This window comes from Galeopterus variegatus, unplaced genomic scaffold (genome assembly GCF_000696425.1).
Source record: "Galeopterus variegatus unplaced genomic scaffold, G_variegatus-3.0.2 Scaffold748, whole genome shotgun sequence".
NCBI lineage: Eukaryota > Metazoa > Chordata > Mammalia > Dermoptera > Cynocephalidae > Galeopterus > Galeopterus variegatus.
Genome location: NW_007726859.1, coordinates 51,166 through 122,351, shown reverse-complemented (window position 1 = coordinate 122,351; position 71,186 = coordinate 51,166). Strand labels below are relative to the sequence as shown.

Genomic DNA, 71,186 nt, shown 5'->3' with positions numbered 1-71,186 from the left:
AAGGTGGTGCTCTCTCTGCTCATTGCTCTGGGTGCCACTAAGTGGTTTGTCCCTCCAAATCAACTGAGCTCTACAGAGACCCTGATCATGCATCTTCCCTCGAATGGAAGGTTTTTACAAGATGCAAGCTGTTTCACCTGAACGGCCTTAGCAAATGCCTGCGTTCTTCTTTAGCTAAATCTCCAAACCTCTGCCTGGCTAGAGCTGCTCTCTCCAAATGCTGTATTTCTGATCTGGCAGTTTGTAGTTGAAACAACATTTAAGGATTTGTGATCACAGATGTTTTTACATGAGGAAAGAGACAGAATGAAATTAGGGAATGAGATGATGTGCAGTGCAGCTTAAATGCTGAAGAAATGCTTCACAGGTCCTGAAAGTGGCCCCAGGCAAGGCTGTGATGCCCGCCTCTTGGTTCCAGGACTATTTGGTACTATTTACCATTAGTTAGCAAGCCACCCTGGCTGAAAGACCTTCCCAGGAATGGTGTTTTGGAACACAGACACGGTCATCCCAGGGCCTTGGTGGGAAGTAGGTGGCCTGTGCTCTCTGACTCTCAAGAGTAGGGGGTATGGACATCCCCGACTGGGCATCAGACTCTTGGTCAGGCTCTTACCCCTTGGCATTAGCGTGACTCAGGCAGGTTGACCTCTCTGAACTTCAGTCTCCTCCTTTGCACGTTGGGTGTGTAGTTACTTGTTCAGAGGTTGCTGAGAAGTTCGGATGAGACGCTGCATGTGAACTCGCTCCATGGACACTTCGAATGTGTGGGGATGACCTCGTTTACCACTGTCAAAGCACCAGGCCTCCCCTGAGACGAAGCTCAGTAACATTCTGCGTCCAAAGCCCGTTCTTAGTGCACAGTCATCCACTCTAAGTGGAGGGGTAGAGGATGGTGGGGCATGCGGGGCCCCTTCGGCTTGGTTTCCTTCCGTTTGGCTAGTAACCCCTGTCCATCCAGCGCGGCCCATCCTTGCCTCATGCCCAGCTCATGCTCTGTCTCACGCCAGTGCGCTCGAACTGCTTCACATCAACAGCAAAGCGTTGGTGAAGCAGAGTGTGTGTGTCTGTTTGTTTACTTTCGTGATACATGTTTTGAGTGTGTTTATTACATGGTGAGCAATTGGCTTCATCTTTTCTTTTAAAGCAAGAGAAAAATATAGCTGAATTGATTTAGGACATGCTTATCTTCAATTTAAGGAGGATCTCCCTGGGTTCTCACGCTCGTAAGCGTTAGGGTGGGTCAGGAAGGGAGCAGCTACCTGTTTTCTTGTTTGTCAAATAAGTGGGTGTATTGATAACAGAACTTTAGGATGGGAAGGGACCTTAGTGAGTGTCATCTTCATCTTGCAGCAGAGGAAACTATGTTTGTGCTTGTGTAGTGGGCTGGGCGTGAATCCAGTACTCTAGGGCTGCACTGGGGGAGGAGGGCTGACGGCAGCTCTCCGTGGTCCTGGAACGCGAGAGCACGGCTTCCTGAACTCCGCCCCTCTACTTGAAGAGATCATCCTCCATCTGCTCTCACCCACGTGCTCAGAGAAAATTGCTGGATAAACTCCTGGTGGACTTTTAGTGGTTCAGTTTGCCAAAGTGTGCTAGGAGATTAAGGGAAAAGCAATAACTATTTCTCGAAGGTTAAAAAAAAAACAACAAAACCACTATTTCTCACCACTTTTAAACAGTGAGGACTTATAAAAAAAAGCACTTGCTATTGACATAATCCATAGCTTTAAAATGGAATCATTTGGAGATAATATACAATATTTTGGAAACGGGCACCTGGTCAGTGATGAACGTAATGCACGTGGTAAGTCTTGATTTCAGAAACTCTCCTGCTGAAGTACCCCAAGACTAGCCCAGGCTTTTCCACAGAACAGAACAGTCACGAGAGACCAACAGTTCTTAAGAGGATTGATGACAACTCACTGTTGGCCTGAAGGGGCATGTGGGATTGGCCTAGGGTTCCTTCCTCACAGGGAGCCTCTGAAGGTGAGTGGACTAATACAAGGTCAGTGCTGACTCTGGGTCATGCTACTGTGTCCCATTTCTCTCTTGGTGGCTGTTCCCAAGAGAATATCCTTTTCCCTCACTCTCTGTAACCCATGCACCTATTCCTAGCAAATTGCTTAACCCAAACCCTGTGAGTCCACAAGGCTCAGGATGAAGGCATGTGGTCCGTGGACATGAAGAAATGGTCACTAAGAATGATAGCTAGAACGTTGTCGGAATGTTGAGATCCATGCCTCTCATTTCTCCTGGAGCTGAGGAGTGAGGGGCCCCATTCTTCAGTCTCCAGACAAAGGCTAACATGATAAGGAGCGGGGCCACCCACCTTTCTTCTACAGCAAACCACCTCAAGGAAAGAGGAATCTTCTCATGACTCTTCCTTCTATTTGTCTCTTCTTTATGCTTAAGCTTTTCTTCCTAAGACAGCATTGCTTTTGACAAGTGCTCCTTGAGATATTGCAAGAGGCTCCTTTAGATGGCTACCAAGGAGCCAGTATATTCGGTGCACTGTAGGGGTGAATTTTAGGAAAAGGAGAGGAGGATCAGGGGACACTATGTACATTGTTTCCTCGTGCACTGTCCCTCATGTCCTAAACCTGGGATATGCCACCCATGAGGAACGCTCAGCCATCCTTCAGGAAGGCAGATGGGGCAGGAGAGCTCAGGAGGTCCCACACTACCTCCTCTGCCTTTGGGCTCAGTGGTGCTAAGCTGTCTTCCTTTCCTTTTACTCCAGAAAGTTCTATCAGTCCTCATTACTTTCAGGCTTACCTCTCAGCCCTTGAAGCACAGGGCTTAACTCCCCCACCAGACTGAGAATTACCTGGGATGGGGTCTCGTCAAATGCTGGGACCTTCACTGGCTCAGTGATGAGAAGTAAGAGGTCTAGACAATGAACAGAGTGAGTCGGCTGTGCCTGAGCTCAGGAATCTGGCTGAGCCCTTGGTTCTCAAGAGAAGAAATCGCTCCCTTCAGTCCCAGAAGAGATGGCTTCCAGTTTTGACAGCTGGCAGGAGGCAAAGCGAAGATTTTCGCAAGCTTGCCTGAGGGAGAGTTGGAGCCCAGGTCTCAGGTTAGCCAATTTAGAGGCAGTGACTCATCTTAGATGTAGAGTTTTGCTGCTTGGTTTCTTTTTAGCAGTTTGGGCTTGAAAAAATAATGGTGCTACTCAATGCCCTGATCCCTTCTCTCCAGCATGGAGGGATCCTGCCAAAAGAGCCTCCTGGGAGAGATCAGAAGGACACCAACTGACTGAAAAAGTGGGTTCTCATGGGATCTACACTAGGCACTTTTTTCAGGGAAAATTTTTGGAAATAAGGGAAAGGGTTTTTTTCCATGTGTCAGACTCCAACCTGTGCCTCAGGGGCCCTACTCTTAGGCCATTTCGAGATGGGTTGTTCGTACACGGGTTAAGCCATCCTCTGCTGCAGGCCGAGGTCAAATGTACCACCATCAGGGCAAACTCTCAAAGTTCAATTAGGCAGCAGGAAGAAAAGAAAGTCAAAATGCCCCCATAGGGAAGAGTGTGGTCAGAGGGGTGGTGAGAAAGGGACTTCCAACCAAGACCCTTGAGCACACACCGTGCTTTTATCTCTTGTTATTCAAGGGAAATTGGGTGAGTCATTCAACCGCCTATCTCATTTCCCTCTTCTGTAAAACAAAGCCATATGTCATGTCCTTCTAGGTAATAAGGCCCCTATGAGGAGTAAGTTATGTAAACTACATAAGAAAATGCCCAGAAAAGATCATAGCAAGTGGGCACGAGGTAAGCGCAGGTCCAAGCTGAGCAACAAGTTGGGCACACATTCTGGAGCAATGGCATGGCGTGTGAGGCACATGGGACCAGTGAGGGCCTGGGTGTCACTCTCAACCCGAGGCGTGTGGGCACTGGGGCTCACAGGACCCCAGCTGGTGGGTGGGAAAGAATTATCACCATGTAATGTATCAAAGATTGGAGTTCAAAGTGATTTGGGCGAGATAGAAGCCCGCCTTTTCTGAATGGATGCTAGGCTGACATGGTTAGTCCTTGAGCCCCAGGGACGCAGGGTGGTCACCAGCCCACCCACCCTGAAAAGATTCCGGGCCACGGATTGGCAATAGAGTTATTCTATGGAGGTTAAAGGAAGAACAACTATATGGAACCTGACTAAGGGAACTTGGGGGATTCCAATCGGGATTCCAGGCCTATTTGTTCTGTTAATCCATTCTAAGGTGCAGAGCGGCTGTCTCCCGCCCTCCCACTTGACATGCTGAAACTCCGAGATCCACATTCTGAGACCAGGCCCCGCTCTGCACATGTCAGAGGCTCGTGCACCTGCTCCGCTTCCTCAAGTCTCCACGTCTCTACTATTCTAAGTGCTTCTGTTGTTGTGTTTTGTAAATCTCAGAACATTAAATTAAGTTGGGCAAACTGTGGGAGAATCTGTGCTTAGGGCTGAGGGGATTGGAACCATTGAGAAAAGGGTCGGTGAAAAACAGTGTTTCTTGGCCTCCTTTTCTATGCTCTTTTTGTGGCATCTGGCAAGGCCTAGAATCACTGCACAAAAGATAAGAGAAACTGGGCCTTACCCCAAATCCCAAAGACTCGGTCCCCCATTAGGACATGCTGTGGCCACAGTGACCAGCTCTGAGGCTGGCACAGTGAGGGCCTGAGGCTGACCGAAGTCTGGGCAGCTTGAGTCATCTGGGAGGCTGTGGTGGGCCTCAAACATTCCAGAAGCTTAGCCTGACCAGAGTGGAACTGAACCCTTATTAAGAAACAAAGAGTGGGTTTTTCTGTGTTCTGATGCAGCTATGGGCTTTAAGAACTTCCATTCCTCTTTCAATTTCCTCCTCTTTGGTCTTAAAAATTCAGTAGTCCCAGAAATCATATGTAGTGTGGTCAGTTGACAACTTCCAGTCTTCTGATGTACCCTCACTGAGGAGGACTTGTGAGTCACCACTGCAAGCCTCATTCCTGGTATTTCCACCGTACGTGGAGGGCCAGAGGGATGGGTCTTAGATACAACAAAGCCACAGGGACCTGAACATTGAGCCAAGGCAGGAATATGAATACACAAGAGCACCACAAGCCCACCTCATGGGGGTGTCCCAGCAGCCTTTGAAGAAAGGGCATGGTTACCCTAAATGGGGAGCCATTCCCTGGACCACACGTCCAAACCATGAGCTAACCTAGCTGCAGCTAAGGGACTATTCTTTCTACAAAGTTGGGTGACGTTAACAGACAGAGAAAGATGCAGGATGGTTTGAATGTGTTGTTGGAGACTGTCTTGCTTTCTCATCAGAAAGCAATCAACGTCTTAAGTGCATGAATGAGGCAACATGACTGTGAAAATGGCCAGTCCTATTTACCCATCTTCATGTACCCTGTTGATCCTTCAAACCCCGACTCAGATGCCAGTCTTTCCAAAGCCTTCCCTTGCACCTCCAGCTGGAAGTATCTCCTCCTGTCCTGGAAGCCTATCATATCTTGCCCCTCTCTTTGGGCTCTATTTTTCACTGTATCATTTTTATTTATGTACATTTCTTACTCTTACATTAAATTCCTTTAGGTTTGTTTCATATTTATATCTCCTACAGTTCTAGCCCTGTGCTTGATGTAGTAAGTGTTCAATAAATATTTGACAGTCAAGTGACTGAATTTGAGGTGGGAATGCTGTTCTGGCAGGAAAGCTCCAGTGGAGTAACAAAGAGTCATTATCTGCCACCTTGCCCTTGCCATGAAGGTCAGTGCATGGGAGACCCGGTGGCCTGAGAAGTCCGAGGTCAAAAAGTCTCTACCACATCTGCAGAACACTTTGAATTGAGGGAAAAAGAAATTCCTGCATCCACATCCCATTGAATATACCTGCTGCCTCTGGTCCAATGATTTCACAGTTCCTCAGGTACAGAAGTTGTTTTGGTCCAGAAGTAGGGCACCCAGAAATCAGCTAGGGAATTCCGAATTCCTAACTGGAGATTTCCCTGGGAGTTCAAGAGCAGCTGACAACCACTAACGGGACTGAGAGCATCTCTGAACAGAATGATCACTTCCTGGGACAGCGCCTTCTCCTTTCCCAGAGAGCTAAGTGGTGTCCTGTAGAAATAATGAGAAAAAACTCTCAAGGTCCTCATGGCGGTGCAGAAAACTTCCCATAGCAACCCAACGACAATGGTCAAGACCAAGGACCAACCCACTCTGCAGAGATGTGGTCTCTAGACAGAAAAGAAAAAGGGAGGGCAGGGGAATACTTCTAACGATGAGTTGGAGTTCAGCTTCCTTTCGCCCACTGCCACGCTGGCTCTCCACACCAGGGACTCCCTCTCAGCAAGGGAGCTTTGCTAGCAACCGAGCAGAAGGTCACTACGTCTACAAAACTGGCCGGGCTGAGGCAGTTCTGTCTGCCCTCTCTTGGGTTACCTTTAGAGTCTGGTCCATTTGGACCCTTCTTCTATACAAAACAGGTTGAACCTCATGCTTCGGGCTACCAACATGTACACCTGAATTGTCTCCACCACAGATGCAGCAAGGAGATCCCTCTGCTAGCCCGGAACTTCTCGTTATCTGTGCAATGGGTGTGGGCCTCGGGGAGGGGCGGCACTGTGTGCGCAGACAGAGACAGAAGCCAGCCTGTACTCCAACTGCAGAGGGTCTCGGGAAATAAGGCTCCCCTGTGGAAAAGCTGGGGAGCTAGGATGACCAGAAAGACTGGGTCAAGATGGGCGGGAGCAGGTGGCTCAGTTGCCAACTTCCTCTCAGCGTTGGGTGGGGTGGAAGGTGGCAAAACAAGAGAGGACCCCACAAAATCCACTAAAAATAGGCTCCTCTGAATCTGATGGAGATGTCACAAGAAGAATAGGGAATAATGAAAATCGTGCTTCCTAGTACCTAAAAAGACAGAATAAAACAAAACAAAACAAAACATTTCTTAAACAATTAATTATCTCAAATAAAATCTTGGAGTCTCAGGAAGCTCAGTGAGGTGGCAAACTCCTCAGAATCCAAAGCCGACTCTGGAAGCACATTGTCCTCGCGCCCATGTGAGTGTGGTGTGCACGTGTGCAAATGTCATACATCCCCCCTCACCTGCCTACACATGTACACAAATATATAATATGTGTTTATCACTATATTTTTTCCCTTCACATCAACACCTGTGTGTTCCAACTTCAGTACACATTTATCTGCATTTCAGTTCACAGACAGACCGTTACACCATGAGAAGAGAGACAGAGCCAAGGACAGGCAGGGTACCCCTGGCAGGAGCTGTTTTGAACACTGGCCCAGCATCTGTGAAAGGATGAAGCAAACCTCCCCAAACATGAGTCTAGATGCCTGTAGTTAATGTACACCAGCAGTTCTCCTCGGCCATCAGGAGAAAAAAAAGAGAAAACGAGATGTGTTGTAAAATTGAATCTTGGGTGTTTTCCTTTTTTTGTAGCATTGTATGAAGTTTATGAAAAAAGTCACCGATTATGGAATTGACTTCCCCTCCTTCAGTTACACATATCATTTGCTCCTTGGAGCTGCGAAATAACAGAACACTTAAAGGGTTTTGCCAAAGTATCATTTTTAAGGATCTTTTACTCTAACTTATAGACTTTTATCCCATTTAAAACATATTGAATGAGTTTGAGAAAAGACTTACATATTTTGGCCAAAGACACAGAAAAACAAGAGTGTTGAACTGTACAAATTATCTAGGTCTCATGACCTAGACGTGCTGAGCTAAAGCAAAGTAATTCTGTCCAAACAGAGATGAAGGGGACGGTTGCAGACGGTCCACCTCCCCTCACGGCCCCTTGAACCTGTATTGTAATCGGTTAGAGTTCTTCTGAAAAACTCAAGTCTTTATGGCAATGCTGGCTTGTAGACTACAAATGTTCCCAAATCACCGTCCCTCTTAACACATGGTATGGAAGAGAGTTCCAGAAGGTTTAGAGAAGAGGTGGAGACTGCACACAGGATAGTTTACCAGCAAATAGCACAACACATAAAATCAATGTGGAGAAAATGGCAAAGTCAAAAAGTAGAAGCAGCCAGATCAGACAGGAGTGCTTAGGGAGTCAGTGAGCTCCATATTCCATGCCAAGAAATTGAACTTCACAAAAGAAATAAAGTCGGACCTAAATAAGTATCAACAGCTTCAGAAAGTCAAAGCCAAACCAGTGTTTCCTTGTTCCCCCTACACACACATCTTTTGTTCTAAACCCAAAGCTCAATGGTGTTGAGATCAATAGTTTTATCTGGAAGATTCAAGTCTACAAAGACACTTCCCTTCCGTTTGATCACTTGAGTCAACAGAAATAAAGCACCTTTGAAACCCATAGTTGTTCAAGAATCCTAGTGTCTTATTCAATGTGTCAAAAAAGCACAGTTAAAATAATTAAAATAACTCATCAAATGACAAACACAGCGATATTGACTCTCGTGAATAGGCAGAAAGTTCCCGAGGACAGTTCACAACCAAGATAGAGCAGAATAAAAGGCTATGACATTTCATGAATATTCTGTGTTATAGCTTTGAACTTTATTGCAAAGCAAAAAATATATATTTTTATATATATATATTTTTATCTACATTTCACCTCTGACATTGTACACAACACAAAAGCACAGGAAACCAAAAAAATCATAATGAGGTAGATACATAACACTTACAGATGAAGGAGACTAAAGATTTTAAATTTGGCTTAATACTGTGGTCACCAATGTATGCATTTTCAACACAGCAGCAAGCATCAATTAACAGGGCAAGAAGCTCAGTGATCTCAAATCCAAAAATAAGCCCCATTAAAAAAAATACCTGCTTCAAAGTGAAAAATAAATTTTTAAAAACTATTAAATAGTTAGGGATTCAGATGTGTTCAATTGCAAACCCTGGCGAAATTTTAAAAGTTTTTATTTTTGCTTTTGTGCCCGAAAAAAAAAAAAAAAAAAGCAATTTTAACTTATCTAATGAGGAGTAACCCATCCCGTAGGGCTGTTCTACGTACTCTCGCCAGGGGGAGTGAGCGCCTACTGAACTCAGCAGCCAGATATCGACAGTCAGGGACCCAGGGTTTCCAGTTTCCCTAGAGTAGCCTGCAGCTCGACAGCTGCTGCAGCAGGACCGCTAGCCTTGGGGAGCCCTTGCCCATGCAGGCTGCACATGAACTTGGCGGTGAGGTCTCCGCCTCTGCTCTTCCTTTCTAAGATCCTTCATTCTTGTAGTGGTTGAGCAGGGAGTGTCTACCAGTTGGACACACTGGGTTGGTCTCTTTCTCCTCATATTTCTGTTAACAACACTTGCAATGGAATGCTCAACGGGCCACCGCGAAGGCCACCTCCAGCCTTCATTTTAACTCTAAATGCATTCACGGCGGAATGTACTGTCAGGCAGTGGTAGCTGCTGCAGAGGTCAGCTCCCTCCTAGCCCTCATGTCTGCATCCTGAATGGAAGGAGGACGGGTGAGGAGAAGGGAGTGGTAGAGGACATGGCTGGTCGAGACGGTGACCAGGAGAACAGATCTGTGAAACCACCAACCAAGGATGGGTCAGCTCAGGCAAGTGCAGATGGCCAAAGGAGGACTGAGGGGCTCCAGCTAAAATCCGGGGAGTAACCTTTGAGTTTGTTGTGACTAGAAGGCTCTAGAGGCCCTAGAGGAAAGCAGAGGAAATGAGGCTCAGATACATCTACGGGGCTAAACGCCAAATTGGATCAAGCTCCCTTGGGTTGTTCATAGCTGTTTTTACTCTGGACATGAACTTGCTTTGGGTGAGAAATAGCTGGGACAGCTGCAGGCCAGGCCAGAGGGTGGGGTCCTGGTGGAATGCCTGGCATGTTTGGGGGCTGATGGGAGAATGGGAGCGGGAACTGATCAGAGGCCACCTCAGTGAGGAGACGGGTGCAGGAGCAGCATGCACCTCAGGGAGGCACGAAGTCAGCTGAGCTGGGCAGAACAGTGTGGATGACCCTGTTCACAGGTGCCCTTCATCTTCCCTCTGGTTCGAGAGTGCCCTAAGAGATAGGCTCTCCTCCTTGTCTTCCCGGTGCCAGGCACAGCACCTGGCACATGGAGGGCATCCTCCAGGTAGAATTGCCTTTTGGAAAATGGAACAAGATAATTGGTTTGGGGAAGAAGGGAAGGCATTGGCAGTATTCCAAGGGCTTTGAAGGCCTTCTGAGTACATCTTCTCCTTCTGAGCAACACCCAGTGACCTCCTCCTGCCTTCCTGGGTCCAGCTCAAATGAAGACTCACATTGAAACCATGTGCATAAAACATTGGGCCCACGGGGACAGGAACTCAAAACCATTCATCTGAGTCTGTGCAAAAACTGAGGCCACAGCGAAGCAGGCAGCTGCCTCCAGCGGGCCAGGTGAGAGGTTGGGGGCGGGTTGCCGTCTGCCCCAAACACTTAATCTCAGGAGGCAAAGCCTAGAAAAGCCTGTGATTCCCTCTTGTGCCTTCAAGTTCTGGGACAAGGCAATGCTGAGGGCACTTCCAAATGTCCTGAAGCTCAGTAGTCCCCTTGGAGACCCACAGCAAAAGCACTCAGTCTGAAAGGCAGGAGGCAGCCATGCACCAGCTCTAAGGGAGGACCAGCTGACCACAGGGTACTTGGCAGTGGCTCAAGTTGAGGGGCTCTTGTCCTCGGAGGCCTTTAGAAGTAAGTTTGATCCTTCCATCTGTGGCTGTGGATGAGTGAAAGTAGGCGGCGTGAGTCTCCTTCAGGCCCTGAGATCCCATTGTTCCTCATCCTCTGAAGAAGGCCCGCTGTGCTCAGGGACTTAGGGATATTCCCCATGGACAAGGGCTGTGCCTGTGGCAGGATTAGGACACTGTGGGTGTGTACGTGGGTGTGCGTGCTCAGCCAAGGGTGCCCAGTGGGCGCGAGCTGATATAATTGTTATGAAGCTTGTAAAGCACGAAGCTGACGTGGAGTCTTGTCACTCCCCTCCTGCAGAGTTCTCTAATCTCCCCTTTCCCATCCATTTCCTCTCCTCCCCTCTCATGCATGTTCTTTCCTCCTTTCTTCAGTGCACGTGACTGCAAGAATCACTTTCCTATGCCTGCTGTTCAGATGTTACTCACTTCATTCCCTGGCTTAGGAACTTACAGTGGTTTATCCTCCCAGGTCCAAATGTGTCAGTTCATTGTTCAAGGCGTTTTGTCGAATGCACCTGCCAGCCTGCTGTGTTATGAGCTGTTCTGGACCAATCACGGAGGCCACCAGGCTCAATTCTGCATTTTAGAGATGGGGCACCTGAGGCCCGTGGAAGGTGAGAGACCAGCCCAGCAATGGTGGGGGCAGGAGCAGATGCAGGTCCAGCCCTGGTGTGCTCAGCCCCACCTCAGGCTGTGTCCTTCTCAGCCCAGCACAGCTTTTTGCCAGGTTCTGCCTGGAACCGCTCCCTCTCGCTGCCGAGCCACAGCCACCATCTTCAAACACCTATTCACAACTGACTCTGTGAAGCTCAGATTTCTTAATTTGTTCTACGTGCAACTGCTCAACTTCTGTAACAGATCCTTAGAGAAATCACCCATTTATCTGCAAGTCACCTCTCAGGCTCATGGAAAACAAAAATAATATGTAACAGAAAGGAGACACGGAAGTCCTCAAGACAACCCAGACATGAGGAGGTGCTCCAGGTCTGCAGAGCTCCCCGAGAACTTAACTGAAAATTTCATACTCAGGGTGACCTGCAGAAAACAGGCGTCCTTTTCCATGGGGACAACTTATTTCAATAATCAGCACTACATTTTCCCCACTCTTCTCTTAGCTTCTGCAATCATCTTAATAGAAACAAAGATGCCCAGGCTTCCTGGCTTTAGTCCCAAGCAATCCACTTTGGGCACGATGAGCTACCTGGTCTTCATGACCTGCTGGGAGACGGGATGAGGTGGAGTAGCCTTGAAGAGGAACAGGACTTCTGGAGATGGACCAGCACCAAAATGGCCAGGTCTGACCCCCAGCAGAACCCCTGACTGACCAATGGACACCATGCAAGCCATGTAGACTCCCTGAGCCTCAGTTTCCTGATCTGGAAAAAGGGTTGGGATTTCTCATCTTGCGAGATTATTGCAAGGACTCAGATAATTTGTGTGAAGGCACCCAGAGCAGGGCCCGACACATCACCGATGCTCAGTTACTGTGAGCTGAGTCTGAGTTCTCCCATCCTGCTGAGGGGCTCTTCTCTGTATTGCTGATGTCACCTGCCCAGGTCACGCTGCACTTATTCTGACACCCGACCTTCCGGAGACTCCAGTTATCCTAAGTGCTTCTTTCTCTGAGGAACTGTGCCTCCTGCCATGACAGGAAGCATGACATCTCTTGCCAGATTCCTTCTTCAGAAGCAGCCAGCCTGGGAGGACCCTGGGCCCTAATGACCTCTCCGGCCTGGCATTCAGACTGTATATCTATGGGCCCTTCATGGCCTCAGGTGCCAGTTGATGTCAGGAACCAACGTGACGAAGGCCCAAGCACCACAACAGGACTCATCCATTCTGCTGGGGATTTCCTCGGCAAAGGCTCCATGTGTGCTGGTAATACATTGTCAGGCCTCTGCACAGGCAGGTTCCTTGGGTCTAGATGTGTGGCACAAACTCCATAATGCCACAGACCCCAGAGGTGGCATGTCGCTTCCCAGAAAGGCAGGTTGTCACAACCCCCAAATGGGGGTCAGGCACTCTGATTCAGCTCTGGGTGAGGAGCAAGGATCTAGACCACTTCCAACTTTTGGCCTCTCTTTATTTCACCCCAAACCCTGAACCTCATGGAATACCTGGAGCCTCTGCATCTCCAAGGCCTGGTACTGATGGCCAGAGAAGAGTGGGATCAGGGCTGGACCTGGACAACTTCTGAGAGGCCCCTGCAGCTCCCCAGCCACTTTTTAGGGAAGGACAGGGATTGGGAAATTTCAATGTCCTGGAACTGGTCCCCCTTAAATTTTCTGAGCCTTAAAGACAAATCGGTTTCTAGGAAAAAAATCCTGGGTGCTGGTTATGCAGGGATGGACCCCAGAATAAGCCTAAAGGTCTCTAGAATACTATCTCAAAGGGTAAGAGGACCCTCTTTTCAAGAGGAAAAAGAAAGACTGGGTGAGAAATTCCTGGGATGGGTATTAGCAGGTGTGATCTGTGGAACAGCACTTCGTTTAGATCCCCTGAGTAGCTAAGAGAACGTGTAGGGTTGGGGGAGGCAAGGGGTAGAGCCTGTGGGGAAGATGCACTCTTATCCGAGGTCCAACTTCCTTTTTCATTCCAAAGGAATTCCATCCGAGCTCCCACAGCCAGTGGAGGTGGAAGCATGTTGTGCTGGAGCAGTTAGGCAGTGTCCGAATTTATCTTTTAAAAACTGTCTTGGATGGCTCAGCCACCTTGTGCAAGATTTGTAAACCGTGTGCAAAAGTCAGACTTGTGCAGCCAGCCAGAAAAGTTGAGAAGCTGCCTTCTGTGCGCAGGGCTTTCCTGCCCAGTTTGTGCTTTGTGTCACCCAGGACCTCTCTTCTTCCCTGAAACTACTTTTTAAAACCTCTCGAGGGCATGCTCAGCCGAATTGGCTTTAGTGTGGAAATGTGGTAGGCCTCGCTGCTCTCCTCTGTAGCTAAGAGCACATTTCAAATGCCCCTGAATGGCGTGCGGTCTGCGGCCAGACCTCCTGAGCACTTTTGACACCAGGCTCTCAAAGACCCCCTTTACATCTAATTTTCAAAGTGGGAGCAGATGCATGAACACCATGCAGGCAAGTTGCCATCAGTGGCCAGCAGGGGAGGAGAGGTATTAGGAGACAGCAGTGCGACATGAAGGAAGTGGGATTTGGCACTGGGTGCAGTAGACAGACCAGGCGGAGTACCTGGGAAGGGTGCGGTTAGCCTAAAACTAAGGCAGAAAATACAAGCTCACCCTCTGGGGATAGGTTACTCCAGATAGATGACCATGAATAAGGAAAGAAAAATGTCCAGGCCACATCTTCCCCAGAATACACCAGCTCTCTACCATGGTCCTTATTCAGGACCAGGATGTAGGTAGCAACACAGCCGCAGGTGCAGTGACGTCCCACCCCAGCCCTGAGGTCATATGCTCATTGTTCCACATAAGCCAAATTTTTTTTCTTGCCTTAAGTCAGTACATCCCAAAACATACACTATAAAAAGTAGCATCTATAAAGAAAACAAATACTTTGAACCAAGAAGAGGATGAAAACAAGTTGTAAAGGCGAAACTGAAACATAAAGTACACATCAGTTCACTTGCAGAACCAAACAGGGTTAGTTACATCGAATCATTTCAAATTAAAGAAAAGGAAACCTTTTTTTCGTTAGCTCTTAAATTTAGGAAAAGAATCACTGCAGCATGCTCACCTTGAACCAGGGATTGGATATTGTGGTTCTTGCACAAAGGAAAAATCTGTGAGGGGTATGGAAACCAGTTTGAAAATCCGAGGTGAAGGGAGAGGGACGAGAAACGGGAAGATTGCATAGTTGTGAAACTGGCTTCTCATCAAGGTGAACTAGTGCGTCATCTGACAAAATAGCTTTTGATATATTTTTCTTCTGTTCATTTCTGTTTGTGGTATCTTGTTCTCTGTCCACCAAACATGTCGCACATTGAAACATATATACAGTTTACACACGCACACGCATGCGAGCACTGAACACCTGAATTACACAGCCATCCTTCGAGGGGACCTCTCACGACTCATCCCGGCGAAGTCTGTATTCACCAATACGCTTGCACTGCACGCTAACCCCGCTTCTGCTCAAAACTCATCTCTCAGATTCTTTCTCCCATTAACAACTAAAGGCGGACAGGGATTCGGGCCATGAAGAAAAGCACCAGAATGGTTCTATTCTCTTTCTGAACTTCTGTGGAAATGCCTGACATTGTGGTTAGGGGGTCACTGTATTTTAAGAAATGGGGGTGGGGGACTCTTTTTTTTAAGCTTTCTTGAGGTAAACGTTATTTGTGAACACCCGAGGCGGCAGACATTTTTACAGTGCCGTCGAGAAACCTTAGCATAAGGAGAAGCACACAGAAACGTGACAATCATGCTTAGAGCATTTAAAGAGCACGTCTATGTTTTTATTTATTTCCCTTATCTCTCATTCAGCCCATTCCTTCTAATAACACATGGAACAGAACAGAAATATGATTGGTTTCCTGCACCACACTGGGCATCCCTATCCCATCCCCACCATAAACATCTCTTGTGCACATACTAAAAATTGTGAACCCGCTGAAAATTAAAATACAGATGCACACACTACATTTTCCATTCTTTCCATCTGCCTCAAGCACACACACACACACGTATGTGTGTGCATGTGTCTATATATTTGATAGTTTATGTTAATATAGGAAATAGCAAAGGTCTTTCTTTTAATAACATTTTATATAGAATCTCTGCATCATATCTTTATTTTATATTCTCTCTCTCACTTTTTGGATAAACAATTAGCTATAACAATCTATAGTAAGGCTTCACAGAAAGAATTCTGTATGTTTTGTTTTCTCTAAGAACCAAAGTATATAAAATGAGGTTTGATTCTAGCACCTTATACAGTATTAGTGATGTTGTTCCCTTGGGAGAAATTAGCACTACTCAACACCCAGGTGTATCTCTACCAGTTACACAATATTCAAAGGTATTGCCAAAGGCAGTGTGTAAAACAGACGTTAGCGGAGATGGAGGGTGAGGGGGAAGCAAAACAAAACCCCAAGAAGAACATCTCAGCAACATACATACAAAATCTTAAAAACATGCCAAGTTGCTGTCTCCAAATGATGATTTAGTGATGCAGTGCCACCAACTAATCCTTTTACGTTACTCTTCCCCATGAGGTAAGGAAATATTTATGATCCCTATTTCAGATGGGGAAATTGACTCTAAGAGAATGCTGCAGGTCACAGAGGAGACTCTCTGAGTTAAGACACCAAGTCAGGGATGCCCGTCCTCCAGCCTCTTATTCCCAAACTGTCCCTTGCCACTTTTGATTGGTGAGTTGAGATTTTGGAAAAGCAGCTTATTGGCTACTGATGGGGGAGCTTAACAAACAAACAAACAAAGAATTTTTAAAAAATATCAGCACCAAAGGAAGTTCAAAAAAAGCTGCTCTTTGCTCCCTTATCAAACATTCCATGCTCTGGAGACAGCAACTTTCACAAGAAGGAAGAAGAAAACTTGTCACAGGTGAGTAACCCATCCCATCGGTTGGTGCCCTTCCTGAATGTCATACTGTCAAGAGAGCCGTGAGTTCCAGTTGAGTAGCATATATTTTCATAGAGGAATGATCAACTCCCACCAAAGCTGCATCAGAACCTCAATCATATAATTATATAGCTATAATGATATATCTATATCTATTTATATGTGTATACATTAAAGTCTTTTACTGCACTGGCACCTAATACCGAGGAAAAGTACTGGCATTGCTGTTTGCTGCAAGTGGCCGCCTTGAGTGGAGTCACATGACAAAAGCACCACGAGAAAAGGCACCACAAGGTTTCGAGAAGTTAAATTGTGTGTTCTCACTGCCCTGACCTCGTCATGGTGGGGGAACAGAAAAAAGTCTTTCATCTTCAGCAAGCACCCTGAAGTAAATAATTCAAAAGATCTCAACCCATGCACATCTGTCCATTCCAACTCAACAGGGAAAGAGGGAAGAAAGAACCTGACATTTTCATTTTTAATGCAATTTTCTTTTTGGCTAATAGAAAAGGAAAAGCATTTTAGTTTCTAAGAAGGAATGAGGGGTCTCAGACACTGGAAACCAAGCCCTCCTAGAAAAGTAACAAAAAAGGACAAAAATCTTGTGCTAAGGAAAGACCTACATGGAAAACTGTCTTCTTAACATAATTACTTTGTTGCAATTGATTAGGAAAAAAGAAGGAAATGAAGGAAATTACTCTCATAGGCACAGTTTGCCACAAATAGCACCGGGTCTAGATTAATGAGGAGGGACAGATGTCCGTGTCTGCCCACGTAGCTGAAAACCATGAGTGTTGACTTAGAATCAACTTTCCTCCATCTTCATAGTCTGGCCAAGAAAATGGAAGCAGTTGGCTTTCTGGAGCACCAAGAATTCTGTGTGCCACTGGCAAACCAGAAAAGGAGGGGAGGCAGCCGAGGACCACGGGGTGCGTGTCAAATGACATTTTAATTTTTATTAGTGTATTTGCCGGCCTTGAAATATCCCTTCCTATGTTTGTCATTCCAGGCGGGGAGCCGTGCTCCACATGGGGATAGGGTGCCTGCACTTGCCCCAGGAAGGTCTGAGCATGGGGTGAGCATGGAGTGTGCAGAGCTCTCTCCAGTATTGTCCTTCCCGGGCTCCGGGTCTGGGTTGGAAAAGCGAAGTCAACTGAGCCATGCTGGTGTGACCTGCGTGCTCCCGGGACTTGCCTTCCACTCACCAAGCCCATGGCGACAAGACAGGGAAACCTGGGACCAGGGTGAAAGTGGCTCCCTGTGCTTTTCCCTCTGGTTCCTCTGGCTGGGGGGGTTAGCTCAAATTATTTTTCAAATTCTGATGCTTATATAGACCAAAAGTGATACTCCCATTTCAGTATGAATAAATGATTCCTACCACCTTCCAACAGTCAATTACTTATTCAAGCCTACTTTGGGGATAGGGACAACAGGGGCACACAAAAGCCTTCTGCCAGAAAAGCCCTCGACTTGCAAAGGGGCTCCCCAAACACCTTCACAGGACAGAGGAAAGCCATCTGCCCCCTCTGTGCTCCTCCCCAAGTCTCCTCTTATGCCATTTCCTTCCACCCACCTCCTGTGATAACAGACCTGGGATTGGGAGTCTCTGTCTGCCCATTTCTTCTTTCTGGGGGTCCTAGAATTTCTTTCTGGATAAGAACTGCATCTCTGGCTTCCAGGCCTTTGCCTTGTCACTGGCCTGACTGGCCTGACTTCTGCCCATGTCCAGCAGCCGCTGCGGTTGGGATCTAAACGGTTAAGCGCATTGCTGAGCTGCTAGGAGAAGGTGGTCATGATTTCATCCTCAGCCTTTATCCCTTCCGGGTTGTCATTCCATACTCTTCCTCCCTCCTTGCTTTATGCATGGGCAACAACTCTATTTTACACATAATAAGTGCTCAGTTAAATCAAATGCTGTTTTAAGAGCAGGGTTTCTTTCTCCGTCCAAGGGGTGCATTAACTAGGCAGCAGATGAAAATAGCCACATGCATAAGGCTCTGCTTGACAGGTCCCACGGTGGGGTGTAAAGAAGTATCCGTGCAGGTCAGGTGTGATAACGGGCAAGGTTGCTGCCTAGCCCTCCCAAAAATGTTGGTTAAGCCACTTCCACATAGATCTGTCCCAGAGAGATGGAGGCTAGAGATTGGCTCACGTGTATTTCCTTAAATTGAGATTTCGGTTAACAGCAGGCGGTCACGGTCTGTATGCTGGCGAGGCTCTGCTGCTGGGCTTTATCCTTAGATTAGAGGTCACCATAAATTATTTTCAATACCAGCAACTCAAGAGTAGAGGAAGACGTGGCATGAGAGCTTTGGAAGCTAAACGCCACTCACTCGGCTCTCCTTGGGACATAACAACCAATGATGAAGATTAGGTTACCTAAAGGACAAGGGAAGACGAAAAGAATCCTGGCTGGATGGAAGGGTGCATTTCCTGGGGTGTCTAAAGCTTCCGCACAAACTCCCCTATCTCATTGCACCCAGAAGAAAGGGATGAGAGCTGCCCACCACCAGCTGGGAATTGCCAGGTTCTAGGACCTTACTTTTATAAGTGCATGCTTGATCATGTGTTCAGTGGGAGAAAATATCTGGGATCTCAGACTTAATGGTGTTTATGACTGCTTTCCTAAAACCCACAAATATACACGCAGAGCAGTTTCTCTGACAGCCGGTGCACAGTGGACAGGAACAGCGAGAATACTTCGTCAGCCCTTTAGGGAAAATGACAAATTTTATGCACTCAACGCTTTGAGTTACCTGAGAAGTTCAACTAGTTTTGCTCTATGAAGAATCGGTTAGCAGCGTCATCAGCCTTATTGAGTTAAAATGGGGAGGATGACCAGTAGAAAAGTATTCAAGAAAAATTAAACAGATGTAAGAAAACATCCAAAAAATAACCATTGTTATGAGAAGATTGGATTCCAGCCTTCCCACCCCCACAGGAGTGGGCAGAGGCGTCAGGAGAGCCAGTGACCAGGCACACAGAGGCAACATGCCCCTGCAGAGTTCTCGGGCACACAGGGAGCTAGAAAATGCTGGAAAGCTCAGCCCAGCTGTAGGGAGAAAAACATGTGCTTTGAACAACAAACCACAGTGACAACCCACAGATGCCAAGAGAAGACAGTGAGACCTCAGGGGACTCCTTTTCTCTCTCTCTTCCTTCCTTCCTTCTTTCTTAGATTTTTTTTTCTGTAACAAACCTGTAATATTTTTAAAAGTCAAAGAAAAATGCCCTATAGAGATGCACCATCAGCCCCTCCCAGGGTCACATGTCCATCTTTCCAAGTCCCACCTCCACATTCCCCTCCTCATACCTCAAGGAGCCACTTTTCTGTAAAATCAAAAGTAGTTTTCTTGAAAACAGGTTTTATCATGAAAGCGTATTGCAGGGGGAAAGGTAATGGAGATACTATGCACTGGGTGTTGGGCTGGGGATGAGGGGCATGAGAATATTTCCAGGCCTGGAGGTTGGAATATATTTGCATGCACTAGGGGGAGAGAGGGTTGCCTGCTGCCTGTGACTCTGGGGCTACCGCGAGACAGTGGAACAAGGGAAGGGAGAAGAAGTGGCTGGAGGAGATGGAATGGGTGTGCTGGCACGGTGGCCCGCAGCAGCTGGCTGCGAGACATACTACCGGGTGTCAGGAGATGCAGACTGTGTTCGTGTGACAGATTGGAGGAGGGGACCCAAAACTACTGAGGGTCTGGGCTTCAAAAGGTGTCTACAGGCTTTGGACAGATCCCGTGATGCTCTTGCACTTAACGCCAGGCTGTTCAGGTGGTAATCTCGGCAAGTGCCAGCCTAGATCCCAAACACCCTTAGCATCTGGATCCCATCACTGCAGGTCACACCCGAGTCAGCAGAGGAGGCTCAGAATTGGATCCTGCTCAAGAAAGAAGACATGTGGCTCAAAACCTCTGCTGCACAAGCACCCTGTCCCAGCAGCTCACCCCAAATGCTCCTTTGCCTTTTGTGAAAGGATTCTTGCAGCACAATCAAGTATCCTTTTGCTTCAGCTCATGCCAATTCTGTCACCAAGGGCACGAGGGCATTGCAATGGCTTTTTCATGTCCATGTTTCTTCTGAAGTCTACCTGAAGACCCCAGAGTTGGGCCACTGCCATGGGGGAGGTACGTGGCACTGCTGAAGATGGGGTCTGCCTCCCACAGCACGATTGCTCTGGAGGGCCTCCTACTGGTCAGAGTTGCCAGGGGGCTTTCTATCCAGGCAGGCAGTTGCTTGCCCTGAGTCCTCATGTGGCTTTCCTAGGCCAGCCTGGGCCTCAGCTGCAGACATTCAGTGTGCAGGGAGCTGACCAGAGCAGGCTTGGTGGTCACCAGCCAAAGATCCTGGTGGCCAGAGACCGTCTAACACTGGCCTGGCTCGGAGCAGCTACTTCTGAGCTCCATCCCCCAGTGCATTCCCCTCTCTTTGCCTACACTCATGGCTAATGGCTCAGAGCCACTCCGTGTGATTTGAATTCCAGAAAACAGGGAGTGATTTAGAAAGCTGCTTCCTGGAGTTCTCTGCTGTGCTGTAAACTTGATGAGAATACTGATAGCACCTGGAGAGTCTCGCACATTCCCAGCACAGTCCTGTTACTGGCCTTCTGTCACAGACCGAGGAAAGGAAGGCACAGAGCAGCCCAGGTGCCTGGGAGAAAAGAAAAATCCATCTAGGCTAGGTCTATTTCAAGTCCGGCAAGAGCTCTAAACATTGGAACACTCTGTTTCATCAAACTCCTTAAGCCCTTTAGAAAAAGATACATATGTATATATGTATAATACATACTACATACATATATATGCCTGATATTGGCATGTTTATGTAGCATGATGTGGTCCATGAGATTAGAATGAAGTGATAGGGTCGTATACTTCTTAACTCTGCACAACCCGTGATAATTTCATAATCTCAAATCCCCTTACGTGGTTTTCCCTGTGCCTCTCTCTCTCTCTCGGGTATTTCATAATCAGTATAATTTTAAACAAATACAAATGAAGCCACCAGTCACAAGCACTCAAGCAGGTGCCATACGCTAGTGGTCAGCAGTGAAACTAGAGGGGACATGAACTGTCATATCGTATAGATTTTTGTGGTGGTTGTTATTTTGAGGAGATAATGCCCTAGACAGCCCAGGGGCTGTGAACACTTAGCCTCTGATAACATAGGTTATCAGCTCGTGTCCCAGCTGCTTAAGTAACACCACCTGCCCCTCTCTCCTGCCCTCCACCTCCGCAGATCCCTGCCAGAACCCAGGGCCATGCCTTCTAAAGGCACATGGATTTAAAGGAAGGGAGAAGCAGTGCCTGTGCTTGACTTCAGGCAGGCTGGGCCGAGGGTGACGCTGGAGGCTGTGTCTCGGGGGAAGCGGCAGCTCCTGCATGGTTGGTGGTATATTTGGTGAAGCATGCAGCAGTACTAGTGTCAAGGCAAGTGAGAAGGCTATGGGGATTGCATTCGGACAAGCAGCCCTGACTTGAAGCACTGTGCATGTGAACACTGGCCACACAGAAAGAAGGCCTTATGGGGTCAACACCAGGGCTGGGAGCTGCTTGTGAACACAGGCTGGACACGGCCAGGGCAGTGGCTGGAAGCTCAGAATGATCTGGGGCAAGTCGGCAGCCCCAAAGCTGAAGCCACCCCTTCCTTGGGCCCTGGGTTGAAAAAAAGGGGACACGAAGTCTCAGGACTACCTTGGGTTCCTAAGGAAGCTCCGCATGAGCGTCCTGGTCCTGCATCTGAGACAGAGGGAGCCACTGAGTCCCACGGCTCTCCTCAAAGCAGAAGAGCCATTTTCACATCCACCATCCACCTTCACTTTCTCTTTGTCTCTCCTTCCCTCTGAAAGGAGAAGAAAGTAATTATCTTCTTAAAGGCTGGCATCATATAATGATTTTTCAAAATAACAAGTGGTTTTGCTCTGATTCTAAAACACAGAGGAAGCCCCCTGCTGGGCTCTGAGGATGTTTTTCCTGTGGCAGGAAGATTTCTGAGGATTCAGCCCTGGTAATACTGAAACAGCATCCTAAAGCTAAAAGACTCTGGAAGCATTTCTGGAAAACTTTGATTTGGGGTTGGAATTCCAATCTGTTTAGCTCAGTAGGTGGTTTGGCTCTTTGTAGAAACTAGTGTACCTCTGGCACAGCACTCTGAATAACTTGAGATGTACTATCTTTTGGGATATTTTAGAATCCAGACTTGGTTCATTGAGTGTGTTTGGGAAGGGAAGCACTTTTTGCACATGGAAAAACAAATGGGAAATTTTAAAAGGCTTTGTTTTATGTGAGGCAGCCAAGAAATTGAAAACTTCCCCCACCACCAAAAAGAAAAAAAAATGTAAATCACATGTTTTGATTTGTAGTAAAGACCCTTGTCGTTGGAAGCCAAGACTTTCCAGCAAACAACAGTGTACCAGACTCTCCAGCAAAACAAACTAAGCAAAAATATCCCTCCACTCCAGGACAGCATAAGCGAATTGTTCTCTGGGTCTGAGGAGAGAAGACGAAGGCTGTGGCCACAGCGAGGCCGAGCCCGAGAGGAACGTCTGGAATAGCAGAGCCGCGAGCGCCGCTCACGGGGCCTCTCTGCTGTAGGCCTTCATTTTGCACAGAGGGAGCAGAGAAGCCACTGCTCGTCTGCTTCCCAGAAGAGCATTCTCTGCTGGAAGCCCAGCAATTCAAAGCCGTTCCCTCCTGCCCAAGTACTTGGGGAGGAAAGGAGAGTAGCCTTTCTGGAGCAAAAAGACAGAGAACACCTTTCGTGACCCACATTGAGACAATTCTGTTAATCTGTCCTCCTGTAATCTTTTAAAAGTATCCACTAACCATGAGCATGGCGGAACTAGATCATGTCTCCTTTCTCCACGGCACCTAGCATGGGGCTCTGCACACAGTAGGTGCTCAATTAATGTTTACATGGGTTTTAAATAGGAAGCAAACTTGATAACCATAATACTTTTGTCTTCAAAGTATTTACCAAACATTAGTCACTTTCTCCTCACAACAGCCCTGTGAGGCAGGGAGTGACGCTCTTCTCATCGTACACAGGAGAAATCAGGCCCGAGAGTGACTTAAGTCTGCAGGAGGAGAGAGTCCTGGATTTCTGACTTCCAATGACATGATCTGTTCGTGAGAATGTGCCTCTGCTTTCTGTAGATGTGTTCTCTGGACCTTTTGTAAAAAAAAAAAAAAAAAAAAAAAACCTTGACTATGTCACTCCATCGAATCAATTTCCTCTGTTTGGAACGAACATGCTTAGCTCTGTCTGCACCGAAGAGCGCAGGAGGAAGGACCCGCTGGCTGCTGCTGTCTTCCACATGCTTCCAGAAGCCTTCCTCCTCTTTGCCGCTCTTCCCATCCCTCTCCCGAGTCCTGCTCTTCCTGGCAGCTCTGCGGTCCGTCTTCAAAGTCCTCGTTCACAAATCTCATGCAGTTCATTCACCATCCATCCCAGCCAGAAGGGGTACTGATGAGAGTGGGGGATCAAGCGTGAGGTCACACTGACGCATCAGAGATACCTCGTGGAGATAAATAGTCCCAGCAGGGCTTGGCCTATCCACAGAGTAATCAGATATAAAATCAAACAGAAGTCGTGACTGAATTCCAAACTATGATCTGGTCCCTTGTGCTGTCAAGACAATGATATACCCTCGGAGAGCAGAGTCAGAGCAGGTGGGAAGGGGGCTCTGGTCAGGGCTCCAGCCACTGACACCTGCCCGTGGGACAGTCTCAGGAGCTGCCTGCTTGCCTGCTTGCTTGCTTTTGTGTGAGAATTTCTATTTCAGAATACACCTGAACTCCAAGGAAAGGGCCAGGCTCAGGTTGACTGATCCAGAACAGTTGAAGCTTCTAGAATTTTCCTTTCCAGGAAGGTTCTCAGAGCCAATAGGAATCAGTGTCACCACGGGTGCTCCTGAGTGCTGTATCCGTCCCTGTGACTCCCACCTGCTCCCACTCTGGTTTAGGTCCTAAGAAGAATGTGGAGTTTCTTAGGATGGGTCTGTTTTCTTGCTCAAAGTGTTTCTTGGTTGTGGAATTGATAACAGTCAAACCATAGTCAAAAGGGAAAAAAAAAAAAGAAAAAGAAAAAGAAATTCAACTTAACTTTTCCAATTCAAATTATGAGGAAAAAAATACCCTGATTTAGGAAAAAAAATAGTGATATTCCCCAGCCCTGTTTGTCTCTGAATTTTTGCCTGCAGGCTTCACTCAAAGCACACCAGGGAGTGATAAAAACCCACCTCTGGGACCCACATTTTGGCAGACAGAATGATTGTTCCAAAAGCGAAGTTTTGTTTTCTGTACTCTGCAGGAGGGAAGAGAAGGTGAGTCCGTTTGGTGAGGTGAGCCTCAAGACTGAGAAAGATTGCAGGGGAGGGCAAAGCAAGAGAGATTTCCTGAAGGGCTTTCAACCACCTTAAAAATAATCTCCAAATACTCCCCGTCCACCCCTTCTCCTGTCTCTGCAAAGCTCAATGAATACCAGTTTTCAAATTGGCCCTTCCATATATCCTCTGATATTTTGGGAAAAATTAACACCAGGAGATTTGGTTTTAGAATTATAAGGGCCACTTTGAGTCAGGAGACCAAGGGTCACCTGACCAGGGTACTGTTGTGCTGGGTTCACAGTGCTGTGAAGTATCTAAGAACTATAGGTACATGAAACGTCTCCCATGTCCTTCTTGCCAACCCTGGGGTTTCTGGGTGCCATTGCACCTGCAAAATACCCTCTCCTTCTGTAGTTCCGTTTCCTAAGGAATGAGGTCACCATATCTCCTTATATAACGCCTTCATTAACTGAGTCCTGGCAGCATCCCTGAGCAGGAGAGAGAAGGGGTCGGCCTTCTTCCTCTCCACTTTACAGATGGAGAAACCAAGGCACCGAGAGGTGAAGCAAGTTATCCATGATCACAGTGGGGAGCCTGAACCAGCCTGTGACCAATTTTCTGATCTTTCTGGGTTTAAAGAAGAGCTCCTGGGAGGTCTGCAGTTAAAACAAATCTGTCAAGCCCACTGCAGCCTGAGGACCCCCAAGCTATGCTGAGAGTGGAGATACAGACCAGAGAGCTCATCGGCTAGGGGCCGGTTTTCTGTGTCTGCCATGGCAGATGGCCACAGGTTGCTTACAGAGGGGTGTTCACTGGGTTACCGATTGGCACTCTACCAAAGGGAAGTTATTTCTTCATCCTCCTCGGTTTGAGGATAGTGTTAGGAGTGCCCTCCCAGGAGGCAGGAGCACAGAGGAGCTGACTGACTTCTGTTTCTTCTGGGGTGGGGTCTTGGTATTTGTGCTAGACACTGGCAAGGGTGGCGTCTCCTACTGGGACCTGCACATTGTTGTGTAGGTGACAGGGCAGCCTAGGGCAGGTGTCCCTAGGTCTATTCTTGGTGCTTGACATAAGGTGTTGGCTGAGGGCATGGGGAACTCCAGCAGAGGTCCGTCTGCTGCCCTCAGGAGCAGTCATTAATAGCACTCACGACCTTGGCTCCAGAACATACAAGCCACATCCTGCCAGCCACTGCAAGGCAAGGCACGGGGAGCCAGAAGCAGCAGATGGCACTGGGAGACCAGAGTAAGGCAGGAGGGACCGGCAGGCAGGGAAGGAAGCCACAGCCGGTGGAGGCAGCAGCCCCGACCTTTGACCTTTGATATTTGGCCAACAGCGCAAGGCGCAGCAGCGTTTAAGTGAGAAACGAAACCTTTAAGGTGGCTAAGAACAGGTGAGGAAGAGGCTCGGGTTGCCAGTGCAGGAATTTAGGTCGAGCGGCATCTTTTTGCCCAGTGAGAGGGCGGAGCTGTCTTTGCATGTTTTCACCCGGTTTGGAATTGGGACGGGCACACACAGATTTAGCACTCTCGGGCAGTCCTCTTATGAGCTTATGGGTTTGCAGCTTGCGGCCAGCCAGCCGGTGCCACCGCCATGTGCATGAGAATGGAATGTCACTTCCAGGGGAGCAGGCGGTGTGGAATGAGGAGAAAGGGATCCAGACTGAGACCTCAGTGAAGTTCCCACTGTGTTCACCTCATTCACACCTGGTCCTTCATGAGAGGTGCCGACACCAACTTAAGTCCACTTCCTGTAGGACACTGTGTGGTGCTTTATGCAGAGGGTCGCTCGACAGAGTCTAGTGATCAATATGTGTTTGAGAAGTGAATGAATGGGACGGCCACCTATAAGGCCAGCCCACCCCCTGGTCCTTCCCTCCCACTCATGCGGGGCCTTTTCTAGGTCTCCCTTGAACTCCTCTAGGTCTCCCTGGCAGTTTTCTAGTCCACAATGGGAATGTCACGTGGATGTAGGTGAAATTAATTGCAATGAGCTCCCTTCCCTTTATGCTCTCTAAATTTAAATTCCACCCCACTCCCCAACCAAATCTGGAAGTGTTATTTTAATATTTTTCAGTTTGGCAAAGAAATAACTGAATTTAGTTTCTTGATAAGAAAATCAAATAAACGTACACAAGGAGTCCTCTGTGCCCCATCATTAAGCTGCCACCAAGAGCTGCTGCTGTTGTATATACGTGGCCCGAAAGGCTCACTTTGAGTAAGACGCCACTTTCCATGGCAAAGAAAACCCCACCCTCTGTGCTGAACGAATGCTAGGTGACTGTCCCCAGCCTGCCCCGTCTGAGGAAGCCAGGAGCACGAGGGCGTGGGAGCTGTCAAATGCTCACAGCCCAGTCTCCACACCAGTGGCTCCGGGTCTGCCCACTGTCCTGCCCTCACTCTGTGTCCAGGTGGTGGATGGAGAAAGTGTTGCTGAGATCTGGGAGCACCAAGGTTGGGGACTCACCGTAGGCCCTGGTGCACGGAAGAGACAGGGAAGGGGAAAGCGTGCCTCCTCTGTCAGGCAGGTGAAAACTGCGGTGGGAGTTTAGGTGTGCAGAAACCGCGGGCCAGTGCCTGTCCAGTGCTGCTCCGAGCAAGATCAGTGTCAAAACCTTTCCTTCTGCCCCTGTGACCGTGTGGTAGGAGGGGGTCAAACTGGAGGAAGAATAGAAAAAATGATGGAATTTGGAACTTCTGAAAATCCTGCCAAGTTTTCTTTCTGACAATCAGGCTTGTCTCGGGATAGGGTCTGATGTCTATGGAGGGAGATACCACGCGACGGATAGAATCACCCCCTGACTGCGGGCCAGAAAGGGACCTGCTCTCTTTTAGCCATCATGGGACTCAGAGGGCCCATGGCTGTTGAGGGGCTGGGTTAGAGCCACAGGGGCCACAGAGTGTTGCATGCTTCTGTGCCTAGGGAGTGGGGGTGTGGGGGACCCCCCAGGCCACAGGGAAATGTCTTCCCTGATGGAGGCTGCGTCAGAATGACGGCATGTGCAGTCAGGGGGATGGGGCCTGCTCCACTCTGGGCCTCAGTCTGCATGGGGCGAGCGTCTTCCCCCACTTGCCGGGACTCCTCTGAGCCTACACAGCAGGTGACACCTTCTGGAGACAAAGTGGAGGAGCATGTCTGAGATATGGGAAACTCTGGGGCAAGTGAGGTCCATGAGGGCTGATCTGATGACACTGCCGATTGGGATGTCACAGGCTGTGACAGTGAGCTCAGGGGACATCACCTTGATGCTCTCTGAAAAGACTGAGGTTTCCTTTCATTCAGAGGCCGAGACAGGAGGCAGACCTCCCTGAGTGAGGGAGAAGCCAGGCTTGCAGAAGTGATGCTAACAAAACCAGTCATGTTTTGGCGACACCACCAAATTTCTGAGAGTGAAATAAGAGTCACTTTTCTGTGCGACAAGAGGAGTGAAATGTGGGGTCCGTGGGCATGTTTGATGGGTGGGGGGTGGCAACAGAGAAGGGGAGGGGGACGGTTTATTTTTTCCTATACCTCCTGGTACCAACAGGCTTATCTCCTTTCACAGCTAAATACTGGGAGTTGATTATTTTTCATCAAGAGGTTATGGCAATAAAATGGACCCAGAGATTTATTTTTAAAGCACGGTGGGTGTTCCACCAGGCAGCAGTGGGGCATCATGGGCTGACCACTGAGGGGCGGTCAGGGCCCAGGAAATACAGACTAGAAGCAGATGCCCAGCATGGGCTGGGGCCACCAGGTCTCACAGAGCCACAGGACAGTGTGAAGGATCTGCATCATCAGGACCCAAGTTATGGGGTGCGGGTACAAGGTATGGAGACAGACCTCCTGTCCCAGGGCGGGCTTGAGCACTGAGAGTGTGCACAATTCCCACCTGGCCTGGGACTGGGACTGTTGGGGGGAGGGTGTCCCTGCTCCTGGAAGCGTGGGGCACTGAGAGGCTGATGACCCTGAGGAGAGGGGACAGTTGCCTTCACGTTCCCTCGCTCCCTGTCTCCCTCATCCTCCACTTCTTTACTAACTTTCCTCTTTTCCTGTCCCTTAGCCAGACCTGCCTTCCCTGCTGCTGCTCAGGGACGCATGCTCTCACTGCCATTGTTAGGAAAGATCCAGCACGTGGGGCAGGGGGACGGGGGGGGGGGGGGACGCCACTTCAAGGGAGAAGCGCACCTTGTCCCCAGCCCAGCCCTGCAGAGGCCCCGACATTGCCAGAACCTCCTGCCCCTTCCCATTTGTCCCTGGTGGCTAAGGCCTCGGGGGCCCTCCACGAGCTGGAAGTTGTCACCCCAATGTCTGGTGCTCCAGGTCCACACCAGCAGCTTCCCTCTAAGTTTTGAGTAAGTGTGAGTGTCCCTGCACACATGTGCATGCACACTGGGTGTGAAGTAGCAGAGTCGAGATGGCAAATTAGAGCCGATGGCTAGGTTGAAACAAAAAAGAAAGACAAAAGAAAGAAACCAAAAACAGACAAGCAAGCCAAAGCGGCAGAGGTCCCGGGGCGGCTGCAGCCACACACAGCCAGACGTGAGGCGGGTGAGGGCTGGGACCCCACCAGCCGAGGGCACGACCCCAGACGGCCTCGCCTTCCCAGCCTCAGCAGAGTACAGCGGAGCTCAGAGCAGTCCGAGAAGGCCAGTGACAAGGAGACGCTGCCAGAAAGCACCTCTGGCCAGATCCAACCCCAAGTGGCCTGTGGGGGCCAGGGCTGTCCCTTAGATGGCAGAGACGGGACAGCCCTTGTGGAGGTCTGCACCACGGCCGGGTGTGCTCTGCGAGACCCACTTCCTACAGCTGCTCCTCCTCCTCCCCTCTGCAGGAACAATAGCCCTGCAAGGGTCGGTGATAGCATGTGAGATCAAGGACGTTCAGTTTTACACTGATATCCAAAACATGTTCTTTTATTTAAAAAAAAAAAAATTTAGGTAAGTAATAAAGGGGTGGGGGAGGAGAAGCCTCTTCGAATAATATTTTTTTAAAAAACCCACAAATATTAAAAAAAAAAAAATCCTCAGTTTTTGAACTTTTCTTTAAGAATAGTTCATTGTGAGGTCTTGCACCCTAAACAGTTATTTTTGGAATTAAAAATAAAAAATCACTGCTACACACAACAGAGACTAATGGTATTTACGTAAAAATATTGTGTGTGTGTGTATATATATACTTATATATATATATGTATATCTGTTTTTGTAGAGATTTTTATCTTTTTTTGTGAATTTTTTTCTTTTCCTTTTTTTCTTTTTTTGTGCCCAAGTAGAGATACAATGGGATTGAAATGATGCCCTAGAACAGAAATATTTTTTAAAGAAGCAATACTTTGAAACATAAAGATTTTTAAAATGCTTGAACATACTTGCAACACCTCCAGAAATTCGACTAGGTACAGTGAGGAAATAAACAGTTGAGCCAAACCCTCTCTCAAATGACATGGCCTCTAAGACCCAGAGTGCGCTGCTGGTATGAGTCTCGCTGCCCAGACAGGGCTCGCCAGGGCACAGTCCTGTCCAACCCACTCCCCCGCCCCCAGCCCCTCCTATACCCCCTCAACCAAGCCATAATCAGAGTCTGTCTTACATCGCTTTTGTATATTTCTGGCAAGACCTTGCAGCAGGGACACACACGTACACACATAAACACACACACACCACACGCACACAGTTCCCCATTCAACCTGGATGCACCAAGTGAACTGAATGACTTTCAGCCAACCACAATGGTGAAAGACAGAAGCACCAGACAGTCTTCGAAATGGGTCAGTTATTACAATTTGACTTTTTATATATATATGTATATTCTAGTTTTCCTCTTTGCGTTATTATTATTTTTTTTTAAAAAAAGCACAAATGAAAAATGAAGAATTCTTTCCAGATCAATTTAAGGCTTCCCACCAAATGGAAAAGAAGAGGCCTTACGCAGTATCTCACGTGATAGATGTATACGTTCACAGCCTTAAAATGATGGGAGAAATCATCATTGCCAGCCACTGATTAAGTATTGTGCCTTTAAATTGATGTCGTTCTTTTTGCTACTATGCTGAGTTTTATTATTACTGATTCTCTTTTGATTACACATACGGAATCTCCTTTAATTTGCTTTAGAATTTCCTGTCCTTGCCGAATTAATGGGGTGCTTTTTGTTTTGTTGTTTGGCTTTTCACCAGGAAACAAATGTGATTTTTCGCTAGGCGAATTGCTACAATGGCACATAGTCAGCCTTCAAGTAGCTTTTCCAGCCATTTGAGTTTCAAACAGCCCTTTAGCTCCTAGAAGGCTCTGGGAAGAGGGGGAGGGACAGAGGAGGAGAGAGAGACATGGAAAAGAGGGATGGGTTTCTACGCCTCTGCTTTTTGTAAATTTGTTTTCTTCAATACAAATAATCAGATAGGAAGAAGGATTGCTTCGTGTTGTGTTTGTAGGTTGGTTTTCATTTCTTCGTTTCTAGATTTGTTTCATTTGATTGTTTAATTTTCTCTCTCCTGGTGCAAAAATCACCAGGGAGTTTTGCATGAGAAAACGTGACAGTACTTAATGAAACTCAGCACCTAAGGGCATAAGGCAGTTGAAGGTTTTTTGTTTGTTTGTTTGTGTTTGATTTGTTTTGTTTTGTTTTGTTCTTTCAATCAGCACCAATCCCATAAATGATCTACACTGGTGTAAGGTATAAAACTTTTTTGTTCTTTTGGAGCGGAGACATCTCCTCCTTCTCCACCCTATGAACATAGTGTGGGATTTTTCAATACTGTTTCTTATGTGTAAAAAACAAAAGAAAGGTTTTCTTTTTGTTTTTACTTACAAAACATAGAGAATATCTTTGTATACATACAGCGACTGGAAAGAAAGCTTATCTGAAGGGGTTGTGACTCGTTATTATTATTATTTTTTTTTTGTAGTGGTGGTGTTGGTGGTGGTGGTGGCGGTGGTGGTGGTGGTGGTTCAGTGTATTGGGGGAAGGGAGGGCTATATTTCTTGCAGGCGGTGGTCACCGCAACCAAACTTAAGGTCCCCTTCTCAATTTGGGTCAAGATGCTCTTAGAGCGAAGACTCATACTGTAGCAACTCATAGAGGAGCGGTCCATCTCGATAGCGAATGCCTACCGCAGTGGGGGTGACATACTGCAGAATGTTAATAGTCCTCCTTAGCCTCCTGTCTACAAAGTGAGCATCCCAAGCTGGGTACCTCTTTCTTGGCATGTCAATCTTAATGAGGGGCCCTTCTGGGTAGTAAGGTCGCCCCGGTGGGATAGAGGGCTCCATGGGTCTCACTTGGAAAACAGGCAAGCAAGTGTCAGCTGTGAGATCCTCCTGTTGTTCCGTTACGGCTCTGGTGGGCGTGACCTGGGTCCCCCGGTACCCAGGGGTTGGAGGCGCCATGGGCTCAACATCGGGGGGCAAAGGGATGCCCCAGAGCAGCTCGGCACAACAGGAGCTGGCAAGGATCTTAGCTCGCGGCCCCATGGGATGCAGCACACCATAGTATAAGAGCATCAATGCAATCCCAGCCACAAAGCTAATAAAGACACAACACAGTGCTGGCACCGCATAGGAGTCAGTGGTCTCCGGGTCTCTGTAAAAATACCAAAGGAACGTCAAGGCAGCATTCTCAGTCAAGACTATCGTGTAATATGCAAACATTCGATATCGAGTCCGCCCTTCCTTGACGTTAAACCAGCAGAAAATGTACACGATCCCTACCACCATGTTGAAGAGGATCTCCTCCCACTTGGACATGCAGAAGTCTGTTCCGCCATGGATGATCCAGAAGGCCATGGCACACCAGTGGACCACCACGAAGATCCCAAAGTAGAGCTGGAAGATGGAAGCAAAGAGGGCAAAAGAGATCACTCGGGATGAGATGGTGAAGAGGCGCCAGAAGAGGTGGACGAGGGCCCCTCGGTAGCTCATGCTCTTCTTGTCGTCCCTGGAGTCCCGCAGCAGCTTGTGATAGGAGGCTAGCACCCAAGCCAGGGACAGCAGGGAAGTCACAGAGGAGACACCTGCCGGAAAGACACAAACCCACACTGTCAAAACCTTGGACACCAACTGTGGGCCACAGCGGGGCTGCCAGGTGAGGAGGCGCCTGCACACACCACGATCTGAAGGAGGAGGGAGAGAAAAACACAGAATCAGGAGCCGAACTTGGAGGTCACAGCTGCCCCCTAAGCCGACCACTTGGGGTATCTAGTTTTAGTTTCAACAACCCCGTTTGGAATTTAGGGAGCTCCCCAGCTCAACGGCGAAGCTGGGGTCAGTGTGTTTTGTATGGAGGCTTGGGAACTGGGGCCCCACATGTTCTATTTTAAGGAACCACGAGCTCATGCATATCCTTGCCCTACGCGGATGTCTCTGTCACCAGCAGCTGTGCTGTGAGAGGAGCCCGTAGAAGGGATTGCCAACTGTGAAGAAGACCAGCCTACTCGCTGCCCAAGTCCACAGCTAGACCCCTCTGAGGAGGGCTGGAGGCCTCATGTTTCCTCCTCAACTCACTTGGGGCCCCACGGAGCTCTCCCTGAGCCTTTTTGTATTTAGCTTCTCCTACCCCCACCTAAGGCCCCTGATCGGGAACCCTGGGACATCCCGTCTTTTTCATGAAATCTGGTCTCTCTCGGCCTCTCCACGATCTGCATCGCTTTCTCCAACCAACTCGTGCTCCACGTTCCCTCGGGCCTTCGCCCGCGCGGCCTGTTCTTCTCTGGTTCCCCTCCTGACAGCAACGGCGCAACTCATGTGCAGAGTGCCCCCTCCCCCACCCTCCACCTTTCATTCCCTGTGTTTCCCACCAGCTGTCAATGACTCAGAGAGTCTGGATGTGTCCGATCCCAAGGGACACTTGACTCACCACAGAGCAATTTTATCTCTACCACTGCCTACGATATCTGTAACTAAAGCAAATGAAACACAATCAGTCGATACTGCACTCTCTCCAGGTCCACCCCTGCATGACTGGCCATTAGTCAAAGTGTTGTCATCCTGTCTCCCCTTGAGCAAATTCCCCCATCATCCCCTGACTTCACAGTGTCTCTGCTCAGTCCATCTCGTGCCTCTACTGTAAGAGGCCTGAATGCCGTCCTCATAAAATTCCCTACCCTCCCATGGAGCACAATTTCCCTATGACATTCTTCCAGGCTGAAACCCAAGTTACCCAGCTCCCAGGTGGGACCCAGGAGCCCCCTTTGTCAAGGACTAATGAATCTCCCCAGAAGTCCTGCCTCTATTTTTCTTTCCAAGGCTTCTGCCCACCTCTCCACCGTGATCCAGACCTCAGTGAAGATCAGAGTCCTCTGCCACTTGAGCCTCTCCCAGCATTGACACTTGCTCACCCATTCCCAAGGCTCTTCCTTCCTTCCATCACCTCAAGCTCACGCTCAGGGACTCAGCTAGCAGAACAATATCGCATGATGACAAAACCCAACAAGCGGGCCCAGGCGCAGAAAACACCCAGACGGTCAACTGTTACAATGATCATGTGCTGCTTTTGTGATAACAACTGAGTTTTTAAAACAAACAGGGGAGACTCAATCCCAATTTCTCAATGGAAAACAACCTGGGAAACTCTAACATGCTTTGAAGGTGATTTTCTCCTCCTTCTCTGGGTACCTCTGAACACAGTACTTATGTGCCCTGCACGGGGCACACAGGGCATCTCCCCTACGTATGCAGGGGTTGCGCATGGTGAGTTGGCTAATCTCCTAGAACCCAGCCATGCTCGTGTGGTTCGTGAAGGGCTGGGAGGGGAATGGCCCTCTTAGGAGGGATGCAACGTAGGTTGTAGGCTTCTGGAGGACAAGGTATATTCCCAAGACTGGAGTGTCCTAAGAAAGTTCCTTTTACACTCCCTCGGGACATCGCCACTCTCCAGCTGAACCCATTTCCTGATGCCAACAGTGACACATCAGGTGGTTGGCCAACCCTTAGCCATCAGAGCGGAGCAACACAGAGGCTGCGTGAAAAGAGGGCTGGATTTTTGTGCTCCCTCTAATCAAACTAACTCTGCGACTTTAGCACTTTCCTCTCAGAAAAGCACGGGGGCTGACCGAGCTCATAACACAAGAAAAAGCTGCTTGGCTTCTGCCGGACACGGTCTCATTTGGTCTGATTCTGAGTGTGCTTTTGAGCAGATTCGGGGTGCAGGCGTAGGACGGTCTCCAGCCTCGCTGCTCCGGCTTCACTGCTGCTTGTGTTGTGACACTAGCCCTGTCCACACCATACATGAATGAACGGGAATTCAAATGGCACCAGTCTTGCCTTGCAAACACAAACGCTTCTTTTTTCCATCTTCCGGGCTTCCTGTGCCACTTCCAGGTGTGTCGCCGTGGTCTTGAGGACTGGCGTTCGGTCTCTGCCTCACCTCCCTGAGGGGCTGCTGAACCCATTCTCCTCTTAGCCAACCAGCGACTGCCTTGATCGTGGCCGGGGCTTCCGGAATCTCTCTAGGGTACAGCACAAATGTTCCCCAGACGTTGTAAGCCATCACTGCTAAATTACAAGGAGGCCTGGGGACACAGTCACATGGAAGACCGTGATTCTGAACACTCAGCTGGGGAGTCTGTGGACCTCTAATGGCCGGTCTTACATCTCTGCCTCATCTGTTCCTGACTCAGTAAAGTTATGAATCGACAGATGTCATATGTCCCATCCACAGGAGGCAGAGGTGCAGGAGCCTGGTGGCTTGCCCAAGATCGCCCTGAGAACCACCAGCCCTCTGACCAGCACCTGAGTACAGCCTTCTTCCACCACGTCGTGCTGCTCCTGGCTCTCCATCCTTTCCATCCTGTCCCTCTGACAGCTCGGCATTCCAGAGGCCCGCCAGGTAGCACCTTCCCAAGGTCATATATAGTGAAGGTCATGGGCCTTCTCCAATGGCGGGAGCCTGTTCTAGCACCAGCCACTGGCCCCTCCTTATGGCCTCATGTGCCAGGTCGTGTCCTTGGCATTATGAAATGCTCTAAGTTAAAGAAAGGAAAGAGGCAAATTTCTGCCACCTGGCCCATGTGCCCTGCTCACAACCAACAAGAGTGCATGGGGCTGGAGCCTGAGCACAGTGGGAAGAGGACAGCGGGCAGAGCCCAGGGAGTGCGACTGGGGGCTTCGTGCCCATGCCGTGCCTGCACCTCTCTCTCTGCCAGCAGCAGGGGAGTGGGTCATCTGGTCAAAACTCTTACTCCAGCCACTTTTTGTTCATCCCATCACCAAAGAACCCCCTGATCTATCCAAGAATCTGGGCACAGGTTTTTGGTCCAAAGTTGGTGCTGCTGGGGGGCTGAGTCTGTCCCAGACAGGCCACAGAAGCCAGGCCCACTTTAGGACCCTGTTTGGGACACGCAGCAGAGAGTAACCGTTGCCCTCCAGGGGCTTGAGAACCAGTGATGGAGGGCATCTGGTGGGCTGTTTTCAGCCACCCCCAAGGAACTTGTTTGGACCCATCTGTAACACTGACCACACTGTTATGTTTGTTACATCCACGACTGGTCACTCCTGCATCTTTCCCCTGGACCAAGGCTGTGGCCTCACACACCCACAGGGCTGTAGTGCAGCTCCTCCTTGGAGGGCCAGCAGCAGAGGGTGCCTTGGGACAGCGGCTAACTCTGGGGACGCACCTGGGTTGGGGGCCAGGGGCCAGGACACAAGATGCCTCTTGCTCTGAGCCTCCTTCAGAGCCCCAGTTGTCCCAGAGCAGGCAGCGTGACTTCCAGAGCACTTGCACGCATTGTCTTACTCACAAGAATGCTGGGAAGCAGGTACTTGTTACAGCTGCATCGTGTCCCCCTCCCCATTCCTATGTTGAAGCCCTCGCCTCCAGTACCCTGAGAATGTGATTCACCCCTCAGAATGTGATTGTATTTGGAGATAAGGCCTTTAAACAGGTAATTAAGTTAAAATTAGGGTGGGCCCTAATCCAGTAGGGTCAGTGTCCTTATAAGATGAGGAAATTTGGATGCACAGAGAGACATCAAGGGTGCCACGCACAGAGGGATGACCACGTGAGGACACAGGGAGAAGATGCTGTCTACAAGCCAATGAGAGAGGCCTCAGGTGAGCCCAGCCCTGCCACGGCTTGGTCATGGACTTCCAGCCTCCGGGACTGTGAGAGACAGACTCTGCCATCAGCACCCAGTGCGGGCCGCTTTGTTATGGCATCCGGGCTGATGGACAGCGCTTAATCCCACTTTTTAGATGAAGAATTTTAAGACATTTTTGCAAAAACATACATCTATCAAGAGGCAGAAGCAGGATTCGAGCTCGGCCTCCAGCGCAGGTGTCTTGGAAAATAACCACTGTACCAACGGCCCCAGACCCTGGCCTCAGAGGGCCCGGGCGAGGGACAGGAAGGAAAGGTGGACAGAAGGAGAAAGCACACAGGCCAGGCATCTGGGAGAGGCCCTTTATTACTGGGCAAGGAACCAGATTTGAGTTCTGCCCAGCTTTGCTCAGGAGAGTGACATTCAAGCCACACAGAATGAGGTGCGATGACTTCTGCTCCTCAGTGGCAGACCTCCAAAGGCCTGCAGTGTGGCCACCTCAGAGGGGGCACCGACCTTTCCCTGCAGTGCTCACCAGGTGATTTCTGTCATGCCTGAGGTCAGCCCAAAAGTCAGTGCCATCTCCAGGAGAGACCCAAGCCCACAGACTGAACCAGATGCGCCGGCCCTGGTGGGATTCCCGGAAGGGCCTGGAGCATCCATGGCGCTCTCCCACTACGGCTCCGCCACTTTCTGCATTCCAGAGGTCAGACTGGAACTTGCTAAGCACTTCACGTTCGGCTGTGACCGTTCTGGGCAGTGACCTTCACGGCTGGGAGGCGGGGCTGCGGCTGGCCCGCCGAGCTGGCCCGAGCTTTGTGCAGCCGCAGCTGTCTGGGAAGTCACTAAGCGGGGCCTTCCTGGGAGCAGCTCCTTGAGAAAGGCTTGGGAGACAGAACCCCCTGGATCTGCTCACTGGCCCTGGGGTCTAAGTTTCCAGAAATGGAAATGGAATGGCCACACCTTATGACCAATGGGGTGGCCTGAGAGGGGCAGTCACCAGAAAAGGTCCAATTTGGTGGTCTCGATACAATATCCCAGGACCACCGCCAGTTGAACTGTTGCCAGTAGGGGAGGTGAAGAGCCAGGAGGTATGAGGCAGTGTGGGGATCAGGGGCAGCAGAAGGGCCTGGTCGACAGGGCAAGGCAGGGAGGCAGGATCTGGTGAGAACAAGGTGGGCCATGACCCAGGAGGAGCCCGGGAGGAGCTGCATCAAGGGGTCAGCGTTTGGGGCTCCCGATATATCCCCAGAAAGAGAACCCGAAGGAGAAAACAGAATGGCCAGATGGCCCCGCAGAGGTGTGGTGGATGTTTGGAAGGATGCTCTGATAAGCCACAGTAGTGCCTGGAGATGCCACCAAGCTGCCTCTGAGTGAGAGTGGCTGGGGTCAGCTCAGGGCTATGTTTTGCAGAGACGGATGGGCGAGACCAGGCCTGTCACCAGCCGCTGTCCTCCACCCTCTGCCACAGAGCATGCAGCCCCACCGCTAAGTCACATGTCAGAAAACACTTAAAGAAGAGAGACTTGTGAGACACTAAGCACAGAGCAGGGCCAGGGGTGAAAGGGCCATGTGTGTGTGCGTGCACATGTGTACGTGTGCACACGTGCATGTGTGTGTGTGTGTGTGTGGACATGGGTGTGTTTGCATGCGCACGTGCATGTACACACATGTGTATGTGTGCATGTGTGCACACGTGTGTGTGTGCGTCTGTGCATGAGCATGTGTGCATGCACATGTGCACGTGTGTGTGAGTGTGGACTCCCAGCTCCCCAGCTCCCTCCCTTCCTCTTGCACAGCCTCTTCTCCCATGGTCACGTGTCCCCACACCCTGATGCTGGCCCTCCTCCCTTTGCTGTCCTGTCTCCTCTCTTGCTGATCTCCCAGCCCAGATGAGAGCTCCCCTGAGGTGTCATCCAGTTCCCAAGGGCAGCATTGGGAAGATTGGTTCCCTCCTCCCTACTGACTCCATGCAACATTGGGTGTTTGGATCCACTCTGTCCTCTTCATACCCTGCCCTGTTCTCTTCCTGGCGTTCTGACCACCCTCTCAAGCTCCTTATGGCAGCCTTCTGCCTGTGCTGCAGACAACGCAGCTTACCCTGCAGGCGAGAGACTTGGATGTGGTCACGGCCACGTGGGAGCAGTGAACACTCACCTAAATGGTATGGCATTGTGCCCAGTGGGCTGGTCCCCTCTGGATGCCTCAAACAAGGCCGGTGTGTGGCTGACTGTCCATCTGTCTGCAGGCCAAGGACAACACCTCCACCCTACCTGCCAGTGAAGTTAATGCAGAGGCAGCTCCACCATCTGCTCTTCAGATTCCTGCCTTGTGTCCCCTGCAGTGGGTTTCGTTAGACAGCAAGTCTTCCCTTTCCATCGTCAAACTCTTCCCTATCTTCCTATGTGTTTAAAAAGCCCAGTCTCTCCTTGGAAACTTTACCAGAAAAAGATAAGGCAGCTGTGCCCACCACTTCTCTGAGCACAACAAACTGTCTCCTGTCCCAGCCTCCACCCAGGAGACACAGCAAGGGGGTGATGTCACAAAGGTACTTCCCTATGTGGGCAACCAAGGGGGAAGAAAACAAGCCTTCCACGAGCCAGGCTCAGAGACATTAAGCAACTTAGCTGAGGTTGCACAGCCAGCAAGCAAGAGAGCTAATACTGAAACTTGGAACGGTTGCACACCCAGTGTCAGGATCAGTGTGTGCTAGAGCCTGCCAATTGCTAAACTTTCTGGAACATTGTGGGCTAGCTGATGTCATGGTAGAGGGTTGAATTTAGTGTGCCGGGACATTGCAGCACAGAAATTGTAAATGCTACAAACCAGGGCTCCCTCCAGTCCTGCTAAGAGCTGATTGTTAAGCATTTGCCAGCATGCCACTGGTCAGGATTAACTCTCCTTCTTGAAAAACTTGGTTGGCATCTATGCAGATTAGAAGGGCTGGCCCCAGGGGCCCTGCTCCACATTCCAGTGCCAGACATCCAGGCAAACCAGGTGCTGTGTTCACACCAGAGCACGACCTGGCTACCCGTCAGAATTGTATTCCTGAAGGCAGATGTGAAAGCAACAGATGAGGAATCTCCTTTCTAAACTTTCACTGGAAATGCACTCACAGTAAATAATTTGGGGTCTAGCAGTTTTCTTTGTGCACAGTCTTTCACAAGCATTGACACACTCATTTCCTTGCATTTCTGCATTTGGAGAAGGCCTGATCCCCACGTGGGGTTACAACACAGGGTAACATGACAGAACCCCTGACACTTCCAGACTGACACTTAGGAAGGTACAAAACAGAAAAACCGGCTCCCACGCCTGTGGCCATTGCCCTAAGGATGGACGTACAAGGGTGCTTCCAAAGTTCACAGAGATTTGTATTATCTTCTCATCCTATTTTTCCACAAACTTTTCTGAAGTGCCCTCATATATATGTGGCTGGGGAGATTGGGGAAACCCCAAAAAGTGGCCTGGTGTAATCATTGGAAGGGACGTCTCAGGAAAGCTGAAATACAAGAAATCAGACCATATACCCTTGGCTGAAGAAAAAACTATTTAACATAAGGAAGACGGACAAGAGGGACAGAATTCAAATCTGGCCACTACAGGGGCGGTCTCTGTTGCAGAGTGTCATCTTACCATAACTTATATGAAATATCTCTTTTTTGACTCTGAATCTCTGCCTATCGTGCCATCTGCTAATTTCTAGTAAGTTTCTAGTAAGTTTTCAATAGTGATCATACCTCCTTTCTATTGACAGGTACTTCGGCCCGGACTCTAGGCATTTGACGTAAACTAACTCAGTTACTCTTCCCTATAAATCCCTCTGAGCCAGCAGGCTGATTTGAAGACGAGGAGACTGAGGCTCATGGGCTTAGTAACTTTCCCATATCAAGCAGTTCAGAAGTTGTAGAACTGGGATTTGAATACAGACCTGCCTGAATCCAAAACTCAGATTCTTTTTTTATTGATGCTGGCCAGTATGGGGATCCCAAAGATATTCTTCTTTTCATCATTGGGAAAGGTATATCTTCCCATCCTCACCCACAAACTAATGGATTAGCATTCATTTTATACATCGGTTTCTTATCAGTTTGGTTATCAGGTGTCAGCCCTCTGATTATGTCTGTGAGCATGGCAAAGTCAAATCTGGGGGCCTGCACAGCTGAGCACCCACCCAGGAGCCCCATCTGAGTGTCCAGGCCACTGCAGAGGTGCAACACCTCTTGTTTGTCTGTTGGAATGGACTCCTAACTGGCCTCTCTGCATCCACCCTGTCCCAACACTATTCCCACAGCAGCCACTGAAGCAACTAAGCTACCCCAGGTCCCTTCATGTGCTTTTCCATGCCTGGCAGACTGTCAGTGGTCACGGATTTCCAGCGCCTTTCTCAGGGGAGGATGTATGTTCCTGCCCACTCGAACTAGGTGTGGCTGGGACTTGCTCTGGCCAGTGACCCAAGAGCAGAAGTGACATGTGACCCTGCCAGGCAGGAGGGTAGGCTCGCCATGCTGCCGCAGAGGCTGCTCCCCAGTGACCCGCGCAGACAGTCTGCAAACAAAGTACATGATATTGTTTCAGGCCATCAGAATGTGCAGGTATCCTAACCCACGGCATGACCACAGCCTGTTCTGGCTGCTGTGCATTTCACCCAAGTAAAAGCCACCGTCCTTAGGAGGGCCTCCAGGGCCCCACGTGACGTGAGGCTGCCATGGAGTTACACTTGTAATCTTCCTGCTTCTATCTTTCAGCAGTGCCCACCTCCAACGCGTTCAAATCTAAGCTCTCTTGGGATATCGAGGCCTCTGTTCAAGTCCCCTTTGCCCTCTCTGGGGTCCTCTTGCACCGGCCCCTCAGACCTGCTTGGGCACACTCCTGCCTCAGGGCACTTACGTTGCTAGTCCCTTTGCCAGAAACACCCTTCCCCAGGGTCCACACGTTTTTATGCAAATGTCACCTGCTCACTGAGACCACCACACTTAAAACTGTACCCCCCAAGCTGCCTCCCACCCGTTGGCTCTACCTTTCACCACAGTATTTCCCACCACCCTGATAGACTATATCTCTTTTGTGTCACTTTTGGTTTTCTTAATTCCTATGTTCTCTCTTGAATATTAGCTCCCCAAAGTCAGGGCAGGGATTCGGTCTAGTCCCTCTGGAATTACATGCAAAACCATGTGGGCATTTTTCCCACGAACAATTCCCTGGCTATCCTTGGATTCTTGAGGGACCATGACCAGCTATCACAGCCTCCCACTGTTCTCTCAAATGTGGAAAGTGTGGAATATACCAATATTTATAGAACAAATGTATTTCACAGGGCCTCCAAAGCCCTGCAGTTTCAGGTTTAGCCTACCTTCTTAAAAGTACCTATAAAAATGTTAACCTTGCAATAGATAGGAAATTTTCCCCAGGCTAAAGTCTCTGTTGTAAGATAAAAAATTGTAGCACAGCAAGGTTGCTGGCTCAAGGACAGACAAGTTACTGATTAATATATAAAGATACTGGCAAATATCTGTAGGGAGAAAGAATGTTTGCTAAGATCAAGCTTTTATTGGTGAATTGACTTAACCTCCTGCAAATTGCATTATGGAATGTCACCTTGCTTGTTTTACTGAATGTTACCAGCCTCTATTGTTAAATCTGTTAAACTATACTTAGCAAAAACCCCACCTATGTTCTTTTCCTGTAACTTCCTGGTCTGGAGAATAAATGTGGGGCAAGAACCCCAGTTCATGGTTAATTTCCCAAGGAAGGAATGCCTCACTCTTGAGTGTTCTGGGAGATTAACCCCTTCGGGGTCTCTCACTGCTCAGAAGAGATGGGCTTTGAGTAATCCTTTTGCGGCTCCATCACCCAGGGGAAGAGAGGTGATAAATCCGTGGGAAGCAAAGCAACAGAAAAGAGGAGCAACCTGGGTGCCTCCGTTTTTGCTTTGTCCTTTAGGAAGAAAACCTTGGGGTGGGAGATGGGGAGAAAAAGGAACTAGCATTGATTGAATGTCCCCAGTGCATCAGACATTATGCCAGACATGTACATGTTATTTCTTTTAAATCTTACCCACTATTCACTTGCCCTGATCCCCCTAGGGCCAAGTTCCAAGCAGCTAGGGACAGCCCGTGTGCCCCTGCAGAAACTATTCACACTGGCCAGTCCTGAGGCTGCTCCCCTGCCTCTCCTGTTCCTTCCTGTGGAAAGCACCGTAGGGGCTCCCGCCACAGTTCTGTCCACCTCCCTCTGCCTCCTGACCCATCCGGGAGCTTCCTGGTGTGGCTTCTGCAGCACGCCCACTCCTCTTGTGATCTGTGGGTAACCAACTATCTTTTCCGTGGAAATTCTCTTGATTGTTGGCTTTGCCATATCTAAATACCTGCATAGTGATAAAGCCTATATTTTAAGACAGTTATAAAATTAGCAAGCTGTTGGAAAGGGAGAGTCAAACCCAATACACTCAACTCCAAAGTCCCAAACCCCTTGGGGCTACAATGTTAAAAGCATCCTGTAGTTCCCTTCCCCAATGGGCTCAAATCCCAGCTCCCATTCATGGTGCCCAAGGCCCTGGGTCTGGGCCCGGCCCCTGGGCCCACAGTCAAGATCCAGTGCTATTAATCCGCTCACAGTGACAGGAGAGCAAGGTGGTCCTGAGGACATGCTCTGGAGCCAGGCCAGACTCTACCGCCTGGCTGCCACATGAGGCTGGCAAACTGATCGCTTCCTCGTCTCCAAAAAGGCGATGGTAACCAAGTGCTCATTGCAAGGCTGCTGTAAGGATGAAGGAGAAATGGCTGTGAAAGGCCTTAGCTCGGTGCCTGGCTACACATTGCTGGGAGTGAGTGCAGACACACAACTCACATTTGCGTGCCCCATTGCTTCGAGCCTCTGTCCCGCACGTGCCGCTCCCGCCACCCAGAGTGACTGTCCTGCTTTCTCTGCTCTCCTCAATGAGGCATTGTGGAAACCACCTCTGTGTTCTCTGCTGCACCCTGTGAGCTTCTCCATGGTAGCCACAACTGTACAGTTGCACTTGCTGGGGACTGTCTGTCTCTCTCCTCCTTAACTGAGACTTTCCTGAGGACAGAACTAACACTTGTTCTCAAGGGCAGTAGTGCCATCTTGTCCCCTCCTGGGGCCTCCGTGCTCTGCACAGAGTGGTCACCCAGCCGATAATTCTTGAGCTGATGCTCACAGACATACTTTCCCAGTCAATGCCACCAGCACACACCCCCAGGCCGTGCTGCTGTGGATGCCCTGGCCACAGGGCGCTGTGGACAGCACCCCTCTCTGCTGCCTGCCCTGGAATCCCCTCAGGCCAGCAGAGCACAGCTGCTCCACTGCTCAGTGAAATCTGCCTTCCCCACTATGCTGGGCTCCCAGGGCTGCTGTGACGAATGACCACAAACATCGTGGCTAAAGTCAACACAAATGTACTGTCACACAATTCTGGAGGTCAGAGTCTGAAGTGGGTTTCCCAGGTCCCAAGCCAAGTGTCGGCAGGGCTGTGCTCCCACTGCAGGCTCTCGGGGAGAACCTGTTCCCATGCGTTTTCCAGCCTCTCCCGCTGTCTGCGTTCCTTAACTCACAGCCCTTCCTCCAGCTCCAAAAACAGCAGCGTCTCCAAGTCTCCCTTTCAGCCTCATTGCCACACTGTCTTCTGTCCCTCTGATCTCCTGTCTCCTTCTCTTTTTTGGCAGCTGGCTGGTCCAGGGATTGGACCCTGGACCTTGGGGTTATCAGCACCATGCTCTAACCAGCTGAGCTGACCAGCCAAGCTAACCAGCCAGCCTCCGACCTCCTTCTTATAAGAACCCCTGTAATTACATCGAGTCCTACTGGATAATACAGAATAAGCTCCCCATCTCAAAGGCCCTAACTTAATCACATCTGAAAAATCCCTTTGGCATATAAAATGGCATTTATATGTTCTGGGGGTCAGGAAGCAAGCATCTTAAGGGCCCATATTCATCCAGCAACACCCACAACCACCTGCTTAACAGCCGGGCAATGGTTCTCATGGGGGTGATTTTGCCCCCCAGGGGAACATTTGGCAATGTTTGGAGACATTTTTGGTTGCCATAACTCAGGGTGCTGGGTGGATGCCAGGAACACTGCTAATGCCATGCACAGGACAGTCCCCCCATGACAAAGAAAGATTTGGCCCCAGATATAATAGCACTGAGGCTGAGACTCTCTGTGACAGGGTATTCCTATTTCTTCAATGCTCTATATAAGTTAAAAAGCAAACTATGGGGCCGGCCCGGTGGCGCACTGCTACAGTGCGCCGCTTGGGAAGCGCGGTGGAGCTCCCACCGAGGGTTCGGATCCCACATACAGACCGGCCGCTCACTGGCTGAGCGAGGTGCGGGAGCAGCACCAAGGGTTGCGATCCCGTAGCCGGTCCCGGTCCGGTGCGGGAGCGACACTGAGGGTTGCGATCCGTTGCCAGTCACGAAAAAAGACAAAAAAAAAAAAAAAAAATATAAAATGTACCAGGAGTTCATACTGATTCAAAACAAACAAAACAAAAAAAAAAAAAAAAAAAAAAACAAGGAAAAAAAAAAAAAGCGAACTATGAACTCAGATGGGTCTAATAGCTAGAGATTTAGGTTATGTTCCCCCTAAGAAGCAGCAGACATCCTGAAAGAGTCCTGCAGATACAGACACAGGGACCCTGGCAAGGTCACGAGAACAGTGTCTCTCTGGGTCTGAGAAAGAGCCACACCCCAGCCTTAAGCACTGACACCAGATGTGTCTCTCTTGTGGCTTCCAGGAAGGCAGGGCACTGTGAGCGACACCTCGAGGGCTCTGCCAGAGGAGGGGGCTCTCCTGAGCAGCCCACTCTGGGAACTCGGCAGACCATAGGGAGGTCCCAGTCCTCCTCTCATAAAGCTCCAAGGTCAAATGCCAGCATTTAAAGGACCCAGAACGAGGAAGGTTAAATCCACCCTACACTTCACTGGCCTCCTCTTTCTAAGATGCTGTCAGAGACATCAAAATACCATCTTCACAGCCAGCTGGATGAAGGCAAACTGTAGAGACTCTGGAACAAATGTCAGCTGCTCAGCTGGCATGGCGCAAGGTGCGGACGCCTGGACCCTGGCCTGCCGCAAGCTGTGATGGAGGCCGTCTGCCAGCCCGGGAGGGTATGATAAAATCTGTTCTCACTGAGGACTGAGCAGCCCGCCAGCCCAATACCCTAATGCGCCCAGGGCAACGGCTGCATTTTAACAGAGGCAGGGGCGCCTGGGAAGGGACATGGGCTCTGGTACAGACAGACCTGGCTTGGGCCCAGTTGTGTGGCCTTGGGCAAACAAACAGACTCTCTGAGCCTCCGTTTCTTGCTTGTGAAACATGGCTAAAAATATGGATTTTGAATATTCAATGAATTATGAATAAAAATGTAGGCACATCTCTGCTACTGTGTGTGTGTATCACGTATGTATATAGTGTATGTATAGAGTATGTACATAGAGTGCGCGTGCTAGTATATACACATAAGAGTATATATACACACGCTATATATTCTCTCTACATATATATTCTACATATATTTGAAATTATGTTATTCATACATTAACTTGTTTCTTGCCTGTTTCCTTTAAAATGTAAGCCCCAGGAGGGCAGAGACCCCACCTGCCGTGTCCATCTCTGTCCCCTAGAGCCTAGCACAGGGTCCCACAGCACCCTCCCTGAGTGGACGAGGGCTGGAAGATGTATTCCCAGCTGACAAAGGTGGGAACCAGACTCAGCGAGGTGAACGGTTGTCCTTGCTCCTTAGCCCGTGTCCTCTGTGCTGAGTTCCCTGATGAGACAAACCTGCTGGGTGAAATGACCTTGGTCACTAAGAGCCTTGGCAAGGACAGAAGCCGTGCGTGCCTTTGATGGTGGAGACTTCCACCACCAGCCAAGAGCAAATTTAGAGCTTGCTCCTCGCCAAACCCCTCAAGATAGCAGTGATGAGCCACAGCTTACAAACAAGGTCACCAAGACTCAGAGAGGCCAAGGGCACGGTCCAAGCAGATCCAGCTGCTGGTGCAGAGCAGGTGTGCGAGGCCAGGCCGTGCGGTCTGCACCTGGGAGCTCTGCGCGCACTGACAGGAGGCAGCACCTTTTCTTCTAGGTGACAGTCTGTTGTGGCTACCAAGGGGATGAACAGAGAAGGGCTCAAAATGCTTGGTTATTACTGGTATAGGGTGAGGGGTGCCAGAAAGGATGGGTCCCCAGCACCAGCAGGAGGTGGCTGGCCCGAGACCGCGTTGTCACCAATTTCACGAGCTGACAGGCTCTTGAGCTTGCTCCGGGTCTGGCATCCACGGAGGACTCAGCTCTTCTCTGGTCAGCTTCAGCCCCAAACCTTGCCTCGGTCTGGTCCTGGAGCGAATTCCACATCCCTTGAACTCCTCTTGCTGTCCTGACCAAACTAACACCTGGAATTGGGCCCAGAATTAAATTATTCCCCGGGGTGAGCTTCACCGATGGAAAAGCTGGGCTCGGAGAGGGTGACCTGCTGGTCACACCAGGCATGGTGCAGCTCACGGGGGCACACCCCAGGCAGCGTCCTCTGGGGGTCTCTTCTATCCCACCCGCCTCCCTGGTAGTGAGAGGTCTGTAACAGACATTTGTGAAACTCCTGGGCTTTCTTTCCTTGGAATCTTCAGGAAGGGAAAAGCTCTTTTGAAAATTATTTAACTTCAGTCTTTCCTGGAGCTGGAAGTTTCTGCTACAAGGCCTAGAATTCTTGATTGTCTCTGGTGGGAATGTCTAGCCTAATAATGAAAAATTGCTACTGCCCAACTCTTGCTAGGATATCCCCACTCCGTCTCCCTTACAGCCACAGCCATCAGGGCTGAAAGGGGCTTTGGGAGTCCTCCTGTCTTCTCTGTGTAGGCCAAGGGAAGACGAGATGAGAGAATGGCCCATGCCCCCCGCGGCATTCAAGCTCAGTGGACTCTGACGTGGCACTCCTTAACCCAGAGGCTTCCCATGCAGCAAAGCAAGAGGAAAGAACTCACAGGACAGCAGCTCTCAGAGGAGCCCCTGTGCTCAGGGCCACTCCCCATCTCTGCTCCCCATGTCTCTGCTCTCCCGTCTCTGCTCCCCACGTCTCTGCTCCCCACGTCTCTGCTCCCACGTCTCTGCTCCCACGTCTCTGCTCTCCCGTCTCTGCTCCCACGTCTCTGCTCTCCCGTCTCTGCTCCCCATGTCTCTGCTCCCCACGTCTCTGCTCCCACGTCTCTACTCCCACGTCTCTGCTCTCCCGTCTCTGCTCCCACGTCTCTGCTCCCCACGTCTCTGCTCCCACGTCTCTGCTCCCACGTCTCTGCTCCCCACGTCTCTGCTCGCCTGTCTCTGCTCCCACGTCTCTGCTCCCCACATCTCTGCTCCCACGTCTCTGCTCCTCACGTCTCTGCTCCCACGTCTCTGCTCGCCTGTCTCTGCTCCCACGTCTCTGCTCCCCACATCTCTGCTCGCCTGTCTCTGCTCCCCACATCTCTGCTCCCCACATCTCTGCTCGCCTGTCTCTGCTCCCACGTCTCTGCTCGCCTGTCTCTGCTCCCACGTCTCTGCTCGCCTGTCTCTGCTCCCCACGTCTCTGCTCGCCTGTCTCTGCTCCCCTTTCTCTGCTCCCCACATCTCTGCTCGCCTGTCTCTGCTCCCACGTCTCTGCTCGCCTGTCTCTGCTCCCACGTCTCTGCTCGCCTGTCTCTGCTCCCCTTTCTCTGCTCCCCACATCTCTGCTCGCCTGTCTCTGCTCCCCACATCTTGCTCCCCACATCTCTGCTCGCCTGTCTCTGCTCCCCTTTCTCTGCTCCCCACATCTCTGCTCGCCTGTCTCTGCTCCCCTTTCTCTGCTCCCCACATCTCTGCTCGCCTGTCTCTGCTCCCCACATCTCTGCTCCCCTGTCTCTGCTCCTAGCCCCACCTCCCTGCTGCACCCTGTTCCGTCAAGGCCTCTGCCCTTGGCTGCTCCCCTTCCTGGGACACTTTCCCCAGGTATCTGCCACCCTGGTTCCTCCCTCCTGCAGGCCTGGCTGCAGGGTCCCCCCCGGCCCCCATGAACCCTTCCCTGTTGAGAACTGCACACAGCTCTGCTTCCCTTCCTCTCTCTCCCCAGCTTGATGCTCCTTTGTGCTCATGATTTTCTAGTATATAAAATAAAGTAGTTGCTTTGTGTATTGCCGGTCTCTTGCAACAGGGAACATAACCTCCATGAGGGCAGGGGCTTCTGTCTGTTTGGTTTATTGCTGTGTCTGTTCCCAGCTTGTAGAACCATACGGGGCACACAATAGTGGTTGGTATTAATTAATCAATTAGTTACTGAGTAAGTGCATACATGGTTCAATTGCAGGGACTGCTCGGGCTTCTGAACTTGCTGGTGGTCAAGACTCCTCTGTCAAGTTGTACCCGCTCACCCCACGCTGGCTGAGGAAGCCCCCCGTCTCTCTTTGTTTCAGCGTTCATGCATAAACCTTTCCAGCCTTCCAACTGCTATTTCATCTGTATTAACTGTAATGAAATCAGATTAGTTCGCCTTTCCTTTTTTTTTTTTTCTTCTGCTGCTTTAAGAGCCCTCCTCTCGCCAGTCATTAGGGGCAACTTCAGCCAAAGGCCTCAGAACTGAACACAGATTCTAGCTCAACTAAAGCAGGGAAAGGGCTTAAATCCTAGCAAATTCTGTTTGACTGTGCAATGTTCTCATGTGATATTTAACAAGAAGCCATTTGGAGCTGAGGCAGGACTATGAGCTGGCGTTGGCTGGTCGGGGACCCTGTGGGTAGACGCAAGGAAGATTCCTGATGGCATCTCCTCAGAAGGACAGAAGGAACAGAGAGCTGGGGAACGGCCATCCTTGGGGCAGCGGGAGAGGCCACGTCTGTGTTCCAGCAGGAGATGGCAGTCCGGCCTTGCTGTGTCTCTCTCCGTTCAGTTGAGGGTAGAGACGCAGCAGCCGGGAGAGGGGCTCGGCCGGGACTGCAAATCTTTTCCTTTATCTGCTCGCGGCTGCCGGGAGGTTGAGATCAAATCCTGGCAGGTCTATGTGCAACTTGGTCTGAGAGCCCAGAGCATTTCTCGGAGGCGGCCAGCCCCAAGATGAGCATGCAGTGAGCGGAGGAAAGGTCTCCTCAGCCAGGTCCACCGGGCAGCGGCCAAGCTCTGCCGAAGGGTGGGGGACATGGAAACGCCTGTTACTCTGAACACGGTGATTCATTATCCGATGTTGCTTGATCCAGTGAACTGGTTGTTTTAATAACCAATTTTGCTTCTCACTAATGAGGAAACGGAGTGAGAAAGTCATGGCTCCGGCATACAGCACAGATCCTTCGCCCTCAGGTAACCAAGATCCTAAGGGATGAAGTCATCACCCCACGCGTCCTAGACTTAGACAGAGTGACCGTGAATATCCATATGAGCAGAACTGGAAAGAGACAAGAAGGCAGTCTTTACATAAGGAAGTAAAAGTCTCCTAAAAGGAGGGACATGGATGTCTCTCTTTGTTGGACCCAACTGGTCCAACAGCCGAGAGCCAGCCCCTTGGGCCGTGCCCCACCGAGGATCAGAGCCAGGACAGGGATGGGGAGACAAAGCTTCCTGCGGGACACTTCTCATCCCACGAGGGACGGGAAGAGGTGCTCGTGGGGTGGACAGCTGAGAGGAAGGCACAGACGTGTTAGCTTCACGGGGCAGAGAAAGCGACTGAGTCCACGACGCTGTCGGTCAGAGCACTTGCTGGAGTGGAAGCCAGTGTGAGGCTCGAGTACAAGTCACTGCTGCGATTCTGATGCAGGAGGAGCCTGCAAGGGACGCCAGGAAGGAAGGAAACTCGCAGGAAGGTTAGCAGGAAAGAGACAGAAATAAGGACCCTGACTGCACCTCAGAGACCAGCGTTCATGGAAAGGGAAGCCAGTGTTTACATGCCGGGTTAGAACTTTCTTGCACTCCCTCATCTTAGTACAGGTGCTTGTTTTGACATAGATTTAGTGCTGACATCTGGGTTATCGATGGCTGGGGGTGGGCATGGGGTGGACTACCCGGCATGGTGGCATTTGGACTACCCCTTCAGGGGCTGTGCTGCCAACCAACGGCAGGCCCAGGGTAGCAAGAAGCAGAACAGCCTCCGCTGGGTGCCCTCCTTGCTGTGTGACCTTGGGCCACCTCCTGCCCTCTCTGTGCTTCAGCTTCTCATGTGTTAAACCCAGGGTGTGGGCCAGATGGCCTCTGTGAGTGCGGCTCCCCCACCTGCACTCACGAGGCCCCGGAGAGCCTGTAAAGTGCTGCACGGTGGAGCATCCCGTAGGAGAGCAAGTCAAGTCTGCTTCCAATCACCCCCGAGAGAACCACTTGCTCTAGGAAGCAGCATGTCCTCGACGCATGGCCCCGGTGCAGGCTGGCCTGCACCATGCCAGCCAGCCCTGTTCTGGGATCAGCAGTGACTCCACTTCAAGTTCCAGCCCAGCCCAAGCTGATCCCATCCAGAGACTGCCAGTCTTGCCCCCTAACTGAGCTAGAGGGTGGAGGGGGCACACAGTGGCTCAGATGGTATCTGAGGTTGCCCAAGGTTTTCTCTGGGGGTTCTTGGGGGTCCCTGGTTCCTCAGGGCCACAGGGTTCCAAGAAGACTGAAGGATTATGTGCCCTGTTGGAAATTGGGGCACTGGGTTTCAATACCAAACCTCTCTCTTACTGGGGGCTCCCCCAGGACGACTAAGTCCATGGGTCTCTCTGGGCTTCAGCTTCCTCATGCATAAAACAAAAGTGATGAGGGCCGACCCCATGGCGCACTCTGGAGAGTGCGGCGCTGGGAGTGTAGCGACGCTCCCCCCTGCGGGTTCGGATCCTATATAGGACTGGCCGGTGCGCTGACTGGCTGAGTGCGGTGCGGGCGACAACACACCAAGGGTTGTGATCCCCTTACCGGTCACGAAAAAGACAAAAAAACAAAAAAAAAACAAAAAAAAAAACCCAAAAGTGTTGAACTGCATAATTTCTAAAATCTCTGCTTCCAGCTCAAAGATTCCATGACTTTATGTGTCGGGAGGCAGGTGGACAGGCAGCCTTCCAAGAGGCTGGAATCTTGTTATCAATAGAGAACCTCAGGGTCTTCAGAGCTTTTGAGGCCAAACGACAGTAGGTGGCTTGTGTTCCCCCTCTTCCCGCTCCTCCAGAGCTGATGATCCTGTCATCTTTGTGTCTGGACAAGCGCTTTGAGTCTCCAGGGTCAGAATAGAAACGGTCCCCAAGGAGCAGCCAGGCAAGTGGATGTGAGTTCACGTGTGTCTCTGTCACTAGTCGGGTGGGGGTGGTCCAGGCTCAGGCCCATTCCCTCACCTCCTGGCCAGGGCAACCTCACTCTGTAACAGGCCAGCGAGGTTCTCCCAGAGCACTTGGAAGAGGTGGCTCAGACAAGATGCTCTGGAGACTGAGAACCTCTTCTGAATGCCAAGCCCTGGGCAGAGACCCCAGGGCAAGGGACAGAAGCTTCGTCTTCTGAACCAGGCAGCAAGATGGCAGCTGCGGCCAAGGGGTCCACATCCACACCCAGCTTGGCCACAGCGCATGTCACATCTACTCCATCCCCACACCAGCAACCAGTGCCACAGAACCCACACAACTCTGTCTCTTCAAGATTCACCACAGCCATGCTTACCAATAGGCAAACTCTGGAGCCGACTGCCTGGGTAAAGATCCCCACTCTACCACGTACAAGCCTTGTGGCCTTGCACATAGTACCTAACCTCTCTGGACCTCAGTTTCTTCATCTGTAAAACGGGAATAATGAAAGGTGTCTACTTCATAGGGCTTCTGTGGGACCCTGGTGGGTTACTGGATCCATGTAAACCTCCTTAGACTAGTCTGTGGCACACAGCCGAGCTCCCCAAAGTCCTCACTAGCACTGTGCGCATCAGCACCATTACCACCACTGCCGTCTCCCACACTCCCTCCTTTGCACCCTGTGTCTCAGGACTCAGACCACTCTCTGTCCACCCCTCCATTCTCTCTCAGGCCTCCATCCCTTGACACCTGCAGCTCCACTGCCCAGCTGAGCCTCCCAACCTCCTCCTTTGGGAGAGCTCCTGCTCACCCACCAAAACCCAGACCAAATGTCACCTGCTCTGTGACACCCAGAAGCAATTAGTTGCTCCCTCCTCCATGCCCCGTATGTGCCTCTGTTCCAACATTTAAAATGTAGAGCACCAGACCATAGCCTCCTGAAGGGTCGGTGTCTTTGTCAACCCGTTCCCAATGCATCTGGCTCATGGCAGGTGCGTGATGAACGGTGCTGTGATGACGGGGAAGAGTGTCACCAGAGCCCCAGAAGCAGGACAGCTCCTCGGTGTGGGCCTAACGGAAAAGGGCAGACTCAGGCACCATGTGGATGTAGCCATTCCCAGCTGCTACCCCTGCCCGTGTCCACGCGGAACCATCAGAAAACCCCAGAAGTCAGGAAAGACAACAGATCTGCCAACTCTTGATCCACCCACCCCCATCGATCCTCCTCTCTGCCAGCACACGTGGCTAGAAACCACCACCCTCCTTCTACTACTGCCCACAGCAGCCCCACTGCGTCTTGTTGGTTCACTGTCCAGAGCAGACCTCCACTCTGTCCACGGCTTCATTTCCCAGACACTCTTGATCCCCATAATCTCACACCTGGGCCTCTATAGCAGCCTCTAGAGGGTGTTCCTAGGTCAACTCTTACTTCTTTAAAAGCAAATCAGACCATCTAATTGTCCTGTGTGGTCTTTCTCACTGCACTGAGTATAAAAACCGAAGCTCGTGGGACCCCCAGGCCCTTCCTGATTGGGCCCCTGCCTTCTCTTTCCTCTCCCTCCCCCTCACCACTGAGCTCCAGCTGTGCTGGATCTTTTGGCTTTCTGGAGCAAGCCGGGCATTCCTACCCCAGGGCCATTGCATGTGCTACCCCCACTGCCTGGAAGGCGTTTCTGCTCTTCCCATAGTTGGTTCCTCCTCATCGTTTATTCTCAGACTAACGGCAGCTCTCTGGACAGGCTTCCTCTGACCCCCGCCTAAAGTGGGCTCCCCCTCCTCTGCCCCCAGTGAGGTCTCGGTACCTTTTGTTTGTCCCAAAGCACTTACCTCAGTGCATTGTCTGCCTCGCTCTTTTTCTGCTGCCTCCAGAGAGAACGGAAGATGTACGAGGGCATGGGCCACACTATTCAGCACGCAGCCCAGCGCCCGACTTAACACCTCTTTGTTGAATGGGAGACTGTATCAAGTGCCCACAACACACCAGGCATGTGCTTTGTAAGTGAACGTGTACCGGACCTGCACAACAGCCCCAAAACAGTTCTCGCTTCCACTTTACAGACTCAGAAACCCAGTGAGGAAACGACTCTCCCTGCACCAAAAAGTGAGGGCACGTGGAGATGGAACATGCACGCGGCCCTATCTGACTTTTCCCGCTGCTCCAGACTGCCTTCCAGACCACGTCTTACCCAGAACCATCAAGGCCTCAGCAGACCCGAGACCCACCCCCTGCATAAGTGTGACATGTCAGAATCACGTGTTCCCTGGTCATCTTTGTTTAAACTCTCAAGACACTGGATTTAAGGAAAACCCTGCTGAAATGTCCAGATGGCTCTAACACAATATCTGTATGGCATATTATTATTATTATTATTACTATTACTTCACTTAAGTCTGTATTTACGGGGGAAATGGAAACAAATCCGTCCCGCAGGCTGGATATTGCACTGTTAGCCCAGCGGTTGGTGAGGACTGGAGGGGAGAGAGACGGCAGTAGTGGAAAAGGTGGGCATTGGGCCAGGCAACAGAAAATGCACCTGTTAAAGTGACAGTGGAGGTATCTCTCCAACCATCTAAAAGCATCACCTGAGTAAAAGGACAGGCGTCATCGCAAGGCCCACCAGAGCAAGGTCAGTGAGCCACAGTCTCACCAGTAAAGCCTGGAGTCCACAATATCCAGACACCGTATGAGGCACTTGACATGTGTCACATAGTTTAGTGCTCAGGACAACCCTCTGTGACAGGTACTACTTTATCCTCATTTTAGAAATGAGAAAGCTGAGGAACAGAGAGGCCCAGGAACTCGCCCCAGGTCCAACAGCTGTCATGTAGCAGCAGGAGTCGCCCTGTCTTCCATGTGGTGCTCTCCAAGCACTCATGCAGCTATGAGGTCCATGTCACCAACAGTTCCTTCCAAGCTCACAAGCTCCCCCACCCCTGCTGCAATGTCCATTTCCTGCAGCTTTTCTTGAGGAGGAGGAGGAGGAAGTCATCTCTGAGCAGAACACAATGGTTCAGGGATGCAGGGCATCCTAGAAATTAAGGAAGAGGAAAATGCCAACCCCATCAAGGGCAGTCCATGCCCAGTGATGACCAGACCAGTGTCCTTCTATCCCATAAACCCAGCGAATGCTGTAGGTCCCGTCCTTGGCTTGGGGATTCACAACCCAATGGCAAAGATTGCCACTGACCTTTGCTTAGACCAGCAGTTCCCAGATGTATTCAACCCCATAAGCCTACTCCAAGAAACTCCCATCCACACTTCCAACAAACTTGGAGAAATGCTCACCCAACCTCAGAGCTTCTAGTGCAAAACAGGGGTGTGTGGGAGAAGAAGCCAGGAGAAGTTTCCCTGAGGTGAAAGCCCCAGCATGGCTCGACCCCTATCACTCCCAGATCCCTTCGCAAGGTGCCTTCTCTCAGCAGCACGCCTGAGCACCCCTGCCTCATGGACCTGGCTCCAGCAGGCCCCATGTGAGCAGGACACTGGGGAAGCAACACCCACTGCCCCTTGGGAATTCCCATTGGCTTTGCTCTCTGGGGACTTCACACCCAGCCCACTAAGTTTACAGCCTGAGAAACTGTTATAGAAAAGAGCCAGCACATCAAGAAAGCTGGACAGGATGACCCAGAAGGCCAGGACCTTGCCCATGCCAGTCACCCTGGCCCTGGAAATGATGAACAGAACCCCTCAGGTGCCCGTGGAGACTGACAGTTTACCAAGTGATCTCACAGACATGACATCATTGCATCTTTCTAAGAATTAGGTACTGTCATTACCTCTCCCAGCATGCTGAAGAGGAAAGGGAGTCTTGAAAAGGTGAAGGTCCAAGATCACAACAGGGTATAAGTGGTGACCAGGTCCCTGGACTTCAAACACACTCTCGGGAGCTGGCCCCATGCATCACCCTGCCACCTACCCTGCTTACTTGTGGAGTTGGGATCTGGCCAAAGGCTGGAAGAGGAAAAGATGAGGGGAGGACTAACTTGGCAGCCCTGGTGGTACAGAGAGGGAAGGTTTCAAATTGAAACAGCAAAGGCAGTTCACATGATAGTCTTCTGTGGTTTAACGTGTCCCCTCCAAAATTCAGGTGTTGCCAATGTCACAGCATTCAGAGGTGGGCCTTTAAGAGGTGGTTAGGCTGGGAAGTCTCCTCCCTCATGAAAGGTTAAGGGCCCATGGAAGGGGTGCCATGCAGTGCTCAGCTTTTGTTCAGGCTTCCACCTGTGAGGACACACAGACCATGCCACCCACAGCAGACAGCTGAGCTTGGGGAGACTTGACCTTAGACTTCCCAGCCTCCAGAACTATGAGAAAATGCATCCTGTTCTTTACATCCAGTTTCATGTACTTTGTTATAGCAGCATAAACATGTGAAGACAGAGTCTTGGACAACAGCAGGGTTGGTTTCGGTTTTGCAAAAAAGGAGGACGCACGTGGGAGAGACAGGTGCCCCTCCCCAGTGCTAGCAAATCTGACAGAGCATGGCTGCCCTGGGCTAGGGAGCAGCTGCCCAGGGGTCTGAGGGTAGGTAGAGACACATCCCTGTCACAGGGCACCTCATCCCGCACCAGGGGCCACTCCCCCGGGTGAGGTCTCACTTTCTCAAGAGAATGTGCATCCCACTGACATCCCTGTGACATGGCTGTTGCTCCAGAATCAATCACGGAGTGATTCTCTTGGTGCTGAGAACAAATGTTGCTGTCTGGACTGCCGCTCACAGTTCACAGCTCACATGGTGACTTTTCTCTGAGGTCCTGTGAGGTGGGGACTCCTGGGCGCACAGCCATGGGCAGCCAGTCACACCAGGTCCTTGCCCAAGCAGGGAGTCTGGTTTCAGGGGCATCCTAAAGACAGGGCATCCGTGAAGTTCCCCCATGTTCCCAAGTTCTTCCCGATGCCAATGTGAGGGTGTGGATGCGCATGTGAGTGTGTCCTATCAGGACGGAGGACCAGATGGGCCGTCAGCCCTGCCTTCCGCGTGTGGTTTCCTGCTTAGCTGGGATGCCTGGCTGAGCTACGCCTGGTTACCTCCTCCCAGCTCTCCTCCCAGGCCCCAGTGGCTGGTACTGTGGCAGGGGGGCATGGCTGCGAGCAGCTGGACCCCTGGGCTGCGTGGGGCCTCTTCCTGACAGGACTGCAGATGCCTGAGAGCCAATGCCAGCCAGCGCCACCCTGCTGCCTGCTGAAGATCCCCATGTGCCTCCTGCTTCTGTGGGTGCCCGGGGGACAGAGGCTGTGATGTCTCCCACATGCAGCTCATGCTCCAGGAGACTTGTTGAACGGTGGAACTGGAGGCTTGGGTCATCAGCTCAGTGCAGGCCTGGCTTCCACTGTGTCTAGTCCGAGGTCCCCACAGTCCCCTCCCTTGCCTCTGTGAAGGTCAGCAGGACCTTAGCCAGTACTCTCTGGCTCCTTTGCCACTTTGAGCTTCCAGCCAGGGCCGTCCTGGCTCAGAAGATGGCACAGGAGGCTTCACCTGACAGCTGAGATCCCCCAGGACACCGAGTCTGCTGCAGTAAGGTCAGGTGCAGAACCAGGTCCCCCCCCACTGGATGCCATGATCTAGTGCACCAGCCCCAAAAGCTCAGTGTTCTTTAATTGGCTTTTGCAGAGGCCCAGCCAGTTTGGGAAGAGTAAGGAGGCAAAGATGTTGAATGAAAGGCCAGGAGCTTGTCTGCCTTTGCCAGACCACAGGGGGACCTATGGGGCCCAGAGGCAAGAAGCAGGGGCCAGGAGGCACCACTGGCTGGGGAGAGCTACTGCTGGCCAGGGAGAGCTACAGCAGACCCCTTGTCCCCAGCTGTCTGGCTCCCCAGACCCTACATGCTCACACCAGCCCTCCAAAGTCAGGAACCCCTGGGCTGAGTCCCTTCAGCAACTTCCCTGCTTGGACACTCCCGATGATGACAACTCACCACCTCCCAAGACAACCTTCCACTGCTGCAGGAAGGTCTCCCACCTGCTGAGTTGCTCCAGAATCAATCATGATCTCCACCCTTTGGGACAATTCTTCCTCCCCATGACATCCCTTCAAATGTCGGGATTCACATATCAGTCTTCCCCAGACTAAACCTCCTGTCTCCCCCGTGTGTCGCCATTTCCAGCCCCTCCTCCTCCTCGACACTCTCTCCCCTGCAGGAACTCAGTCCCCCTGACCTATGCTCTGAGGCGTGACCACAGCTCTTGCAGGCTGGTCTGGCGTCAGTTCCCTGGGCTGAGACTAGGCTGTGACCAGCGTGGCTTAACGTTGCAAGAGCTTCTCGGGCAGCCAGGTGGTGCCTTAGAAACCTGCTGCTGCTGTAGGAACTGGTGAGGTCTGAACTGTGCTCTGGAGGCTTCGGAGGCTCCTTGGAGACCATCTCGGGCTACAGGGGTTCGGGAGGCTAGTGGGCAGGTGCGTCGGGCTCTGGACCCTTCCCTCGTCTAACTGGAGCAGAGCTCCTGCAGCCCCTCTTACAAACAGGGCTTCCACCTGAGCTCCTACAAAAGCTGGATCTGAAGCAAGAGCATCACAGTGCAAACATTTGCAAGCACGGTGCGACCCAGCATGATTCCACCTCTGCCACACGTGCTCTCTGAGCTGTGGCTCCCCGTTCACGTTGTGCAAACACCCCAGCTCAGGCCAGCACCGAAGAAAAGCGCCATTGCCCCCGACTGGGAGACCCAGGGCCCTCTGCTCTGCTGGGGCCTGGCTGGCTCTGCTACCCCAGCCCGCCTTGAGACCCTGGCTCTGCTGTGCGCCAATGAACCAAGTGGTCTCAGGGAGGCTGAGGGGGCTCGCACACTCCTGCACACAGTGAGGCCTGGGCGTCCTGAGGACCCAGGGCCGGGGCGGGCGACACCAAGGGAGTGTGCGGCACTGAGCGGTCCCAGGTGGAGGGCGGGTCGGCCGCGGCGGTGGCGCGGCGGGGCACTCACAGGGCAGCGTCTCGGCGCTGTTCTTCTGGATCATTATGCAGAGCTGTAGCACCAGTTGGGGGGCGCTCTCCAGGAAGGTCTCGAGGAGGCGCAGCATGTTGACGTCTGCATATTCGTACATCATAGCCCAGTAGAAGCGTCGCTGGTGTTCCTTCCGCCGCTGGCTCTGGATCCCCAGGTACATGGTGCGGATGTACCTGCCGAGAGAGAGGGCACAGAACACAGAAACCATGGGTAGGGGCGCGGCTGCAGACGGACACTGCCGGCCCTAGCACCAAGAGCCGCCTGCGCCAGCACCCCCCGCCCCCTCACCACTTGTGCCCTGAAGTTCCCAGAGACTTGGAAGGGCTGTGGGCTTCTCCCAGCCCCGGGGGCACCATGCTGAGGCATGCGGGGTTGGGGGTGTTGGGGGGGCAGGACAAGAAAGCAATCTGACCCACCTGGGACCCCAGGCAAGTCCCCCACTCCTGGCCCCCACGCGCTCATGTGTAAAACGAGAGAGGGAACCAGAGGGTCTCCCAGGGCCTGCCAGCTAAGCATCTCAGGGGAGCTCAGAGAGCAGGTGGGCTTCCTCAGGTTCAGGGCCACAGGAGAACATTCCGGCAGGGTGTCACTCTATTGCTCTGGAGGAGGAAGGGAAGGGCATCAGCACCTGTGAAGCTCCTGCTAAGTGCCATTCGCTGGCTGGCCATACACAGGTGGTAAGCAGGTAGGTGTGACTCTCACATATGACAGATGGGGACAGCTGGGGCTCAAAAAGTGCCCTCTCCTGCACAGGCTCCCATAGTTGGATGGGGGGGCAAGTGGGAGGTCCCAGGCCACTGGACACCCAGGTCTGTGCACCCATCTGTGCAGCCCGGGGAGACGGAGCCAGCAGCACCACCCCCATCCAGACACAGCCCAAGATGCAGTCACGGACCCACTGACCCCTCTCCCGGGGACCCACCCAGGCCCCACTGGGGAGGAACAGAGCAAGGAGGTGGGTGTCAGTGGAGGGCACAGCTCATGGGACAGTCTTGCTGGTGGTGGAGACTTGAACTAATGACTCCAACTCTATGCTTGTTACCATCTTTAGAATGGGTGCATGGCCAGGTGGGTGGGAAGGTTCAGGAGAGCATACGTGTGGTGGGCACTCAGCATGGTCTACATCAGAACACCCCCAGCCTCGTCCTCTCCTGAGCTTTCTGGAGCTGTCTCCAAGCCATGGACAAGAGCAGGAGGATTTTAGGTACCGTCTAAACTCGGCCAGGGGTCTCTGAGGCCGGGTCAAAAAGCATAGCTTGGGGCCGGCCCGGTGGCGCACTGCTACAGTGCGCCGCTTGGGAGTGTGGCGGTGCTCCCGTTGAGGGTTCGGATCCCACATACAGACTGGTTCCCGCTCACTGGCTGAGCGAGGGGCGGGCGCAGCACTGAGGGTTGCCGGTCCCGGTCCGGTACGGGTGCAACACTGAGGGTTGCGATCCGTTGCCAGACACGAAAAAAGACAAAAAGGAAAAAAAAAAAAAAAAAGCACAGCTTGGTGGAGGATCCCAGTTAGGATCAAGAACAGGAATCATAAGCCGGGTGCCATAGCCAGCAGGAGGGAACCTGGCTGTCCCCTGGGAGTGAATGTCCCACAACACATGGCTGTGCCTTCTAAAACACCACACCTGGACACGCACACGGAGTGCACAGCTGACACCCTGTGTAGGCCCAACTGTCCCTGGGACTTGTCAAGTGTTCACTTGGGGCTGTTCTGTCCCCGTGTCACTGTCAGCCTAGTCCTGGCCCCAGTCCTCTTGCCTGGACTACTGCAGAATCCCACTGTCCTTTCTTGCCCCGGGACAGCCCCTTCTGCACCTGGCAGCCAGAGTGCAGTCATGCCAGACCTCTTCTCTCAACTCTCATGGCTCCCTCTGTGCTCAGAACAAAACCCAAACCCTTTCCGTGGCTCCGGAGCCCTGCCGCCCCTCCATCCTCCCCTTCTGTCCCCTCCGCCCTCTTTCTCAGCTCTCTGCCTCTTGCTGGAGCTGAGATCCGTGGGAGCAGGGATCTGTCTACGGCTCCCTGCACATCCCCAGGGCTGGGGCGGTACCGGGCACACCTCAGGGCACGTGGGGAGAGAGTGAACCCAGAAGGAAGACGCCTGTCCTCCAGGGCTGAGGAGTCCCTGCAGGACAACTGTTGCAACACATCACAACTGGCTCCTGCCCATGTTTGCAGAAAATCTATGAGATGACTCGTAAGGGTAATCCTGGAGAGGAACTGTCAGTCCCCACAGGGCGGTGGGAGAGTGGGGGCTTTGCACGAGGACTCTGCATGGCGCTACACAGAGTGCCTCGAGAGCTTTAGAAGCCAAGATACAAAAGCACACATTTGCATCAGAATTTAAAGCTGTTGAGTGACGTCCCTGTCCAATGGCAAAACAGTGGGCCTCACTCCAGAGTGCTGATCATGTACTGACCCCAATGGACCAGAGCCCAGGTCCCCGAGAGGGACACCAGCTTGTGACACTCCCTTCTGACCCACAGGTGTGACCTCAAACACACGTGCTGATAGCAGTGCCCCTGCTCCACACCTGATGAGTGGCTTTCTCTCTGGGCTCATGAGAGACTCTGAGGAGGGTCTGGGTGACTGTATCCTGCAGGGACCCACCCAGAGAAGCAGGGTGGGGACAGGACCCCACTGAGAACCAACATGGAGACTGCTCTGCAGTGGCAGCACGTCAGGGAGAACCGCGGGAGGAGGCTCCTGCAGGCGTGCCATCTCGTGGAGTCCCTGGCATGCCTGGTGGGGCAGGTCTGGTGTCACCATTTAACACATGGGGAAACTGAGGCTTTGAGGTGAAGTTATGGTTCTGTTCCAGGGTTCTGTGGCACTTCCCACAGCTGATGTCTCTCTGGGCCCCTGTCTGCGAATTCATACAATCAAGGAACCAGGGGAGAGGCTTGGGAAAGGGAGAGAGGTTGTTGTACCTGATCTGTAAAGCCACAGGGTCACCAGAGAGGGGAAGAGAGAGTGAGAGAGAGACAGGGGAGACAGACCAAGACACAGGGAGGAGAGGGAGATAGAGAGACCAAGAAAGGCATCCACACAGACAGAGCCGGAGAGAACAGAGGGGCAGAGGGAGACCGAGAGAAAGGAACAGGCAGACAGACAGACTGACAGAGAAGTGGGAGGGGACAGAAGGAGGAAGGGGAGAGAAGAGAGGGAGGTGGTGTCAGGTGTGGGACCTGAAGGAGAGGACCACCTGGACAAGCGGATACAGCCATACACGGGGGCAGCAAAGGGCCCGTGAGCAGATGTGGTCATCAGGAATTCGGGAGGGGTGGGGATGTCAGACCCTGCACGGAAGGCAGAAGGAAGCGTGGACATGCTGACTGCTTGGGGACACAGAGCACCAGGGGACAGGGACGCTCTGGCTGGGGCACTGAGGCTCCACACCAGCATGCAGGACAGCCATGCACCCAGTGCAGCCTCGGTGCTCTGAGTCTCCCAGATCAGAGGTGGTCCCTGTGACCCAAAACTCGGCCCTCCCCACAGGCAGCGCCTGCAGCAGACAATGCCATGGGCCACAGACTCACCCCAGAGACCAGACACAAATCCACTCTGCCTCTCCTGGCCTCACAAGTGGCCCAGCTGCTGGGAGAATGATAATACGGCAGACTGAAGCCTGTCCACCTGGGTCACAGGACAAGGCAGTGACCACACTCAGGGTCACCTTGATCCACCCCACCAAGGCAAAAGGAGGCACTGACTCTGCCCCTCCACCCCCACCTTCCACAAGCCACAGCCCCTCTGCCCACCGAGGCCAGAGCAGAAGAAAACGACGGGCCCAGAGCACGCTGGTCCCACTAGCCTGCGTGCCAGGGAAGCCAGCCTCACACCTCTCTTGCAAGAGCATTCCAGGCAGCGGGCAGAGCCTGAGCCTGTCCTCCTTGCACCAATTAGCAAACACGCCGGGGCACTGAGTGCACAGGGTCAAATCAGAAATTGAGTGTGGGGCCGGCCCGGTGGTGCACTGCTACAGTGCGCTGCTTGAGAGCACGGTGGCGCTCCCGCCGAGGGTTCGGATCCCACATACAGACCGGTTCCTGCTCACTGGCTGAGCGAGGTGTGGGAGCAACACCGAGAGTTGCGATCCTGTTGCCGGTCCCGGTCCGGTGCAGGCGCGACACTGAGGGTTGCGATCCATTGCCGGACACGAAAAAAGACAAAAAGGAAAAAAAAATAAATAAAAAAAGAAATTGAGTGTGGACACCACACCTCCTCGTCACTAGTGCACACAGACTCTCGCCCTAGAGTCGGAGCTGAATCGTAGAGTCCAGTTCAGGGTGTCCTGACCCCAGGCCCACAGCAAATGCTCACACCTGTCCACTCCTCTGGCTCCTGCACCCTCCTCTTCTACCCTGAAGTCCTTAGGGCCCCAGTAGACAACAGAGGGGCTGGACACCAATCTGGTCAAAGCCCATTTACAGGTGAGAACCTCAGTGCTGGAGAGTGAGCAGATTCCAGTCTCAGCCACTCAGTGACTATGGGCAGAGCTGAGGGCCTCGACTCCCTTACCCTGCTCACCCCCCACAGCACATGCAAAGCCCCTGCCCATCATGCCCAACAACCCCGGCAGCTCTTGCAAACACACTGCTGCTAGCATCCTCAGGGGCTCTAGGATTCTTCCTCCTCTTTCTCCAAAGTTCCTCCGGTGTCTGCCTCCTTCACAGTCTAGGGAGCTGCCAGGAAACGACCAGGTGGGTGGAGTGGGAGCAGCGCATCTCTCCTAAAAACCCCGTGCCAGTCCTGTTCTCTCCCTGGATCTCAGTTTCCCTGCATGTGAAATCCAGACTGCATATGGGTGACCTCTGAGGCTGCCCTCCAACCCCTCTGCAAACACAGATGGCTCGGCCCACGGCCACATGGTGGAGCCAGACCCTAAGTGTCGCAGGACGGCTGCTCCTCACTGGTGATCTGATCTCATACATGGGGTACAGGGGGTGCCCGTGAGGTCTCCGTGCAGATCGAGGTGTGCAGGGCCCTGAAGGGAAGTCACAGCATCTCCGTCCACAGGAGGCACAAGATTGGTGGCCATTCCTCCAAACCCACACCTTCACCCTCCCTGGCAGCTTCCAGGAGAGCTCACCTCCCCCGGGAAGGTAGCTCAGGAGAGAAGACACCCAACTCTCTCCTCCTGGGTTTGCGTCCACAACCTGCCCCCAACCCCCATTTACCCATCACAGGAGGGGCAGGCTGGAGGGTCTCTCAGCTCTACCGACATCTCCTAATTCCATCCTTCATTAAGAGAGAAGCTTCACGGGCATCAAGCATGGCCGAGCATCTTAGCAGACACTACTGCAGATGCTAGCGTAGTAGTCAGGGGTGCCGGGCACCATTCTGAGCATGTTGCATAGATCAACTCACTTCATCCTCACAGCAACCCTATGTGCTAAGCTCAATAAGCTTTTTTCATAGATGGCAAAATGAATCACTGAGGTTAAGACATATGCCTCAGTTTACCTCGCTGAGAAAGTGGCTGAGCGAGGCTTCAAGCCCAGGCAGCTTGGCTTCAGGGCTGGTGCTCTGGCCTCTGACCCACACACCGCTCAGAGGCAGATGGGTTGTCTCCTTGTCTCTGAACTTAGTCCAATGTCCTCCCCTTGTGACAGTGGGGAAGCAGTGCTTGCCCAAAACACCTCGGCTCCCTTCCTGTTCCACCACATTGCCTTGGGGACACCTCTCTGAGTCTTAATGTCCCTATCTACAAAAGGCCTATCCTGAGTAGGACCCCAGGACACGTTGGACAAATAAATGCCTGCAATTGCGCACCCTCAGAGGGGTGCGGGGGCCTCAGAGGAGAAATGCCTGTGAGCACAGGCAGGAGACCAGAGCCACTGTGCAGACAGCAGCTGCTCTGACGTGCTCTACTCCTGCCTGTCGCTCGGTCCACTCTGCCCACGTCCCTCTTAGTTCTGCCTCCTGCCCTTACTTTGTAAGCCAAGGAATCGTTTAAAGCTCTTTATACCTGCCTCCAGGAGAACTGTCTAGTTCTCTGAGCATGTTTCCATTTTTGCATTAACACTTTGAGGGAAACATAGTTATCTTCTTTTTCCCATTGGCTCATCTGAGGCTCAGAAAGGATCAGTGACATCCCCAAAGTCACACAGCCAGGCATGGTTCAGGCAAATCAGAGAAGGTCTTGCCAAATTATGTTGCCCCATGAGGAGTTAGCTATGGCTCTGCCCAAGACTGGCTGGGATAGAAAATAAGTGATTTCCGCAAGGAGTAGGAGGCTGAACAGGTTTGCCTATCCGGGCCTACAGTCTCCAGCTGCTTCTTATGACACTATCAAAAATGGCATTTTAAAATCCCTGCTTATGGATAACAGCCCACCCTCAAAACATCAAACAAGGGTGACTTCAGGTTTTGAGGGGCCTAAAACTTAGAGAACCCCTTTTTAGGATAAGCAGTAAATTCTACCTAACACTTAAGTAGAAATAGCACCAACTCTACACACCCTTTTCCAGAAAATACAAAAAGGAAGAAACCCTTCCCCACTCATTTTATGAGGCCAGCATTATTCTGATACTAGAGCCAGGCAAATATGGTTCAAGAAAGTAAAACTACAGATGATATCTCTCATAAACACAGATGAAAACATCCTTTAACAAAATATTGGCAAATCAAATCCAGTAATATATACAAAGAATGGTATGCCAGAGCCAATTGAGGTTTATCTTAGGAATATAAGGCTGGTTCGGTATTCAAAAAATCAGTGTAATCTATGACATTAATAATCCCACATCGATTGATGTAGAAAAATACATCTAATGGAATTCAACATCCACTCATGATTAAAACTGTCAGCAAACTAGAAATAAAGGAAACATCCTTACCCTGATATTGATGACAGCACTTACAAAACCCATGGTTAATATCACACTTAAAGATAAAAGACTGGATGTGTTTATCTTAATATCAGGAACAAGACTATGATGTCTACCCTCACTACTCCTATTCCACATCATACTGGAAGTCCTGGCCACTGCAATAAGTCTAGAAAAAGAAATATGTACAGAAAGTATACACAGATGGCAAGGGAAGATGTAAGACTATCCCTATATGTAAATGACATGATTGCCTACATTAAAAATCCTAAGTAATCTACAAAAAAGCTCATAGAATTAGTAAATTTATGAAAGTCTCACAATATGAGATCAGCATATAAAAGTCAATTGCATTTTTACAAACTATTCATAAACAACTGGAATTTGAAATTTGAAAAATGTATACCATTTACATTAGCCCCCCAAAATAAAACTCTTACATATAAATCTAATAAAATGTGCAGGATTCGTATACTGAAGCTACAAAAAGCTAATGAAAGAAATCAAATACAGCTTAAATGATACAGGGACATACCATGTTCATGGATTGGATGACAGAATACAGCTAAGATGATAACTACTCCCAAACAGATCTATAGATTTAATGCAATTCTTATAAAAATACCAGCAATTTTGCCAGAGCTAGTCAAGCAGATTCTAAAATTTAGATGAAAAGGCAAATGAACTAGAATAGCCAAGCCAATTTTGAAAAAAAAAAAAAGAGTAAATTTGAAGAATTCACACTACCTGATTTTAGAACTTACTATAAAACTACAGTAATTAAGACAGTATATAATACTGGCAAAGAGGGAGAAACATAGATCAGGGGAACAGAACAGAGTCTAGAAACATAACCACATAAATATGACTAGATGAGTTTTTACAAAGGTATAAAGACAAGTCGGTGGAGAAAAGATAGTCTTTTCAACAAATGTGGGAACAATCAGTTATTCGTATACAACAACTAACTTAAAATGTAGCATAGATTAAAATGTAAAACTATAAAACTTTAAGAAAAAAACATAGGAGAAATCTTTGTGACCTTGCATTAGGCAGAGAGTTTTTAGATGTGACCGCAAAAGCATTATCCATAAAAGAAAAAGTTAATGTATTAAACTTGATTAAAAACTTTTGCTCTGTGAATGACACTGGTAAAAGAATGAAAAGATAAGCCACAGACCAGCAGAAAATATTTGCAAATCTCATATCTGACAAAGAACTTGGATCCAGAATTTATAATTCTTAAAACTCATCAATAAGAAAACAAATAACCGAATTTTAAAAATAAGCACCAGATTTGAATAGATATTTCCCCAAGAAGATATACAATGGCAAATAAGCACATCATTACGTTACAGGAAAATGCATGTTAAAATCACAATGAAAAAGCAAACACAACGTGATAGCACTTCATACCTGTTAAAATAGTTAAAATTGAAAAAAAACCCACAAAAATTGACAGCCAAGGGTTCAGCTCTCCTTACTGGCCAGAGGCAGAAAAGCAAACACAAACAAACAAAACAACCCTAACATCAAGTGCTGGAGAGATTCCAGAGCCCCTGGAACGCCCGTGCATTGCATGTGGGGAGGTAAATGGTACGGCCACTCTGGAAAACAGACACTCCCTTACCGAGGTGCACATACTCTCACCATACGACCCAGTGACCCCATTCCTGGGTATTTATTCTAGAAACTATTAGGCCTCACAATCAGCTTAGCATAAGTAGAGCCATGTTAACCACATCCTCCCTCCATCCCCCCCTTCTCTTAAGCAAAGTGCTTTCTCAGAAAAAACGGATTTTGTGCAAAACAGAATCTTGTGCAGAGCAGGAAAACCGCAGAGCTGTTACAAAGTGCTAGATGCTCAAAATAGCTACCCAACCCCTCCTCCTAATTCAAATCCTGTAAAACCTCTAATTTATCTGTATGGGGGCAGGAACTGATCTTTCAGTCTCCCCTCCAGGTTTGCTTGAAATGAACTCCCTTAAATGGTAAGCATTTGGCTCGGAGTCCTTTAATCCCTTTGTCTCGCAGACCTAATGGAAACAAAAACTTGTGTCCACACAAAAACGTGTACATAGATGTTTTAGCATTTCTATTCATAATTGCCAATTATCCTTCCACAGGTGAATGGACAAACTGTGGTACGTCCATACTGTAGAATAGTACTCAGGAATAAAAAGGAAGAAACCGTCGATACACACAATCACCTAGATGAATCTCAAAGGCTTTATACTGAATAAACTAAGTCTGTCTCAATAGTTATACGGTGTGATTCCACTTATAAAATATTCTGGAAAGGCAGAGGGAGAGAGGACACAGCAGGAGTTGCCAGGGGTTGCAGCTGGGGAATGGTTTGTTTAAATGGGGGCGCGTGAGGGAGTGTTCCGGGTGTTGGAAATGTCCCCCGTGAGCTGGTTATAGTGAGGTTATGTGAATATACATGAATGTATATGTTAAAATTCAAAGACCTCCATGAACACGCAAAAAGTTCATTTTACTTTACGTGTTAATTTTTTTAATTTTACAAAAAAAAAAGAATTTTAATTTTTAAAAATTTTAAAGAAAAAGAATACAAAACTACAAATACAAAATTAAGTATGGGGCCCCAGAAGAGGTCCATGAAAGTGAGGGTCTTAAGCCTTAGTAGGGTCATAGTAAATCTATCTGTCCCTGAATGCTTTCCCCACCTCTCCCAGGACCTGGTTCTTCAGCCGTCTGGCAGGACAAACTCACAACCCCCCACTTCAGGCACAAGCAAGTGCCAGGGCTTGGGGACCTCCGCTCCCCAGCAATCAGCTGACAGGACCCAACCAGGCAAGAGGCAGGCAGGACACCCCCCGACCAAGGAGGAGCGAGGCTTCCTGCAACCCACCCCTCCCGCTCCCCTCCCTCCTGCCAAAGTCTCTGTGGGCCTGGCCCAGGGAACAGCCACAGACAAGACTATATTGATGACTCTCCAGGGGTTCGGGGCGGGGGTGGGGGGTGGCCGTGGGGCTCTGACTCACCCCCGGTGCTACCCTGACCTGGATGGGGAATACGTGAGTGGGGCTACAAGGATTGAAGGAAGAGCTGGCCCCACAGCCCTGTCTTAGAGGTCCAGGCCCCTTGGGTCACACCAGCTCCTGAGAGGGGACAGTCACCGTCTGCCTGGGTGGCTGGTCTTAACGATCTCCAGCTCTCCCCGCTCACCTGATAAGTGGCTTCCTCAGGAACCCAATTCCATGAGCTTGCAGATCCCAGCTGGGAAGCGGTGGGGTTCAAGCTCCTGTCTCACACAGTGGCCCTAAACCTCCAGGTTCGTGAGGCCACCCCATCTCCCCCAGGTGTGTTCCCCTGGCCCATTGCAGCCCAGCAGTTCTCAATCCTGACTGCACCCGAGAAGCACCTGGAATGCTTCTGAGACATCCTCAGCGTCTAGGTCATTCTAATGTGCAGCCAGAAGCTGCATCACATGGTGTGTAATTCAACGTGTGCCTTTCCAGGACCAGGGCTGTGTGCGTCTCTGGCATGTGCCTGGCATGTGGTAGGCTCTGGAACAGTATTAGTTGTAGGGAGGGAGGAACCTCAGAGGAGAGGAGGCATCAGGAGCATGAGATAAAAACAGACTTGGCCGTCACACAGACTGGACTCCTACTGCACATTACTTAACATCCTGAGGCCACCTCCCTCCTCTGCCAACATTTTGGCTGTCACACAGAGCAGGCATGCATATCTCCTGGCTCGGGGCCTGTGACTGTCACTGTGAGAAGGCTACAGCCTTCCCTCCAAAGCCTCTGTGCCAGTCAAAGGGGGACACAACCCCAGGAAGGCTGAGCAGAGCCGTGGCAGGCCCTGCTTCTTACCCACGACCCCCACATGTCAAAGCAAGCCCCAGTGGGAGGCTGAGTTCTGCAGAGGAGGCCACCCACTTCCTCTCTTCTTGGGCACCTGGAGAGGCTGTCCTGGGAGCAGAGCTGGTGCAAAAGTCTACAGCGTAGCTCCCGCTCTCCTCACAGGGCCCCCAAGTTCTCGCCAGTCACCAGCTTCCCACTCCCAGGAGCACATCTTGGTCAGCAGCAGCATGCAGGGAGCTTTTGCACAGTGATTGGAACCTGAGATGTCACGGGCTGTCCCCTTTGTCATAGGCCAGGGAGCTCTTCACAGAAACCGCCTTGTTCCCGGCTGGCCTGTCCTACACTTGCTGACCCTCTCTAGCCAGAAACTGCCCAGCAGAGCAGCCTCTTCCCCATGACTGTCCCCTGCCACCAGCTCCTGGCTGTGCTTTTGGGCCCTGGACTACCATGCAATGGGCTGGGTATGAATGGGATGCCAAGGCTGGGTGGCACAAGGACACAGCTCTGGTCCCTGCTGCCACAGTGGCTGGGCCACCAGACCAGGCTTTGCAGACACCAAGGGAGTGGAGAGAGGGATCAGTGATTCCTGGGAGGTGGGCCTCAGTGGGGAGGGGCCTGAGGAGGGGGCTTTTCCTCCCTGCCTCCAGGACACGGGATCCTCTCCAGGCACAGCCCACCCCACTCGTCCCAGCCTCCCTCCTGTCTTCCCTCCCAGCCCACAGTCACCCCAAGCACCCCGCAGCATCCCGGCCCAACTCCCTCTCGACACCCTTACCCACCCTCTCCCCCAGAGCCTTGGCCTTTGACCCCAAATGCTCTGGGAGTTCCTGTCTGCTGGGTTGAGGCTGGGGGGCAGGAAAGGAGAGAGACTGTAACAACCACAAGAACTCAAGTAACACCGTCCGCAGCTGTCACTGGTGAGGAGCACGGGGCATGAGTGAGGACTCTGCTTCTCCTGCCCCAATGACGCAACGCCCACGCCATGACTGCTCTTTCGAGATGGGGAAACTGAAGTTAAGGAATGGGTTGGTGTCACCCACCTGGTGTTTGCTGCCCACCCCTCTGTGGGAGCCAAGGTTAGATCTGTTCCTCCTATGGGACCCTAAGCCCCTGAGGGCAGGTCCCTGCTGGCTCTGCTCTCAGTTGGGTCCCCACCCCGCAGCCCTGGCCAGAATCTGGTCCACCTGAGGACCTGGCAGGACATCTGCTGCTGGCCAAGGGGCAGGGCCCGTCTCCAGTTCCAGCTTCCCAACCCACAGAGCCCACAGTCTATGAGGTCACGCAACTGGGTGGCTCCTGAGGGTGCTGACCATGTGGAGGCTGTGAGAGGCTGGCAGCGTTTCCTGTGTGCCCACAGCAGGAGCCCCAGCGTGGTCATGGTCCAAGCCCGCCCCCACCTGCAGGGCCTGGGATGGCACCAACTGCAGCCCTCTGGGCTCACCAAGGAGGCCAACAGCTGGCCAGGGGCACCTCCGCCACCCGCAGTCAGGACCTTGTGGCCAAGAACTAACTGTTCAGGCTTTTTCCAGGAAGAGCTGGAAAACCAACCTCAAAGGCAGGACCTGCTTTTCTGTGGCACGAATAATACAGTCATCCACTGGAGGGCTCTGTGCTGTTTTAAAAACACCTTTATACGTTTGTTGCATTAGAATACAGGCAGCCATGCTTCCAGGGCCACCCGAGGAGTCTTCACCCTTATCCTGAGAGGGTGCGGCACCCCCCCCCACACACGTACAACTGCACCCCTGCACGCCCCACCCACACAAGCACACTCCACACAAACAGCACACATAGA

At 50.9% G+C, this 71,186-nt stretch overlaps 1 protein-coding gene across 1 annotated transcript; it reads right to left on the bottom strand.

Moving 5' to 3' along the window:
* Positions 1-30,519: 30,519 nt before the first annotated feature.
* XKR6 (XK, Kell blood group complex subunit-related family, member 6) lies at positions 30,520-58,891 on the bottom strand. The gene is made up of 2 exons (XM_008572037.1): positions 58,699-58,891; positions 30,520-32,493 (listed from the first exon to the last, which is right to left on the bottom strand). Exons 1-2 carry the CDS (start codon positions 58,880-58,882, stop codon positions 31,529-31,531), a joined length of 1,149 nt encoding a protein of 382 aa, XP_008570259.1. The 5' UTR covers positions 58,883-58,891; the 3' UTR covers positions 30,520-31,528.
* Positions 58,892-71,186: the final 12,295 nt, after the last annotated feature.

Bases quoted from the DNA above. Each gene is read 5' to 3' on its own strand.
- XKR6 (XM_008572037.1), bottom strand. From the start codon at position 58,882: ATGTACCTGGGGATCCAGAGCCAGCGGCGGAAGGAACACCAGCGACGC. The intron at 32,494-58,698 runs GTGAGTGCCCCG...TCTTTCCGGCAG, and splicing joins CAGCGCCGAGACGCTGCCCT to GTGTCTCCTCTGTGACTTCC.